Raw genomic sequence first — 72,089 nt, 5'->3', positions numbered from 1 at the left:
TAAACCAGCAATACACATATATTCTTAGACTCTATTTTCTAACGCAAATAGGAACACACTGCTCGATAGGCTCTGTTCCACGCCTTGTTTTTACACTTAATGTCTCTTGAATATGTTCTCATTTCAGTTGATAAAGCACTTCTCCATATGTGATCCCTACCTTGAACTTATTCCCCAAGATAAAGGCTCCTTCCAACTGCTCTTGTCCGTGCCTGTTTGTTTCCTTATTTCATGATTTTTCTGTCTCTGCTTTGGCTGTAAGCCTTCTTTTCCATTCCTCTTAAATTTCATGTGGCTTAAAGGGAGAAGATCAGATCTCCGTGCTGCAGTGACCCTGAGCTTCTAAGAACGCTGGTAATAGCACATCTGCAGAAAACACCTCAGGTTGAGAGCTTGTACCTTTCTGGAGAGACAGACATATAACAGGACATCAGGAGCAAGGAGTAGGGACGACGGGAAATGGAAGCAAAATTATAGACAAATGCAGTGTGAAGGAACTAAAGATTTGAGATAATATATCCCAAATATATCAATCATTGATAATGATTTGGATGACTGAACCAGGAGAAGCTGTTTTTCTATGACAGGAGTCTGGTAAATGTGCAGAAGTGGCTAATATATTAACGTCGTAGAAGAGGGATTATGCTGGATATGCAGGCTGAAGTGCGCACAGTAAGCTATAGAAATCAATACAGTCTTCCCAGATGTGAATGTAAGTTGATAACGTTTCTAGTGGCCAATTGAGAAAAAAAATATCAAAAGGATTAAAAATGTGCGCACTCTGTGGAATTGTTCAGAAACTCCTATTATTTTAAGAAAACAAGGAGGAACAAAATTATCACACTATTTAAAACAGCAAAAAAATAGAAACCATCTAACTATTTAACATAAGAGATTAATGTAGCAAATTATGGTGCATCCATAAGCTGAAATACTATCAGCTATAACACATGTTTACAGGTATGAGAAACTGTTCTCTATAAATTTCTAAATTAAAAAAATTATAACGGCAAAAAGGCTCACTCTGTGTATTTATTTTAATGTAATAATAATAGCAAATGTTTACTGAGACTCACCATGTACCAGACGCTCTTTGCAGCATTTTAAATGTGTGAACTCATTTAAACCTTACAACAACCTAATAAATTAGGAGCTATGATTTTTTCCAACTTTCCCACGAGAAAATTGAGGCACAGAGAAGCTAAGCAACGTGGGTGAGATGGCACAGTTTGGCAAGTGGAAGGCTGGGACTTGGACCCGGATATTCTGGCTATACCCACATGCCTAATTTAACCACAAGTGATAACGCCTACCTATGTATCCAAAAACCTAGGAGACAAAAGAGAATCAGGCTGTTTTTGAATGGTGACGACCACAAGGGGAAAATGCATCTCTGCATAGAAAGAAGTCATTCTCTGAAAGCAGCTCAGAGGGGCACTGAGGGAGGTGGGTCCAAGGCCCTTCCGCCTGTGTTGCAAGGGTTCAGTTCTGATAAGGCTGATTCACCCTTGAAATCAAGGGTAAACAAATAAATTTAAGGAGACCTAGAAGAAACCAAAATGAATCAACTCAGTATCTTAAAGAGAATTTAATTTAATCACAAAATATGCCATGAAAGTGTCTGGATTTAAAAGCAAACAAACAACATACAAGTATTTATAAATCTGAACATGCAAAGTATCAACTATTTGTTTATCTATTCACATAATAAATAATTTCTTTAGTCTATAATGATTGCTTAGGATGTCCTTTAAAAGTGAGCTCTCGTTGTGCACTTTAAATTCAACTAAAATATTCAAAATGAAAGAGTAAAACAAATCTCTTTGTTATAAGACAAAACAAACTCCAAAAAAATCCCAATATTCAGCTTACATATTGAATAATTGTGTGAGGAGACATCAGTCATATTTTGTAACCTTTCCTTGGAAATGCTTTCAAAACCACTTTTAATAATTTCTTGTTCTACATTGTTTTTAACAAAAAAATCGTTTCACCTACATCATTTACCATACTTGTCACCAAACAACTATGTTTCCAGAAGTTCAAACCCACTGACAAATGATGATGATTTGCCACTAAGGAAGCTATTTTTAAAAATGGATTGAGGCTTTTCAAGACTCAAAGAGATATTCCCATAACATATTTAGAAATGTCAACATTGTTGGAATAAGTGTATCTTCCTAAGATGGCTCCTGAGAAATTCTGACTCTTTGTTTAAAAACAAAATCAGTCACATTATTATCACACATGTAACTTCAAGATTTAAAAAATCTATTGTATAAATTGAGTTATATCTATATACACCTATCTAGAATTTATTTCAAGGCCTGTGGGCACAGTACTCCTGAAAGTACAATAAACACTATTTTCCTCTTCATTGCATAATGGCCTGGGGCCTTGAGCAAACTAAATAAACTACACTAATTTATCAGTTGTATGTTAAAGCCTTAAATCGGCCATATAATATTCCAAAACCAACTCAGAGCAGTAAGCTGATGGCTGGATAGAAAGCACAATCAGAGGGATTATTCTAAGGCTGTGAGGGAGCAGAGAAACTCGTTTCTTGACCTTCTGTACTGAAAGGCTCCTTTTCATCTGGTTTCAATTCTCTTGTTTGTGCACCTTGCCATATTTATTATTGAATTCCTGATTTCCTCTTCTTGTTTCATGTTCCGTGCTCCAATGATTTATGAGAAATTGCTGATCTAGATGTTATCTTTGGCATCCAGCGAGTGCACAGAGACCCTTAAGAATGCTGAGAGAATAAATGTGTTTTGAGCTGCACAATGCCCAGATTGAACAGATGTCCATCAATTCATGAAAAATGCCAGCTGAAGATGCTTTAATAAGACGCATTTTTCTTCTTAAACACAGCATTAGCAATGATGTTTTCAAAATCACAGATATTTTTCCCGCTTTGGTGGATGATGGTTGTTAGAAATGATAAAACTAAGACAGTCCTAAAATAGCAATTTGAGAAGAAATCTGGTCAGAGATAGATTTTTTTTTTCCAGTTTAGCTTGAGATGAAGTAGCATGTTTTCTATATCAGGGATCTGTCTTGTTTGGTTTGACTAAGAAATGAACTATGCTAATGACATTTCAGTTAATTTCTCATCGTCTCCATAAAGATGATCTAGTTTATAAGTGTGTAGAGAATAAGAGGTTCTTTTAATGGTGACCAGCTTTCTCTTGCTTAACTAAGTGAAAAGTAAATAGCAAGTTGAATGTGCTGGGAGAAAATCATCTAATTAGATAAATTTTGCAGGCTAATCAAAATATTTGGGGTATTTTCCCTACACTTTTTCCTCTCCACTAAAGGGAGTTAACACATCCTCAGAAAACACTGCTCTCACTGAACCTTATCTTTCTAGGCAAGTCCTTCTGTTATTACCAAAATACTATATTAAACACCCCAAATAGACCTGCATACTGATTCCCTGATAGGCTCAATGTTTTTGAGTTTGCCCATAAAATTTAATAATTTTTAAGTGACTACAGGGTGAGATGGGTCAATATATCAAGTCTAAATTATTGAAAATTACCTTCGTCATTCATTTCCATCTTATTTCTCAGAGAAAAGTCAGAAAAGCAATACCAAGAATAAAGACAACATGTAAAGAGATTGAGGAGCACTATAATAAACAGTATTATTGCAATAAAAGCTATATAACAGTAAAAGGAGAAAAGAAGTCCCCCTTTTTTATGAAAATAAGGGAGAGAATGGATACTTTTCTCTGTTTCTTCACACACACGTCAGCTATGATAGACTACCTAGAGCAATGAACACGTTTCTAGTTCGGTAGTTAAACAAATTAAGCAAGGAAGTAATTAGTTAAAGATTATTTTAATACATCAAATGTTCATGTCTGCAGTTCCAAATACTTAAATCCTAGGATATTTAAGAAATAATTGAAAAAACTGAAGATTTCTCCTATAAGTTACAAGAACTTTTAAAGGACGTATATACTTCAATCTTGGCTAAGGGCAAATCCTAGATTTCCAGGGTTTTTCTTTATAGAGCTCATCAATTTAATTTCCAAAACTCAAGGTTAAACATTGTAGGCCACAAAATGTTTATTTCTGGGTGGTGGGACTAAGTATGATTTTCATTTTCTTCTTGATTCTTTCCTATTTTGTATTGTTTTTATAGTGTTTATTTTTATTTTATTTATTCATTTATTTATTTGGTGAGGAAGATTAGCCCTAAGCTAACATCTATTGCCAATCCTCCTCTTTTTGCTGAGAAAGATTTGCCCTGGGCTAACATCTGTGCCCATCCTCCTCTACTTTATATGTGGGACACCTGCCACAGCATGGCTTGATGAGCAGTGCATACCTCCGCACCAGGGATCCGAACTGTGAACCCCGGGCCACCAAAGCAGAGCATGCAAACTTCATGGGCTGGCCACCTATTTTTATTTTTATAGTGTTTGTTACTTTCATAATTGGGGGAAAGGATATTGAAAAAAAATCCTGCGTTTCCAAACACACACACAGAGTGTAGTTCATAAGTGCATGGCACAATGATGAAGAAACGAGTTTTGTTGATACGGGTTTTTATAAGGATGGCTACTTACCTACTCTACATTCTGGGATTCAGAAACATAGCCATAAATTTAATCTTGTATCCATCTATGTTAGGTACCTAAGTGTCTTTTCTAAGAATTTTATAAAAAGTTTAATTAAGATGAACCAATCCCACACTAAGAAATGATTTTTGATAAAGTTCATAAACATTTAAACAAAGCCCAAAAGCAAAATAAAAATAATACTATATAAATAGTATACAGATAAAATCATATTATCCCCAAACTGTTCTCTCTAGGATACAGAAGAAACCATGAATCAGAAATGATTAGAGAAATTACTGGTAAAGCCTGGGTCCCATCTAGATTCTTGTATTCTCATAGCCTCATCTTGTATTCTCATAGCAGCATCACCCACTGCTACCACTCCATGCCCTCGCTGGACCACATCACATGCTAGCCTGAGTCCTCACTCAAACATTACGTTTCTTTATATTGTGCTTGAATCTCTAGTCTTTCTGTCTCCAATTGTTCAAGTCTCATACTTGAAGAAACAATGTCTTCTTGAATTATATTGCTGATCGCCAGCTACTTACGTCTCTAATTGCTGCATCACAGACCTTTGCAGATACAACTCTGTTCAAATGCCATAAATGTCCACTGTTGTTCCCTGTTACAAAACACCTTCTTCTCTCTCAGACAATGGGTGCAGAGGGGTTTTTAGGCTCCTGGACCTGCCAGGCAGCGCACTAAGTGTTTTCCTCTATAATGAAGATATGGGCTGTCACTCATCCTTACAGGCTGACTCTGTCTTGGTCCAATGCCAGTAAATACTTAGGCCTCTGTCCCGTTTTATACGAGAAATTCAGTCATTCCTAATATTTTGAGATTTGTTTTAAAAAATAGACTTTACAATAGGTTTCTGAGGGGAAACAGAAAAGAGGTCTCACGTTACGCATCCTCAGCAAACTGCTGCCAACATTCAAGGCAGAGCTGACCCCCCTCTCCCAGCTCTGCCGCCAGCTGGGGTCTTCCGTGTCACCCTCATCCTCTAGAGGCCCCCAGCTCCACCAGCTCCCTTTCCTTCCTCTGATCTCTCACCCCTAACCTGCATACTTATATCCCGGTTGTCAGCAAATTAAAAGCCTTCTTAAAAAGTGAAGGGGATTATGAATAACATTTTATTTTCCCCTGTCCTTTCACATTAAGTCTTCACAACAAGCCTTCGTGATGGGTTTCATCACCCCCAGTTTACACCGAGGGAAGTCTGGGGTACAAACCAGATTCTCTCTCTAGAGTTTCACTCTGAACTACTCTACGATGTCTATTTCCTTGTACAATCATAAGATGTCTGTATAACCCTCACAAAAATGAGCGTGAAATGCCCCAACATTGAAATCCAGGCAGCTACAGGTACAGGGATGGCTTTTATAATGCAAGGCAGGAAACAACCACATAACTATGTTTGTGTTTGTTTGTCTCTTTGTTTTAATAATGAAAGAAAACATCTCAAGGTCAAGTCCAACTTTGAAATTATCTCCCTTAAAAAAAAATGCTAGGACAGCCTATACACCCTACGTATGAGAGTCACGTAAGAAGAAGAAATCATTTTCAGGCATCAAGCATTTATGCAGAGAAATCATTTTCAGGCATCAAGCATTTATGCAGAGTAACATTAAGCCACACATTCTTAACCTCCAGCATTTACAAAGACTCATGCAGTAGTATATAAATTGTGTGGTGGTGCAATAGAAATAGAAATAGAAATACAGTAGGTGAAGATTCTATACTTTAAAATCTGGACTTGAGAACTGTAAAAAGAGAGACTAAGAGAAATCTGCACTCCTCTTATTGTCAGACATTATCAGGTAAGGGAACCGTGACTTGCCTGAGACGTGAGCAACCATGGGATACAGAAGGATAAGAGTGACGAATCCAGGTGAAGGGAAAAAAAAGATCAGGCCCAGCTATGGGGAGATGCTAGTAAAAATGTGTCCTGTTGCAAACTCGCAATATGTTCCCCTGCACCACGCTTCCAGCTTTGTTCTACATCCTTGCATACAACCCAAAAAAGCTTCCTTTTTCTTGCCCTTGAACAGGGGAAACACAGTTGACAAAGCAAAAGCTAGGTACGATGTGGTGAGGGGGAAAGATGGCTTATGCACAGGGGCTGCACAGGAATTGGCGGTGGAGGCTACCAGGCAGCTAGCACAGGAATGAGACCACCCATGTGCTCTGACTCACCCAGATGGGGAAAGAGTCCACTCTCCCATATGCCGCTGTATTGTAAGGGGTGTATCAGTTAGAATAGGCTACATTTTGCTGCAGAAACAAACATCAAAAATCTCAGGGGCTTAAAACAACAATGTTTATTTCTTGCTCACACTTATGTATCCATCACAGATTGGCAAGGACGTTCTGCTCACTGAGTGATCAGGGACCAAGCCTGAGGGAGGGGCCGTCTCAACATGTGCTTCCACGATCACCCAGGCACCAAAAGGGGAAGTGGCAAAAAAAAAGTGGCATACACTGACTCTTAAAACTTCCACCCAAAAGTGACATCTGTCACTTTCCTCTCACATTTCATTGGCCCAGGCAAATCATATGGTCATGGTTAACTTCAAAAGGAGCTAGAAATGTGCAGTCTCGTCATGTGCCAAGAAAGAGGAGAAGTGAAAAGTCTGGGAACAGGCCTAATGATTACCACAAGGAACCTCAATGCTAATTTAATAAGGGAGAGGGGGCAGGTTGTCCTCCTTCAATTTCTCTGCCTCCAAAGAAGGGCACAAAGGCTGTCCACAGGCCCCCATGCAATGCCTCAGTCAATTTGGATTAGTTTTACCATTCTTTTTCTTTTTTGCTGAGGAAGATTTGCCCTGAGCTAACATCTGTTGCCAATCTTCCTCTTTTTGCATGAGGAAGAATCGCCCTGAGCTAACATCTGTGCCAGTCCTCCTCTACGTTGTATGTGGGTCACCACCATAGCACAGCCACCAATGTGTGGTGTAGGTACACGCCCAGGAACTGAATCCAGTCCGATGAGGCAGAGCTCACTGAACTTAACCATTAGGCCACAGGGCCGGCCCCATAGTTTCACCATTCTTTAATGAAGAGAGATTAGAATTAACATCAGAAACTCTCTGCACATCTAATCTATATTAACTAAAATCCATATATCAATGTTGGGTTTAGCAAACTGCATATCATTCATTAGAAGGGTGGATTTAGTCATTTCCAGGTAACGCTTTTAGTCATTTTTAAATAAAAATCTTGAATAAAGAGTCATATCAAAAAGTATTAAGAAAGGGATCATCCTATTTAGGTCCCTGACAATTGTATTGAAGATCCTTAGAACCCACTTTCATATACTGCTGGTTAAAACATAATTTGACACAATCCTTTTGGAAAGAAATGTGGCAATATGTATCAAGAGCCTTAAATTATCCCTCATTCTTTTACCTAGCAATTCAACTGTTGGAAAGTTATCCTTAAAAATCCCATTTTGATTAAATAACCAAAACATCCAATAATAGAGAAATGATTTAAGCAAATATGGTAAATCTACATGAGGTAATGTATAAAAATTGTTTGTTGGGGAGCCGGCCCAGTGGCGTAGTAGTTGAGTTTGCACGCTCCACTTTGGCTGCCCAGGGTTCGTGGGTTCAGATCCCAGGGGCAGACCCGCACACTGCTTATCAAGCCATGCTGTAGCAGGCATCCCACATATAAAGTAGAGGAAGATGGGCACAGATGTTAGCCCAGGGACAATCTTCCTCAGCAAAAAGAGGAGGATTGGCAACAGATGTTAGCTCAGGGACAATCTTCCTCACCAAAAAAAAAAAAAAATTGCTTGTTGGGAAAGTAATTACATAATATTAACTAAAAAATAAGGATACAAAATTATTCATGTAGTATGATCAAAACTTTGTTGAATGTATCTATATTATATAATATATATTTTTACACATATTCTGACATCCATTGTGAGCACATCACCTCATACAATGGTCCTAAAAAAGACCTGTTTCCCTTTGGATATGATTCACGTTACAAACATACAACTGAAGGATTAATATTGTTTTTTAATTAACGACACAGACCGCCACTACTTTGCTGACAACGTAAGGGTATGTAGTAAGATTTTAAGTTGATTTTAGAAAGTTGGAAGATAAAGGCAAAACATATCTATACATATATATAAGAAAAAGGGAACACTAGGTAATTCACCGGGCAAAAACCCATTTTCAAAGTTATTAGAAGATACTGATTCAGTTTAAAAAGAGCTAGCAGGAAAAGACCTAGTAGACACATTGCAAATATTGAGACTGTTCTGAAGCATAATTCTTGGATGTGTGTATATATTAAAAAATGCCTACAGAAAGGTAATCTTCCTATGTATTATGCCTTTAACACACCAGTGCATACAAGATTAAGGCTAGTTGTTTTATAATAATAATAAAGCTTAATAAATGGTTACAATGAAAAAAATTTGAAGGGAATTGAGATGATTTAAGCTGGAAATAGAAATCTGAGAAGAAAATCAATAGATATTTGATAAGGTAAAGGCATATTTGTGAAAATGTTGATGAGCAGTTCTTTTAATGGTCATTAACATTGACTCTATTAAATATCTACTGAAAGCAGACAGATTTAGGACAAATTAGAAAGCATTTCCTAAGTAGCAAAGTAACAACATTCTGGAATATAATGGCAAGGAGGTTAGGCAGTCTCCCTCCATAGGGTTTGTTTTGTTTGAAGGAGAAGGAAGATGGCCGCCTCTCTTCCAGAGTCTGAGGTGATTTTGTTTTGGCTGGTGATGACTGAATAATTTCTCCACTGTTTTTTCAGTTTGAACTGTAGGTGCCCTGTCCTCTACATTATTTTTCTGACTTTTTGAAGACAGAAGAAAACCAAGACACTCTTTTCAAAAGGAAATTAGAAGATTTATTTCCAGTCATATTATCTATAATGAACTAATTTGGGACTTTTTTTTAATTTCTTACAGTAACTTCAGGAATAACTTTTTGCATACTTATTTTTTCTTGCTTACTGAAAAAGAACTTATCACACGTTCAAAATCTCTTTTCTAAAAGCCTTGGGACAACTGTATTTTGGAATTCAATACTTTTCTGATTTTAAAAAGATAATATGGTACAAATGTCATATATTATGTAACATTCTCACTGGAGTCAGGGCAGTATCCATAATCAAATACATTAATATTTCTGCAGCAATACATACAAATATTCACACTATGTGAGGTAAAGACTATACATAGCCTCACATCAATTTAGGTTACATTTTCCCATCAAATAAATTACAAAAATCTTTGGTTTTCAGACTGGGTTGCAAGATAAAATACAGAATGCCCAATTAAATTTGAAATTCAGATAAACAACAAGTAATTTTTTAGTATACGTCCCAAATATTACATAGAACACACTTGTATTAGGAAAGTTAATTAAATGTTTATCAAGAATTCAAATTTAACTGAGTTTCCTATTTTTTTATTTGCAAAATCTGGCTTTTTGGATTTCAGAATTGCAAACAAGTGATTGTGGACCTATATCTAGAAACATCCTAATTTAAATACTATTAACAGCTACTCTTCTAGGAATAGAGTTTGTTTTGGGCCTTTTGAAGAAAGTCACAAAAAACAAAGTTTTATTAAATATGCTTTATATCAAAAGTGTGTAAAATATAAGCCCTATGCAAAGGCACCCATATTAACAAGTCAAGATATTCCAAAAGTTAGAAATAACATAGCTACTCCAAAAACAATTTTAATTTGCAGTTCTTTCCTGTTCCACCTTAAAATTCATCATCTATAAAACATTCCTTTTATAAAATGCATAAAATTCTCCTGTAACAAAGATATAGCTCCATCTAATGGAAAAAATATCCAATTACAGCCCTTCACAGAGCTAAGAATATTTCCACGATTGTTAGTAAAACTATAAAGCGTGTGTAGGCTACACACACATACACATGTACACACACACTAGATACTTTTCTGTGCCTCTCCTTATTTTGAAGCCAAGTGAGACTCAAAGTGACTTAGTCATAGTTTTTGCAAGATCTGCTCTTTTCCTTCGATTTGGACTGTGAAATAAATACATTTATAACTGTAAATATGTAACCATCAGCATCCTAAGTTCATTCCCACCCTATGCCCTATTCACCTACAAAATGTAACCTTAAGAGTGTTTCATTTTCTGCCCTTGAGAATCATGGCCTCTTCAGAGGTGGAAAGGGTGTTAGAGATGATCTAAACCAGTGGTTCTCCACCCTGGCTGAGTATTAGAATCATCTGGGAAAGTTAGAAAATACCACTGCCTGGGCCCACCAACAGAAATTCTTATTTAACTGGTCTAGGGTGAGGCCTGGGCTTGAATGTTGTATAGAAACAAGCTCCCCACCCCACCCCCCACCCAGTGATTCTAATGTGCAGCCAGGGTTAGGCCCCAGTGAATTCCTCACTCTTCCCCAATCCCTTCCATTCATGCCATGTCCGTAGCTCCATTTCCTTCTGCTCCTTCATACTTTAGTGCCTTGAAGTAGTGGAACAAACGGAGGCCATAGAATCAGACTGAGAGATAGTAGGTGGTTCAGATTCTAGCTCAGCTACCTAATCGCTCTGAGCTTCAATTACATAATCTATAAAAATATACTATATATAGTATACAGAGAATGTAGCCCTGGATTTACCTTTTTGCTTAAGTCATTTTGGTTTGGGTTTTCTGTCATTTGCAACCTCATGAGTCCTACCTCTTGAAAAAGAGAAAAGCAGCCAGGAGCTGGCCCAGCACTCACAGGCAGACCAAAGTATTCTGCTAAACAAAAAATTTCACAAAACATTAACATTAGACAAAGTCACTCTGTGACCACAAAAGAGCAAGACAAAAAGAAAGTAATTTAGTAACCCATGTCTGAGCACAGACAGAAACCAGAACACTGCCCTAACCACAAAAATGACCAAATATCTCCATTTTCTGGCTAATAGAAGGGACTGCTGTTGCTTTATTACATCTTCAGCCCTAATTTATTCTTCCCATCTCCTAAGTAACATTCATAAAGAAACCCAATCACAGAATTACTCCTACTTCCTGATAGCACCCAGCCTTGAGCAAATTCCTGCTGCCTTAAACCCTCCCCAAATCACCTAACACAAGCTGCAATCCTGTAATAAGCCCCTCTCCAGACCCTTATACTGAGATGCCCCGATGGTCCCTCATGGTGTGCTGACTTTCTCATTGCTACATGCCACCAAATCCAACTTCGTTGGACTACAGGTGTGTTTCTAGCCATCTTTGACTAATGGGTATCAACATTCTATAAAGTGTTTATTGAAGTGATTATGAACTCAGGCTCTGGAGCCAAACTGCCCAGTTTTGTGTTCTGGCTTCTCCATTTCCTGATAAGTTACTTTAAGTCTCTGTGCCTGGGTTTCTTTATTTATCAGATGGGATAATAAAAATACCAACTAAAGAAGTCATTATAGGTAAAGCCTTAATAAATATTAGTTATTCTTTTTATGAGTTCTGGCCAAAGATTCTTGCATATCCCAGGTCCTTCCCAAGTAAGCCCTTCAGGCCAAGGGCTTTAGGGGCCTATAAAGCTTTATGAATTTGAAGGCAAGCAGAATATGCCACCCCAAAATATACCACTTTGCCATATTGATTATTTTGAATTAAAGTTACTTGAGAAACAGCTGGTGCAAGAAGGACACTCTGACCCTCCTTTGTCCCCCTGAAAGCAGGAAATAAATCTCCCATCTGAAAGGTGCCCTCCCGGTACCCAGAGGATAGGAGGCGTCCTTATCAGCAGAGATAGGGAAGTTAGGGCTGAGAAGACTATATAAACAAATCTTGTTACTTCTTCACTAAATTACTATCCCAAGCCCCTTTATCTTGTCAGTTCTTCACAAATTGTTTCTTTGTCTAAAAGGTATAAAGGCTTCCTACTTTGTCACATCTTTGAATCTTATATTTAATGGGGCTCCCATATATACAAAATTAAATTTATTTTTCTCCTGTTAATCTGTCATATATCAATTTAATTATTAGGCCAGCCAAAGAACCCAGAAGGGAAGAAGGGAAAAGTTTTCCTTTCCTACAAATTGTGTGCAAAATATTGTGTAAATTGGGTGTGTGCATTTTTCTGGGGAGAGATCTAGAGTCCTGATTAAAGGAGCTCATGACCCACTGAAGGTTACAAAGCTTTCTCTGTACTGCCACCTATTTTTCCCCAACGACTAGTGGCCTTTGCTCCAATGTTTTCTCCAGAATGAGCCCAAACTAACCTTGTACTAGAAGTGCTCTCTCAGCTGCTAGATCTGCTCAGGACTTAAAGTGAGCCTGAACCAAAAGTAGGTTTCACCATCAACAAAAAAAGCCTGCCTTATGAGGTTTACATGCATTTTTTTAAAAAACAAATAACAGCAAGATCCAACAGAGGAGAAACCAGGGGCTGAGGGTAGGGTTAGAGAGAAATGGCATCAAAGATCTATTCCTTCAAAACTTTGAGTTTATCTCATTAGCCTTCTTGTTAAATAAGGATAATTCAAAGTTTTCTTCCTGATTTTATTTTTCCAAATTTATATTTATTTATCACACCATTTAGAAGGGAAAAACCTTTCATTCTGGAAGTTCTTCAGTTGACATTACTCAGTACTAATCTTATAAAGAAACAAGCCACGTCTTCCTTGTTTAAGGTACTTGAATAAGAACTATTATAATCAAAGGTCAATTTATTTTGAAAATATCTCCCTCTTGAGGGCATTACTATTTATGCATCAATATATTGTAAACTTGAGCACTCTGATACATACTAGTGGGTGGAAACAGAGGTAAATTAGTACAAACCTCTTGAAGGACAATTTGGCAACATCTAGTAACATTTCAAAACCCATGAGTACTAAGACCTATAGACAAGGACAGTCACAGAAGGACTATGTGGAATCACAAAAACTATAAACCACCTAAATGTCCAGAACTAGGTGACCAGTCAAATAAAGTATGGTAATGCAAACAATGAAATAACATGTAACTATTAAAAGTTAGAAAATCTATATATACTGACATGGAATTATCTCCAAGACATGCTTGCACATACATACTTGTACATGTATAAAAATACCTCCAGATGAATGTTGGTAATAGTTATTGACTCTGAGAAAAGAAATGGATCAGGAGGGGTCAGGGAGAGGAAGATATACTTTTCACCGTATACCCTTTTACATATAAACTGATTTTTTAACCATCTATACATATTATCTGTAAATCAAAAATCCAATAAATTAAATATTTTGTAAAGTTTTGAAGTAGAACGTATATACAAAAAGTGCACAAATCATAAGTGTAAAGGACAACAAATCTTTACAAAGTTAACATGCCTGTGTAACAAAAACCCATATCAAGGAAAAAAGCAATACAGGTATATATTTAAAGGAAAAATCCCAGCCGTTTTATCATTTTACCTGTAAATATTTCAGTAAGTGTCTCTTGTGTAAGAATTTCAATCTAAAATGGAACCAGAGGATATGAAATGGAGAATCTCATGCATGCACCATCAGGAAAACGAAACTTAAGAACTGAGACATTTCCTATGAATGGCTGATTTACAGAAGATAAAAACTTATCTTCTGACCAATGAACATCTGCCAAGAATCCCTCCCCATCCTCAAGTCAATGAACTTACTGCTTGGACTCTGGCTGGACTTTCCTCTCTTTGCATTCCTGGCCCATAAATATAGCCTGCCCCAAACCCTCAGTGGACTCGCCTACAGCTTGCTACAGTTCGTGTGTCCTGAATTGCAAATTCCTCTGCTATCCCTGAATAAACTCAATTTCTGGTAATTTGAGCTTGCCTCAGTTTACCTCTTTATTAGGTTGACACTGTTAACAGATAAAATCATGACCATAATAACGTTATCATAGCCAATAAAATTAACAGTAATTAAATTTTTAAATATTTAATGCTTAAATTTTTTAATACTCAGTTCATGTTCAATTTTCTTTGCTTATCACAAAAATATCTATTTACATTTGATTTGTTTGAATCACGATCCAAAAAGGTCCACATATTATACTCAGTTGATTTTTCTCTTACATCTTTTTATTCCGTAACAGTCCCATCCCCTTTGGTTAATGTTATTTCTTTGTTGTTGAAATTGGTCATTTAAAGTCATGCATCACTTAACGGTGGGGATATGTTCTGAGAAATGTGTTGTCAGTCAATTTCATCATTGTGCAAACATCATAGAATGTACTTACACAAACCTAGGTGGTATAGCCTACTACACACCCAGGCTATATGGTATAGCCAATGCTCCTAGGCTACAAACCTGTACAGCATGTTACTGTACTGAATACTGTAGGCAATTGTAACACAATGGTATTTCTGTACCTAAACATATATAAACATAGAAAATGTACAGTTGGGCCGGCCCCATGGCTTAGCGGTTAAGTGCGCATGCTCCGCTACTGGCGGCCTGGGTTCGGATCCCGGGCGCGCACCGACGCACTGCTTCTCCGGCCATGCTGAGGCCGCGTCCCACATACAGCAACTAGAAGGATGTGCAACTATGACAAACAACTATCTACTGGGGCTTTGGGGGAAAAAAAAAGGAGGAGGATTGGCAATAGTTGTTAGCTCAGAGCTGGTCTTCCTCAGCAAAAAGAGGAGGATTAGCACGGATATTAGCTCAGGGCTGATCTTCCTCAGGAAAAAAAAAAATGTACAGTAAAAATACAGTATAAAAGATAAAAAATGGTACACCTGTATGGGGGCCTGACCATGAATGGACTTGCAGGGCTGGAAGTTGCTCTGGGTGAGTCGGTGAGTGAATGTGAAGGCCTAGGACATTACTGTATAGTACTGGAGACTTTATAAACTCTGTACACTTGGGCTACACTAAATTTATTTTAAAAATGTTTTTCTTTCTTCAAGAATAAATTGACCTTAGCTTACATAACTTTTTTACTTTATAAACTTTTTAATATTTTTTGACTCTTTTGTAATAACACAGCTTAAAACACAAACACATTGTACTGTTGTACAAAAATATTTTCTTTCTTTATATCTTTATAAGTTTTTTTCTATTAAAAAAATTTTTTTTAACTTTTTAAACTTTTTTGTTAAAAACTAAATCAGAGACACACAAATTAGCCTAGACCTACACAGGGTCAGGATCATATCTCTGTCTGCCACCTCCACATCTTATCCCACAGGAAGGTCTTCAGGGGCAATAACTCACAGGGAGCTGTCATCTCCTATGATAACAATGTCTTCTTCTGGAATACTCCTGAAGGACCTGCCTGAGGTTCTTCTTGAGGAGGTATCACTCTTTTCAGAACTATGTCCATGATAGTTTGCTCCATTTGTTTCTTTTTTTCATCTGTTGATGCAAAATAACGAATAACCATTCTATAGTTAAGAGAGATAAAATGAGTTTTACTTGAGCCAGAGTGAGGATTATAATTCAGGAAGCCCTTTTCCGGAAAGGAAGAAAGTGTTTTAGAGAAGCATGGTTTTCAGTACAGTCTTATACCTTTTTAGAACAAAGAACATACATTAAACACGCCCAGGATACATATTCATCAAAGTTTCAAAGAGGTACTCAGTTGCAAATTAGCGAGTCAACATGACCCTGATGTCCAGAAAGGGATTAATATAGGTGTTACAGACAGGGCATAGAAGAGGAAGTATGCATTCTTAAGAGAGTGCATTCTTTACTTTAATGGTTAAAGCAGATGTACTATGTATGTTTGATAGGCCATAAATCAGCATTCTTTAGTTCAAGCCGAATCAATTTTTGAACCCATATACCTCAATGTGTTACCAAGCAATGGGCCCATTCTGCTTGCCACAAGACTAGCAAAAAAGTCAGGGGGCAAGTCAGTAGAATAGAAAGGGTTTATTCATTTTTGCCAGCAAAGATGGAAGATGGTGGACTAGCGTCCTTAAAGCCCATCTTACAGAACAAAGACTACAGGCCAGTTATATAGGGGCTGGTCTCCGGGTGGGGCAGGCGTCTGGTCTTCGCGTGGGGCCGACATCTGGTCTTAGTTCTTGACAATCTTTTGTTTTACTGGATATGCATCAGAGACTGGAGCAATGCCCTATACCTGGATTTAGTTTAAAGATAATAAGAACAAAATCTTCAATATGTATAGTAAAGATTACTGTTTATGAGAGTGGTGCCAATAACTCCCCACTGTCAGTTGTAACCCAGCAGAATCATATGCTGGTAACGGGAATAAGGTTGTCATTGTCTGTCTGGTTACTTCCTGCTAAAAGGGGTCGGTGTAGGGGGACCGTCGAATGAAACAGAGTCACTCATGTTTTGCCACTGTGACTCTGGAGAGGGAGTTGTCGAGTCACTGACATAGTTTACAAACACATTTGATCCCCAATTTAATTATCAGGAATAGCCAGAATCGCCACACCAGATCTTTCAGTTGTCATTGATGATGGCTATCAGCACAAACTCTTTGCCCAGGGGTCATCACATTCCTAAGGAACTCAAAAGAACAAAGTTTTTGACTTATCACAGCTGGGAGGGGCCATAAAATCTACAGAGCATGCATATCTCCCGAAGGGTGCATATCCAGCTGGGTTAGTTAATCAGAGATGATTCAAAGTTACAAGATGGTTTCTTTCCTACAATATAGCTTCCCTTATGTTAACCTTGCGTTGAGCTGGTATCAAAAGCAGTGGGAGCTCCCGTGATTGACTTTATTACAAGAAAGATGTGTACCGGACAGCTTCAGTAAGCCAGTGTGTGGGTCTCAGGCAGATTAAAAAAAAGAAAAGGCTTGGTTCTTCTAAGAAGCTGAATGGAGCCAGTTGAATGTGCATCACTGAATGAATGGAAGAGTGAGTATATGAATGAATGAGAAAGGACTGCTTGGCAAAAAGAAGTTTAGAAACATTTTTACACTAAGGCATCTACAGAGCGTGAGCATTGAAGTCAGATAGACCTGGGTTAAATTCCAATTTGGAACTTAGCTGTGTGACCATAGGTAGACTGTTTAGCACTTTAAGCCCTTGGTTTTATGATTTGTGAAAGGGAAATAATAGCTAACTTGAAAGATGGCTACAGACATTAAATGAGATGTAATATGTAAAAATTCTATAACAGAGGGCCCTCAATGAGTAGTAGCCACCATCACTATCCCTTCTCAGCCTAGAATCTCTTCCTCCTTCTTTGCCCCATTAATTCCCCCTCTTCCTTAAAGATGGCTCGGAGTCAGCCACCTCCTCCAAGAGGCTTTCTTGGATTCCCTTTCCCATTCATTATGGTATAGGTCCAAAGCATCTTGTGATATGTCTATTGTGGCACTAACTACACTTACGTAAGTTGTCAAGTTGCTTCCCCCATTAGAACTGCAGGCTCCTTGAGTGCAGAGAGCACATCTCAGTCACCCATAAGCTCTTAGGACAGGGCCTGGCAGAACAGAAATCAATGACCACACATTTGTGACATGTGTGGGATCTGTGTAATTCATACCATCCCGCAGCAGAGCGATAGGGAAAGAGCAGTTGTATGTTAATGGTTCCCTCCCTCGGGAGAAAACATATCCAGTCAATCATAATTGAGATAGCAGATCCCTGATTCCCAGTCTGGTTCTTTGAATCATAGAACTCGAGGGCAGGAAAAAGCTTTAGAAAGCGCCTCACCATGGGGACATGTGTTACTCTCAAGGAGCATGTGTGTCTTGAAAAAACATACCCAACATTATAAGTTTATATTTGGAAAATTTAAAGAAACTTCTATTTGTTGCGTTTTGGAATAGAAAGCCCAAAAAAACGTTGGTTGGTGGGGATATTAATACATCAGTCATATCACAGCGAGGGCAATCAGAATTGGGGCAGGAAAATGTGAGGTGTCTGTATTTAAGAAAAGGAGGCAGGGGTTACTAAAGTTTGACAAACACTGACCTATTTCCAAGCATTTCTGTACATACAGGCCAAAAGTGGTGAAGAGGTGAGTCCAAGGTCACACAGCTAGTAGGCAGCAGAGGCAGGGCTCGAGACCCCCAGACTAGTGTTCCTCCTCTGCACCATGGCCTGACCATGGCCTTGTGGGTTAAGACACGGCACAGACCCAGGGTGGGAGGAGCACTGGATGAGGACTGAATAGCATAGTGTGACCCTGGGCAAGCCAGTTCACCTGATATTCGGTTCCCTCAAATGCAAAATGGGGAAGATAATATTCTGCCACCCAGGGCTACTGAAGGATCAAAAGAGAAGAGAAAGACCTTTATAACCTGCAACACATTATTTAAAAGTGGCCCTTCTGGCATTTCAATCATCCAGCTTGTAAAAGAGCAGCACAGTAAAGCTGTAAATCTAGACTCGCCGACCACCTCAGCACAGCTACAAGCAAGGATTTCCAGATAAGTAGGAAAATCAATGCTAATCAAAACTTCCTGAGTACTTTCTAATCAGGGTAATGGTATAAGTGGGTAACCACATGGGAAAAAGAAAGGTAAAATTGGATCTACTTCTCAAATTGTAAACCAGGATAAATTCTAAACAGAACAGAGACCTAAATTTTAAAAATGAATCTATACAAGCACTAGAAGAAAACATGAATGAATTCTTCTATAACCTGGAAATGGGGAAAACTTTCTAACTATGGCTCAAAATCTTGAAGCAATAAGGAAAAGATTAATAGATTTATTTGTATAAAAATAAAAATAATGCTTTTGTAGCAACAAAACAAACAAAACAGAAAACACCATAAATATGGGGAAAAGAGAAATGACAAATTGAAAAGAAAAGTTGCAACTTCTATCACAGGCAAGGGTTTAATAGAAAAGCTTCTAGGGCCAGCCCCGTGGCTTAGCGGTTAAGTGCACGCGCTCTGCTACTGGCGGCCTGGGTTCAGATCCCGGACACGCACCGATGCACTGCTTCTCCAGCCATGCTGAGGCCACGTCCCACATACAGCAACTAGAACGATGTGCAGCTATGACATACAACTATCTACTGGGGCTTTGGGGAAACATAAATAAACAAAATTGTTAAAAAAAATGCAAATGGCCCTTTAACTTACTAAAGGACACTCAACCTCACTCATAAGAGAAATGCAAATTAGAACTATCCTGAAAACCATGTCTCACCTATCAGACCAACACCTTCAAATTGAACAATACAATCTGTTGCTGAAATCCGTGGAAAAATAGAGTTTCATACATTGCTGGTGGGAAGGCCAGTGGGAGCGTAAAATGGTACAATGCCCATGGAGGGAAATTTGGCAATGTTATATTGAAATTACACATTCATTTATCTTTTGACCTTGGAGTACCACTTCTAGGAACCCACTCCAAAGATTTAATGGCAAAAACAAGAAAAAGCATGTGCACAAGGCTTTTAATTGCAACCCTATTTATAGTAGCAAGAGTTTGGAAACAACTGAAATGCACATCAGTAAGGAATTGGTTGAATAAATTATGGTACCTCCACACAAGAGTGATCGACTCCAGGATACTATTAAGTGAAAAAAAGTTACGTGGATAAAAGTGAGTACAGTAAGCTATTATGTTACTAATGGCATATATCTTTTTAAAAACGGATGGATAAACCATAATTTTCTATTTAAATGACTACCTACAGGGGGAGGGAGGAAAAAGAATGGAAAGGACTAATACAAGAGCCAAATTTCCTTAAACCTATTTTGTTTTAGACTTTGGAAACTTGTAAATATTTTACAGAATTACAAAACAAAAAGATTTTAAGCAAGCTTTAAAAATCAAAAGTAAAATGAAACAAATTAACCTTGATACACAAATGTGTATCAAGTTTGTGCCATAACCACAGAGAGGTACCTCATTTCCAGTGAATTTAAAACGTGGGACTTTGTTCATTCCTAGTGGGATATACCATAAGGACAAAAGGAACTGCAAAACAGTCTTAAACTGCAAAATAGTGATATTATAGAAAGTAATCTTGGTATTGCTTTTTTGAGACTATTATGTGTGTATCGTGAGATAAAGCAAATGAGTACTTGTGTTGGTGTCATTGAAATTTTCAGCCTATAAAAAGGAAATATGGCTATACAATAGATGAGGTAAAAATCCTGTCATCCTGAATTTGAATTGGAAGCATCAGTATAAACTCGTTAAGTATTTTCTCTTGAAAAACAAAAATGTATTTCCTTGCTTTGAAAAGACCTAGACCAACCCTGTAGCAATGAGCACCTCTAGCACCTAGAACATGATCCAGAGCTCCTTGGAGAAATGGATGATTCCAGATCTGGGGAAGGAAATTTGGAAGAGCCTGGAACATCTTATCATACTAGAAATCAAGGAAGCAATAAACCACTAATCAGGTAATGTCAAAAGTACTCAGGACCCAGGCTGAAGAGGTTCCCACTGGCCAAAGTTGGGACCATTTGAGTATCAATAAAGTAATTACAATGGATTAGTAAATACCAAATATTTTTACACAATGGGTTCAGTATGATACTAAAACTAACTAAAACAAAACCAAAAAACAAACAAAACCCTTCATTGATCACCTTTTTAGAGGATATCTGCTTGGAAATTAACAAGAAAAATTAGTACATAAAAGAAAAGCAGCAAGCACTTATCCTATCTTTCTTATAAGAACTGTACCTCAGGGTTGATGAAGGGCAGTACCTCTTGTGAGGCATTCCAACCAACAAGTGAGATAGAACTATAGAATTAGAGTATCACCATTCAGCAACCCCTAGGGAAATGATGAATCTAGGTAGTGGTCATCAGTGGTGCTAATGTGATGAAAGATGAAACATTAGCAAATATTATATACCTCTTAATAGATGTGCACAATGACACCTATAAGTATTTTGGCCAAAAAAATCAAACCTGAATCTAGCATTTGAGCAAGCTTCTACATCTAACTAGCAATTCACAGGAAACCCAGTGGATGGAGAAATATGTTAAATGACACCACTGGGGCTGGCAGGTGGGGAATCATGAAAATTCAGATTGTGGGAAATCCTACAGGACAAATAACCCAATTTGATCAACAAATAAATTGGGAAGGGGAGAGAATCTCTAGATCAAAGGAGGCTTAAGAGATATCACTTAATTGCAACACATGGACCTTATTACAACCCTGATTTGCACAGTTAAAAAGTTATGAGGGCCCAGCCCCGGTGGCCTAGTGGTTAAGTTCGGCACACTCCACTTCATCAGCCAGGATTCGGTTCCCGGGCATGGACCTACACCACTCATCAGCAGCCATGCTCAAACAAAAAAAAGAGGAAGATTGGCGACAGATATTAGCTCAGGGCAAATCTTCCTCAGCAAAGAAAGAAAAGTTATGAGATATCTGAGAAAATTTGAACACTGATTAGACATTGAATAACATTGTTAATTTCTTATAGGTGTGTTAATGGTATGGTAGTTATGTTTAAAGAGTCCTTATCTTTTAGAAACTAAAATTTAGAGAAACAAACAGAAGTTATTGATGAAATGATATGACACGAATTTGCTTTAAAATAATCTGGAGGTGTGGGGAATAGATAGGAATATAGATTAAACAAGTTTTCTCTACTTTTTAATATAATTGAAATGTTCCATAATAAACAAAAAGTTAAAAAAATAAAGTTAAAAACGAAACTTTCCAGTTGATACAGAGACCTTGCAAGGCAAAGAAAATCTGAGAAACTCTCAGCCCCTCAGAATAGTCAGCTTCCAAACTGTGAAGTCACCTGCCCAGAATGCCGTCTGATTGAGAATTTCTATAACTTCTTAGACTAACAAAGTCCTCCACTATCATCATTCATTTAGAATGTCAGATCATGACACTTCTCTGCTCATGTCTATCAGTGGCTCATCATAGTACTCAGAAAAACAGCTGAAGCCCTTACAACGGCCTACAAAACTCTCCCTACTTGACATCCCCTGTAGTAGCCAGCCTCCAAGATGGCCCCCAGTGATCCCCACCTCCTGGTGTTCAACTCTGGTGCGACCCCCTCCCACTCTGCTCCAGGTTGGTCTGTGTGATCAACAGAATAAAGCAGAAGTGATGGTATGTTACTTCTGAGATTATGTCATAGATACTGCAGCTTCCATCTTGGTTGCTTTCTCCTTCTCATTTGGATCACTGGCTCTGGGTAAAACCAGCTGCCATGGCATGAGCAGCCCCATGCAGAGTCCACCTGGCAAGGAACTGAATTCTCCTACGAGCAGCCTTGCGAGTGAGCTTGGAAGCCTATCCTCCCGCTCCAGTGAAGCCTAAGGGAAAGTTTTTCTTAAAGGGCCAGATAGTAAATAGTTGAGGCTTTGCAGGTCATATGGTCCCTTTTGCAACTACTCAACTCTGCTCTTGTACACAATAAGAAAAATAATGGGCACGACTGTGTTCCAACAAAACTTTATTTACAAAAACAGGCAGCAGTTTGCTAACTTTTGCATCACTGCAACCTCATGAAACCCTGAACCAGAATCACTCAGCTAAGTTGCTCCCTACATTCCTTATCTTCAGAAACTAAGAGAAATTGTTTTAAGCTGCTACATTTTGATGTAATGGGATTAATAAACCCAACTCCCCATTCCCCATGCACATTCACGTACCCCTTTGCCCTTCTAATTTCACCTCATTCTACTCTCCATCACACATTTAGCTCAGTTAACAGAGGCCTCTGTTTTTCCTTGAATATACCAGCAGCACTCCTGCCTCAGGGCCTTTGTTCCGCTATTCTCTACGCCTGGATGCTTCTCCTCCAGATATCTAGTTGGATCCACCAGCTCCTTTAGGTCTTGACTCAAATGAGCCCTTTTCACTAGTCTTTCTTGACCGTATTTCCAAGTGTAACACTCCTTCCTCCCTACATTCCCTAACTCCCTTATTTTTCTTCATAGCGTTTACCACCACGTACCTTTATTTTACTTTACATTTTACTTTATTATCCGTCTTCCTCCACTGGAGTATAAGCTTCACAAAGACAAGCGTTTCTAGTTTGTACTGCAGTATTCCATATCTGAGCATGTAGCTGGCTCTCAGTAAATTATTAAATAAATGAATTTACTTGTCTCAACTAACCTGCCAACTCCTTAAAGGCATGCATATCTTATTAGGCATAGCGTACCCAGGCCCTAGAACACAATATGTTAAATTAACTTTGAAGAATTTTAAACACATGAAAAACACGACCAGATGTATTTGAAAGACTACTCTAGAGGAATGAAGGAAGCAGTGTTGGTGTTCCCAACACTTGATGATCCTCACTCTAGACCCTCAACAGGTAGTAATAGACTGGGTGTGGGTGAAATTGCCTATGTGCAGCAGACTAGCAGACATCACCTAGATCCTTCCTCTAAGCTCTAGACCCATATATTCAACGTCATGCTTGAAATCTTCTGGACCTCAAATTCAGCATTGCCTAAACTGAACTTTTCTCCTACTCTTGCCTTCTTCCACTGTGATCAAATTCAGCAAATACCACCATCTAGCCAGTTGTGTCACCCTTGACACTTCTCCCTTACCAATGTCCATCAAGTCCCACAGATTTTATCTTTTGAAAAATCTCTAGCATCTACTTCTCCCCATCTCCAACATCCGTCCTATCTACCATCATCCACAGGATACTGTCATGGCCTGCCTCTTACATCCAACATGACCCCACTCAATACCATTCTCCACAATGCAGCCACCAATCTTTTCCAAAACGCACATCTCACTGGATCACACTACCCTCAACTTAACGTTCAGATTAAAACATGGACTTCTGTCTTGCATGGGTTCATTTCTGCCTACGTTTCCAGATTCTTCATATCACTCTATTCCAGATGTACTCTATGCCAACCAGATTCCCCATGTCCTGAGAACTTTACCTACGCTGTTCTCTCTGCCTGGAATACCCTTTTCCCTTTACCCAGATATTACCGTTCCTGTTCCAGGTCAGCTCAGACATTTCCTCAGTTGCCCGCCTTGACTAGACCAAATTCCTTTTATGAACTCCTCCTTTGTTGCACCGAACAGCTTTTTGTTATTGTTTGGTCAGTGTTTCCCTCACCATCCCAGAGTAGGCTGAATGTTTTTACTCCATTGTATCCTCAATGCTTGGCAGAGCAGGCACAGTAGGATCTCAGTAACTACTGGTGGAAAACATGAACAATTCAAAGGAGGCAGAGTTGTTAGGAAGTTATTACAATTGTCAGCAAGAACCAAGGAGTTGCTGCACCACAGCAGTGCATTAACATTGGGGAGCATTTAAACACGCTCTTAAAATAATCAAGAGAATTAAAACTCTTAATGAAATTACTATTTCCAACACTCCGAAAACCAATTATGTAAACCTGTGTACTAGGTCTGAATAGTCAAGACCTATTTGGCAACATGATTCTACTGGTATTAGGGATCTAAGTACTTGGGATCACCAGAAAACCAATAAACAGATATGGCTCTAGTACTTCCCCTCCCATTATTCTGTCCTTTCACCTACAATCTAGATTTTGCCATTTGCATTTACAAGCTGTACAAAAATATTTAAGACTGTCAAGAGAATTTTAAATATTTTATTATATAAAGTTATATCCAAAATTGTGCTTTATTATTTCCTATACAACACTTTAACTTGAGGACATTCATAAAAGCAATAAATTTTAGAAATCCTGAGAAAAGTTCCACTAGCTATATTTAAATATTGTTTTCAGAAACTAACAAAGGAAAGCCAGCATTATGTAAACAGCATACATTTAAAGAGACAGAAGCTGAACACACAGAATACAAAGTTTTTTATTCACCAATAAACTAAATGTCCATTTCTAGATGTTTCTTTCTCTTGTATGCTTCATTTATTTTATTAGTAAGCAAAGCCCTTTAAGGAGCAGCTTCATCTAGTCCTCAGACTCGGATTCCTCTTCATCTTGACTAATCTGGAAGTAACGAAGTTCATAAGTCTCCTTGTCAGATGCAACCACACGAAGCCAATCACGAAGATTGTTCTTCTTAAGGTATTTCTTGGTAAGATATTTCAAATACCTTTAAAATAAAAACATGAATTTCATTAAGAAATACCTACTATGAAGGAGGATTGGCATGGGTGTTAGCTCAGGGCTGATCTTCCTCAAGAAAAAAATTTAAAAAATAAAGCTTTAAAAATAAAAAAAATAAACAAAGCTTTAAGAAATACGTACCATGTAAAGGCTTATTATACAGAAGATATACATTATCATATTCATCCTTTGTGTTCTCAGTTCTCTCCAAAATATTTCCCTTCATTTGTATTAAGTATTGTGCAAGGTTGCTAGGGATACCAGTAAAAAGGTAACCGCTCAACTCCAATTAGAATCACTTATCTAACAAAACCCTTAATCTCTCACTCCCTAATAAACTAATATTCTTTTTGTTGGAAGCCAGTACGTAGAAGAGCAGTAACAGCAGCTTCCTCTTCACTCTTACTGCCAAAACCAGAACATTTTTTAACATATAATTTCATTCTTCAAATATATTATGTACTAAGATGTCAACATTCCCTTCACCACTATCAGTCTCCCTAACTGCAATCCCATGTTGAATCAACAAGAGGCAATCTGTCAACAGGGCTGAATCCATTTACAAAATTATCAACAGCCGTGCAACTAGCATACGGCAGTCCTTATATATATTAAAAAAAGGCTTTCAGCACAGTCCAATTTCATCATTCCAGCCATTCTCTTCCTTTTACACTTTGCAGCAATTCTCAACTACCATCCATTCCTTTCAAGCCTCCCTACCCTTGGTAACGCTGCTCCCTCTCTGCTAGGCATACTTCATTCCACTGGCAATATGCTTACTCTCAGGTTCTCCACAAATTCCTGTGCCTTGCCTATCTCTACCTTCAATACAGCAATTAGAGTATTGAATTTTATAATCATCTGCATGTCCATCTGAGGACAGATATTACCATTCATCTCCAAATCCCTGGTGATTAATTCACAACCACACAGCTAAAATGCACTACCACCTTAGTCCAAGCCACCACCATCTCACCACAATGGGCTCCTAAGTCTTCAGTTTCCACCACCAGTCTTTTTCAGCCACAATGATTATTTCCCTAATTTGCAGTGCTCACTACTACATTTCACTTAGATGAAGCTTTCCCTGACCACCTAACCTAAAAACGTCAACCCTACAATCCTCTTTATGCACATACACAGCACTTAACTGCTTATATTGCATTTCATCGTCTCATTTCTCCACTAGAATTTAAGCTCCTTAGTGGTGAGTACTTTACTTGTTCACTGCTGGGATATCCAGTCCTACAACAGTGCTGCCATGTAGAGGAATTATTTAATATTTGTTGAATCAACCGAATGAACTAAAACTGGCAGCAATGTTAAGACTTTACCTTTCATTGGCTGCCTCTACTGAATTGACAACCGAAACTTTAACTATAATTCACTGGACAAGAGCCCTGGACATAACTTGCCTGTATTCCAGCAATAAATTATACTTAACAAGTAGCCTAAGTAATTGGCACTGTTACTGAATGTATTTTCCATTCATATAGGACTTGAAGTTCAAAGCACTTTTGATATATCTCACTGACCTCATCACCAACATATCTATTCTTATACATCAACAGACAACACCAGGATTACAGTCTATAAAATATTCCACACTTACCATAATTTCACTAAAATATTATGGAAAATACCAACCTTTTAGAGAACTGTTTCTCAGAAACAACTGTGATTTTATTCTTGAAGCGTTCGATGCGAACAACATTCCCAAGATTTCCAGTTTTTCCATTGACTTTAACCTTCTCCCGTAGAAATTGTTCCTATTTTAAAACATAAAAAATGCAAAACTAGGGAAGAAAACCCTAGATATTCACTAGGGAAGGTACCCTAGGAATAGAGCTTAGGTTAAAATCAAGTAGTACATACTTAAATCGTTATTAAGAACTCTACTACAATGCTAAAAACAAGCTGAGTAGAATGATACTTACAAAATTTCCAGAATCAAAAATCCCATCTTCTACTGGATGAGTAAGGTCCAAACTAAACTTCCAGGTTGACCTCTTAGGCTTCTTGTCTTTCTGCTCCAGAAAGTTAACATAATTATGATTCTAAAACAATTTATTCACTTCATATACAAAATTTTCAAATGTGTACCAGTGCAATGGGGTATAATGCACTGTGAGGTTATATATATAAAAGTGCAAATTTCTAAAAATTGCTTAATATATAAAGGATATACACTAACTTTTTAAAAATCAGCCTGTTAGAAGGGGGGGTACATTCCTTAACTTGGTATAAACTAAGTTTTTTTGAAATCTGATGGAAATTTTCCCTGTTCACCAGAGAAGTCTCTCAAAACTTCTTAGCTCAAACTACATAGTGAGCTACTATCAGTTTCCTTCATCAGAAGATTCCAAAGAATCCTATTTTTACAACTGGAAAAGATTAAGGGGATCAATCCACTTTCTACAGCAACTTAAAACTAAAAACACCAACCCAGATTGGTTTAAACCTCTAACCAAGCCCATTTTGCTCAAGTTAATCAATAAAAGTTTTATGGAAGTTTATTGTTTTCCAGACACTGATGTTCAACTTTAAATCACCAGGTACCGTTTACTATAGGCCAGCTGCTGCTTTTCTACTGCCACCCCCACTGCAGATGGGAAACAGGTTGTACACCACCCAGTACAAGCTCAATTCCCTGCCAGTTTAGGATACTGCACCCACTGACGTCTACAGAACTCAATCCTTATGCTGTTATATACCCGAGAAACAGGAGGGGAGAGGGACCTCTTAGTCTGGTCAAGATTTTTTTTTTAAAACACAGGGCTGGCCCCATGGCTTAGCAGTTAAGTGCGTGGGCTCCGCTACTGGTGGCCGGGTTCGCATCCCAGGCACACACCGATGCACCGCTTCTCCGGCCATGCTGAGGCCACGTCCCACATACAGCAACTAGAAGGATGTGCAGCTATGACATACAACTATCTACTGGGTCTTTAGGGAAAAAAAAGGAGGAGGATTGGCAATAGATGTTAGCTCAGAGCCAGTCTTCCTCAGCAAAAAAGAGGAGGATTAGCATGGATGTTAGCTCAGGGCTGATCTCCCTCACCAAAAAAAAAAAAAAAAAAAATTAAATTAAAAAAAACAGATAACAAGCTTTCCATACCCAAAACTGTTTAGACCAATACGATGTAATAAGGCCACACAAGTAAAATGTTGCTGTGGCTACTAATATACATTCAGACAAGGTAGTGAAAAAAGACAAATCAGTATTTACCAGAGAATGTCACCTCCAAATTAAAGCCACCCAAATGGTTACCAAGTACTAATGCCAATTCGCTTTCTTAGGTAGTCGAGTAACTTGTACCCCAAAAAACCGATCCAAAACTTAGAACGGGTAAAAGAGATTACTAGAAGCTGGGCTTGACTGGGCAATTTACAGCTCTGTCGGGGCATTGGTTAACTTAAGAGATGCAAATAATTCCTGTCGGTGACCTTTAGATAACCCCAGGGGGTTTACAGCCCCCTTGGACATCATCCAGTTTTGTTTATAACCCAGCAATTTTAGCCTAACATTTTCTGGTAAATTACTAACATAGGTAATACCTAACTTTTCAAATGCTCTTTAGAGCGGTTTTAACATCCTCCTGGTTCCCTTACTAATAACGTAAATAATATCTTTGAAGCACACTTCTATATTTGCCTAAGAGTCGTGACTTTTACCTCTCAAAAAATTCCTTCATGAGGTAATGAAACTCGGTCCCCAACTTAGTTCTCAAGTTCTCTGAAACGCTCGTACCCGCGGCTGTCTCGGGAGCCGCGTCCGCGGAGCTCCCACCGCCCGGTAACCCAGCGCCTTCCTGGGGCAAATGAACGGGAGCATCGGCACTAGCAGGCGCGAGGGAGAAAAAAAATGGCCCAATGCTGTCCCACTAGCCCCGTTCGCCGTCGCGCCGCCTCCTTCCCCGCGCTCCCACGACCACCCATCCTAAGCCAATTCAGGGCCCAGCCCCAACTCCACCAGACCGCATGGCAGTCCCCAGGAGTCTCGGAAAAATAACTTCCAACCTTTACATCTTGCTTGTGTTCCTGACACAGTCTCCATTTCTACCCTTCCTTTATCTCGAATGAGACTACCCCAACTCGCTAGAGCAAAAACCATCTACAATGGGGTAAGGCGCTGCCTCCAAGACCACGCTCACTCACCGGCGCCATCTTGAAAGCCGGCCGTGCGATCAGAGAGGAAGCGGTGCCGCGCCGCACCTGTTTATACAGAAGCGTGCTGCGTCATGCGCCGAGAGCGTGAGCTCGCCGCCTCCCGGAAGAGCACTTGGGGTGGAGCGCGGAGGCCAGTAACCCGGGAAACCGGGGGCGTGGCCGGGGAACCTACGGTCGGTAGGCGGTTAGGTGTCCCGGGAGCGCCTGTGGTGGGCTCTAGTTGAAATGATTCACGGTTCTCCGCTGGTGACGACGCACACTGTTGACCACAGTGGTCTCTGCACTTACTAGGAGGCCCCTTGCAGATACACACGCCCGAGGGATGCGGGAATCATCTTTCTCTAATCGCCTGGATCTTCTTTCCAATCAGGGCAAGGCAGTGTCTCGGGTTGCTTTGGGATCGCCTGTCTTATATTGCAATTATAATCCTCCTGGGAAAAGTTATTTCTATATCTGTGTTTTGTCTATGAGTCTTGTTTTCTAAATGACTGTTGAGGGAAACCGGTGTTTCAGGAAGCCAAAATAAACTCGGTTCTCAAAAAGGAAAAAAAAAATCCTTTAAGAGAAAAACACGTAGTTCTCACTTATTCACTCGTTGGGTGTAATTTATTCTATTTTATCATGGATTTTAGAGTTAACCCTAGGACTCCTGTCTTCCATCCAAAATGCCTCCCAGTTAAAATTCAACAGATATTTGCTTAGACCTAACAACTAAAATGTACAAGGCACACGAGAGTGGATGTGGGCTGGTGACAGTCTTGATGACAAAAGGAAAATACAGCTTTTGAGCTTTGAAGGATTACATGTTGACGTTTGATTAGAAAAGTGGCAGGCCCCTCAGCGTTTTGCAATATTTTTTGTGGAGGTGAAACTATCTTTGGGGGCGGGGGGGACAGGGTTAGAGGATGGGGTGGACTTTTGTTGTTAATTTGCAGAGTGACCTTAGAAAGTGACAACTGTGTATGTCCTTTATGACAGCAATTAGTGACAGTGGGAACTATGCTTTAATGAAGTATACAACCTGTAGGGTCTGAATAGAGGTGTTGAATTCCTAGAAGAAATCCATTTCAAGAAGATTTTTGGTTGGTTGACTCAAGAACCACAATAATTTCATTTCTTTTCCAAACATTAAGGGAAAAAAAGAGCAATTGGCATTTCCTTCTCAAGAGCTGCCCAGGCTGCAAAGCAGACATGATCCTTGTACGATTGGAGATTTTGAAAATAATCCATTAATTGACACATTAATTATTTTATTTTGCTTGTTTTTGGCAGCCTTCCATGTCATGACAAAAACCCCTTAAGAACTATTAAGCCATTTGTACAAAGGGGATATTAAAAACAACATGTGTTTCAAAATAACTAGTAATCTCAAAATAATTAGTTAGAAACTGTAGTGGAAAAAAGATTTAATTGGGAAAGAAAAAACTTAAGAAAAACATTAACCAGAAATGGGCAGATGGTAAGATTAAATGTTATAAATAACTCAATTCTTCCCAAATTTTACACACATAGACAGTATATATTAACACAATGCCTGTCCACACCCCATAGGTATTTTTTGTTTTGATAATGGATTCTAAAACATATGAAATAATAAGTGTCTGAAAAGAACCAAGACAATTTAGAACAAAGAGGGAAAGTTGTCTCTCCAGCTATTCAAGTATAAGATACCATAAAATATGCTATATTTCTAATACATTATAAACTTCAGTCATTGAATCTACATAATACTGGAGCCTGAATAGATCAGTAAAATAAAATATAGAAAGATAATATGGCAGATTAGACTCACAGAGAAATCTCTCCATATGTAGCCACCTTAAAAATCTGGCTAAAATAAGTTTTATAGATAATTTCTTTTCTTTTTTTTTTTTTTTTTTTTGCTGGGGAAGATTTGCCCTGAGCTAACATCTGTTGCCAATCTTCTTCTTCTTTTTTTTTTTAATGTGAGCTGCTGCCACAGCATGGCCACTGATAGACAAGTGGTGTGGTTCCACACCCGGGAACCAGGCCCGGGCCACCGAAGCAGAGTGCACCAGACTTTAACCAAGAGGCCATCGAGTCTGGCCTTATAGATAATTTCTAATGTATGGTTAAGCTGCTAGAAAAGCAAAAGAATCTTTTGGAGGCAGAAATGACAAGCCCTCATGCTTATACAAGTTTGGGGCTAAAATTAGCTCTGCTCAAATGGCATGAAAAAGCTTAAACCTAAAAATATAGTTTAAAGTGTGCTTGGATTCGTAGTGCCAGACAGAAGCAAAGGCAAATGCTCTCTGGAGAAATGCACTTTAAATCCAAGCACAAAGTATTCCCTGAGATAAACTTACAGAAATATGAGCTGCCAATTTTTTTTTTAAATCACTAAATACACAGCAAAACAAACCACCATGAATGAAAATCAACCCTAAAAACCTATAAAATCAGACCCAAATAAGAGACTGTATACATTGGGATTATAACATACAGAATATAAAATAAGTATCTTTAATATATTTAAAAGCTAAAAGTATTTAAAATATGGTAAGAGAACCAGGGACAATCAAAATTGGCCAGGAATTTTAAAAAGAACAAAATAGAACTTCTAGAAATTAAAAATGGAAAAACTTTAGTTAGAAAGAGTAGATGAGATAAACAGGAGAGCAGACACAGCTGCAAAGAAAATTAGTGAATGAGAAATTACTTAGAATGCAAAATAGAAAAGCAAAGAGATAGAAAATATAAAAGGCAGGTTAAGAGACAAGGATGTCAGAGTAAGAATGTTCCACTTATGTCAAATGGAAGATCTAGAAGGATATAATAGAAAAAATGGGGGAAAGGCAAAATTTAGAGAAATAATGGCTGAATTCTCAAATTCAGGAAGCCGAGTAAACCTCAAGCAGGATAACTTAAAAGAAACACACACCTAAATACATTGTACTGAAACTTCAAAACACAAAGACAAGATTATTTCAAAAGCATCCTGAGAGAAAAGGCAAAATGTTTACTAAAAGGAGTTATATTAACAGCTGTTTACTAAAAGGAGTTATATTAACAGCTGACTTCACATCAGCTTCAATGGGAGTATCAGAAGCAGAAGATTATTATATTCAAAGTGCTGAGAGAAAATAGCTGTCTACGTAGAGCTACAAAGTATAAAACTATAGAGTAAAGATGCATTTAAGACATTTTTAGGTAACAGAACTGAAAGTTTGCTACCAACAGACCCCCCCGAGTAAAGGAATTCTGAAGGATATACTCCAGGAGGAAGAAAAATGATCCTAGAAAGGTCTTTATGCCAAAAGAAATAGTGAGCAAAGAAAACGGCAAACTTGTGAGTAAATCTAAACATACACCAACTGTATAAAAAAGTAACAATCATGTTTATTTTGTGGGCTTAGGGTGCTGGTAATGTTCTGTTTCTTGATCTGGGTGATGGTTACATGAGTGTGTTTAGTTTGTTAAAATTCATCAAGCTGTAAACTTATAATCTGTGCATTTTCTATATATGTATATGTTACATTTCAATTAAAAATGATAATAGAGTAGTTTACATTACTGTATGCCAAAATATGACAAATTCAATGAAACAAATGAATTCCTAGAAAAATACAACTTAGAACTTACACAAGAAGAAACAGAAAATCTGAATAGTCCTATATCTTTTAAATAAATTGAATTTGTAGTTAAAACCTTCCCACAAGAAAGACACCCAAATAGCTTCACCAGTGAATTCTACCAAACAATTGAGGAAGAAATAATGCCAATTGTAACAAATTCTTTTATGCCCAAACTCACAGTCTTTCAATTTATCTTTTAATCCCAAAGAAGAGAGCATTTATCCATAGTTTCCTGTCCCCTATTGGTCAATGATTGTCCATGGGCATTAGCTCCCTTGAATTTCCAGGTTGTACACATGTGAGTGAGTGTTGGTGGGGAGGTTCCCACAGGCATCCCACACCTCACGTCAGAGAAGCCATGGGGTAGGTGAAAAAATGTTGGGGAGATGCTGTCAAGTTACACCTGCCCCAAACTGGTTGCTGCTCCCTTCTTCTTTCTCTTGAGTGGACAGTTCAGAAGTACATTCCACATCACTACATGGAAGATCCCAGCAGGACTAAGCCTCATTTGTCCCCAGCACATTTTTTTTTTTGCTTTTGCTCCCTCTCATCAGTGAATTCTACCAAACAATTTTACACTTCCAAATTCCTTACTTCTGTTACCTGGAATCATTTCCCAAAATAAACCAAATGCACGCAGGCAATAGGCTAAGACACCAATATTACACAAATTCTTTCAGTCATCAACTTATTTTGTGAGGCCAGCATAAATTTGATATTAAAAACTGACAAGGACATTTTGAGAAAGGAAAATTATAGTCCAGTCTCATTCGTGAAATTGTTATAATCAGAAATATATGTCATATGTTATAATGTTATATGTTAAACTCACAGATATATATGTTATAATCACAGATATGTTATTATATGTTATATGTTATAATCACAGATATGTGATTCTTATATGTTATCATCACAGATATATTATTAGCAAGCCATATCCAGAAACCACACATTATATGTTATATGTTATAATCACAGATATATGTTATGTTATATATATGTTATATTATATGTTATATTATATGTTATATGTTACCATCACAGATATATTGTTAGCAACCCAAATCTAGCAATATGTCATGCAGCAAGTTTGGTCATAATGTCATTATTTGTAGTTGATATGTAATTGTGTATGTAAACAATTTTTTAAAATCTACAGAAAAATTATCAGAATTAATATGTGACTTTATAAAGATTGCTAGATACAAAGTTCATGTACAAAAATCAATTGCATATCTATAAACTAGCAACAAATTAGAAGATTAAAATTAAAGAAGATATCATTTTCAATAACATAAATATATCAAATACCTAAGGAAAAAATAAAAGATGTACTAAACCTCTATGCAGAACTATAAAACATAACTGAGAGAAATTAAAAACCAAATAAATAGAAAGACATTCAATGTTCATGGATTGGAAGACCCAGTATAATAAAAATGTCAATTCTCCTCAAACTGAATTATAGATTCAATGTGATCACAAACAATAGCTTAACAGATGATTCCCTCCCCCCCTCCTTCCCTCCCTTCCTTCCAAACCAATTTGAAAATTTGTATGGAAACACAGATACCAGAATAGCCAGAATATACTTGAAAAAGGAAAAATAAAGTTGGAGGACTTGCTCTTCAGAGCAAGATTTATTTTAATAATACCATTATTAAGAGAGTTGGATATTGTTTCAAGGTTAGACATATAGACCAATAGAATAGACTAGAGAGTCCAGAAACAGGCACACACAAATGTGCGTTTTTGCCATTTATGGCAGAATGGCACTTCAGAACAGTGTGGAAAAAGACAATTCTCACAACCTTCATTATTTTTCTAATTGAAAATATGCAAATCAATGTACACCTGCAAAAACATAGACCTTGTGGTCAACACAAAACTTTAAAATCCACACTACTATATATATATATTTTTTTTTTTTGGCTGTGGAAGGTTTTCCCTGAGCTAACACTTGTGCCAATCTTTCCTCTATTTTGTATGTGGGTCGCCGCCACATCATGACTGGTGAGTGGTGTAGGTCTGTGCCTGGGATTCAAACCGGAGAACCCGGGCCGCTGAAGCAGAGTGTACCAAACTTAACCACCATGCCACAGGGCTGGCCCCCACACTACTATTTTGCAGTGGAAATAGTATAGATATTTTAATGAATGTTTGTAATATTCTAATAAACATTTATCCATGTAAGTACCAATATGTATTTTGAACCATGGAAAAACGCTACGACATTTAGGCAAACAAGGCTCTGAATGTTCTCTGTCACATTCAAACTGTATTTCATAACATCTCCTCCTCCTGCAGCTCTGTATCTGTCATGGGTTTGTTCATCACACAAAGTTTCTCACAGGATCGGGTGGTATACCTTTATTCCTACAGTGTTCTCTTTTGGAAAATCTCAGCTCTGTTAACATCACAAAGGATCACACCGTAACATAGAAAGTACACAATGTCTGTGTCTCTGGAGTTTACTTACTAATTATTAAAACCCATCTTATTTGCTAGAAGCTGATTTATAAAACAGGAATCTGTAAATTTCCCTTTACCCAAATTTTCCAGTCATCAATGTTATCACCATTTAAGCATTTAAAAAAAGATTTAGTATATGTAGTAAAAATATCATCTGACAGTATTTTTTATGGTATTTTTTCTTTCTGTGCCACGTGCTGCAAAGCAGAGCATGTTGAATGTCACAAGGCATTGCACTACCCATCTCCGGAAAAATATACCCGAATGACACTGCAGCACAAACAGTCCTATGGAAGCAAATTGCACAGCTTTGGCAAAGGATGTGCTATAGCCCTTCTGTGCAAACAACAATGAGGTGCTGAGCAGAAACTTATTACCACTGAAGAATATTGCTTTTAACTCCTCCAACCTATGAACGTTCTTTGTTAGATACCCATAAATGAAAACTAAGGAGAAATAGGAACTGAAGTCACTTGCCCTTTACTAATTTGATTAGAGAGCATTATAAACTATGATTAAAAAATTTATGCTTGCTTTAATGCACCTTTTCTCTTAGTGTGTATTTAGGAAAACCTAAGTTATTATTTATGTTTTTAACAATTTCAGTTTCAGAAGTAAGGTTTTCTTCTTATATAGTGCCACAAGAATTCTGAATAATTGGTCAACCTTTAAAATGAGAACAAGTATCTTTTTTCATTGCTTAATTTTATTACTTGTCATTTTTAGCTTAGTCATTCACCTACTGGTGGCCATTTAGATTATTTCCATTTTTTCCAAACTATTATAAACAATATTTTTGAGGAACTTTTAAATTAACAAAATTATTACCTTCCCATGCCAAAAGAAATGCTCATGAATGGAAATACAGAGAAGCAAAAAAGATAATGCATAAAAATATCTAAAATCCCACTTGCTTATAAAAAGCTATTTAATGCTTTGGGGGCATGCATGTATGTGACTGTGTGTAGATCTATATCCTTTAGATTACACAAGTAATTACATACATTTATAAAAATTGGACGATACTATACTTTTTGAATTTTAAAAAACTTTTTATTTAGAAATAATTTCAAACTTACTGAAAATTGTAAAAATAGTTCAAAGAACACACACAAATATATACATATAAATATAAATGTATAAAATACATTAAAATATGGATAAAGGATATGTATACATATATATATCTATGTATCCTTTATCTAGATTTTTACCTATTATTAACATTTTGCTCCATTTATTTATCATTTGTTCTCTCTCTCTCTGTATACCTGTATCTATAAATCTTTTTATTGTATCTGGATTTTCAGTCATAGTTGAAAAGAAGCCAAGTTATAGAGAAATTCACCCATGTCTTCTTCTAGGATTTGTACAGTTTATTCTTTCCATTTAGACCTCTGCTTCATTTGGAGTTTATTCTTGTGTATGTTGTATGGAATTCATCCTATTTTTTCCAAATTTAATTTTTCCAATTGTCCCAGCACAATTTAATTAAATTAATATTTGCCCAGCAATTCACAATACCACCTTTATCATATACTAAATTTCTATATGTGATTGGGTCTGTTTCTGGACTTTCTATTCCGTTCTGTTGGTCTGTCCATCCATTTGCCAGTACCTCACTCTTTTGATTATAGAGGCTTTGTAGTAGGTTTTAATTTCTGGTAGTGCCAGTTCCCACTCATAGCTCTTTCTTTGCAGTATTTTCCTAGCGATTCTTGCATGTTTATATTTCCATATGAACTTTTTAGCAACTTGTTTAACTCCATAAAAAAGCTTGCTAGTATTTTTATTGGGACTGCATTAAATACATAAATCAAATTAGGTAGAACTAGCATCTTAATAATGTTGAGCTATCAGCCAAGACTAAGGAATGTCTTTCCATTTATTTAAGTCAGCTTTGTATTTTTCAGAAGTGTTTTATAGTTTTCTTCATACAGGTTTTGAACGCTTCTTTGTAAGTTTTTTCATTGTATTTTATCTTTTTGTTGCTACTATAAACAAGGTTTTCCTCTCATAATACCTTCTAATTGGCTATTTTTGTATATAAAAGCTATGGAGTTTTGCATGTTAATCTTATATCCTGTTACCTAGATAATTTTGTTTGAGTTAGCTTTATCATTGATTATCTGGGATTTTCCAGGTATACTAACAGATAATCTGAAAATAGAAAAGTTTTATTTTTTCTTTTACTTTTCCAATTCTACGTGTCTAACTCTTTTCTATTGTCCAATAGCATTGGCTAATACTTCCAGAACAGTGTAACAGTGGTCAAGAGAGTGGGCATTCTTGCCTAGTTCTTGACCTTAGTGAGAATGCCTTTAGTGTTTTTCCATTAAGTAAAAGGCTAGCTTTTGGAATTTTACACACACACACGTGCAAACATATACATATACATATGTATACATACATGCATATCTGTATACACATGCATATATACACACATACATATACAATGTATATGTATATGTATGTGTGTACATGTATATTTATGTTAACACATAAAAAGAGATATAATTATGTTAAATAAGTATTCATTCACCTCTATTTTCTCAAGAGATCTTTTGAGAACGGATTCTTTTTTTTTTTTAATAATTTTATTTATTTATTCTTCCCCCAAAGCCCCAGCAGATAGTTGTATGTCATAGCTGCACATCCTTCTAGTTGCTGTATGTGGGACACGGCCTCAGCATGGCCGGAGAAGCTGTGCATCGGTGCGTGTCCTGGATCCGAACCCGGGCCACCGCCAGCAGCGGAGCGCGCGCACTTAACCACTAAGCCACGGGGCAGGCCCTAGAATGGAGTTTTTTTTATCTAAAGTTTTTTTCAGTATCTATGGAGAAAATAATATGATCTTTCTCTTTAGACCTATTAATATACTGAACACTATTAAGAGAGATTTCCTAAGACATTAATCTACTTTCTATGGAAGTGAATTATATTAATAGATTTCCTAATTGAACTTGGATATAAACTTGTGGGCATGTGTATTTTCTTCATGTGGTGTTTGAGTCTAATCACTGATATTATACTAGGATATTTGCATGAATACTTATATTTCTTTTTGTTATCTTTATCAAGTTTAGGTATCAATGTTATTCTTGTTTCATAAAAAGAATTTAGAAGTTCTCATTTTCTATGCTCTAAAATAATCCACATAACTTTGAGCATCTGGTCTCTCAAGGTTTGGTAAAATTCTGCTGTGAAAGTATTTGGGCCTGGTTTTGATTTTTGGTTGGTTGGTTGGTTTGGGTTTTTTTTTTTTTGTGGGACAGTTTCTTGATAACTTTGTCTATTTCTTTCATTAAAATTGTTCTGTTTAAGCTTTCTATTTCTACTGAGGTCAATTCTAATATTTTCCTAAGAAACTATGTCATCTAGGTTTTCAAATTTATTTGCATAAATTTTATTCTTATTTCTTATTTGTCATTCCTCTTAGTATTTCTCATTTTTTACATTTGTGCTTTCTTCATTTACCTTATATCAATTAGCTAGTGGTTTATTTTGTTAATTTTTCAAAGAACCAGAATTTTATTTTTTTAATTTACTATTTTTCTATTTACCTCACTAATTTCTGCTTTTATCTTTATCATTTCTTCCCTGGTGCTCTCTTTTGGTTTATTTTGCTGTTATTTTTCTAGTTGCTTGATTTAGAAATTTAATTCACTTATGTTTATTCTTTCATTTTTATTAATATAGATGTTTAAGGTTATGAATTTTCCTCTATGCTGCTTTACGCAGATTCTGATAGTGTTTTCATTATCTTTCATGAATTCTTTAATTTCTGTTTGCAGTTCCCCTTTAATCACAGAATTATGTAATAGGTTTTTATTTATTTATTTATTTTTGGTGAGGAAGATTAGCCCTGTGCTAACATCTGATGCCAATCTATTTTTTTGCTGAGAAAGATTGGCCCTGGGCTAACACCCGTGCCCACCTTCCTCTACTTTATATGTGGGACGCCGCCACAGCATGGCTTGATAAGTGGTGTAGGTCTGTGCCCAGGACCTGAACCTGCGAACCCCAGGCTGCTGAACTTAACCACTACTCCACTGGGCTGGCCCATGTAATAGGTTTTTAAATTTTCAGGTAGAAGGGTCTTTTTATTTTCTAGTTTTGTTTTTAAATTCATTTGGGATTGGTATCAGTGGTATTTTTAATATTTCTACCTTACAGAAACTACTGTTTTGTGCCCTAAATATCCTTTTTTCTGAAAGTTTCATTTGCCTTTGAAAGGTATATTCTCTAATACCACAGTGTGAGTGAATATATATATCTCTCCAAAAGATTTACCTCATTGATTGTACAGCAATTAAAATGAACTACAGTGACAACAATGTAAGTGAAACTCACGAACATAATTGTGATAAAAAAGGCAGACACACTATCAGTGTTAGGTAGAATTAACTAGTTAACTAGAATCTGTGTTGGGGAATCTGATGGCAACTCTGGTTGCCAAGTCTTTTTGGCTCTCCTACACACTGGGACACAAGTCTTTGTGATGCTGGAAGTCAAGTGCCCACAGGTGTGGCCAAAAAATTATTTTGACTGGATGCAGAAATATCCCTCAAATTGGACAACAGATTGATATTACTTTGTAGGTGGGTCCTTTTGAGCCAATACACACCCAGTGGTTGTAACTGACACTGCTGGATGTATTGCGGAAATAGACGTTTCAAGTTCCCAGCAGCACACACACTTCAGATCGGCAGAATGGGTTCTAAACGTGGCAATTCCACAGGACAGCTCCTATCTGGAGAATGTAATTATGAGGTTGGGGCCGGGGGAGAAGAGACTTGGACAAGCTGACATGTAACACATAATTACCCCTTTTTCACTCTTCTTTTTTCCTTCCCGTGCCTACTCTGGGAAACTGGGCTACTGGTATTTGCAAGCAGCAAAAAAGAGTGGGGCTGACGGCTTGAAGACTTGGATCTGGGTCTTCTTTTACTACCCAATTATGCTTGCTGGATGTGGAAGGCTATGGATATCAGTAATGCTGATCATGGATATGAGGTGACAACTGCTATGGTAGTCTTGGCATGGCTCATGTCAGGGAATGAGAGAGATGTTCTAGAATGGAACAGTGTATAAAACGAAAAAACCGCTGTGCCATCTAGGGATGAATCTGTCCAGATGGTGTTGAGCAGACATGGTGAGGACTGGAAAAAGGGTGAAGGGTTTGCTGCAGGGACTCATCACACCATTCATATCGCTGTGAAAAGAGAACAGCAACCCCGGTAGGGAAGGAACCCCTCAGACCCCAGAAGACCAGGGGTAGGGTACGGACCATTAACCTCTCTTGCATTAAATATTTCTGAAAGATGCACAGGAAGAGGATGAAGATGGAAAGATGTTTTTACTCTTGTACCTATAGAATTTTGAACCGTGTGACTATTTTACATATTTAAAAAACTATTAAAAGTCTAAAAATAAAAACGAAGTTGCACCTAAATCTGCAATTAAAATTTAGAAACTAACATTACCAGCCATAAAGCTAGAGTGCTCTCTAGTAAGGACCTAGAATATAAAAACACAATAAAAACAAGTTAGGTTTTCTTTTAACAGTGATATACACGTTAATTCATACAATTTTCTAGTATGAAAATGTTTTTAGGAATGTATATATACAAGAATAGTGCAAGCTGTTAAATTAACTTTATTTTTAACATAATTGATGAAATCAACAAATATATTTTAATGTAACAAAAACATTATAATTGATGTTTACCATTTACATTTTAAAGGATTTCAATAATTATTTTAGTATAGCCAAAAACTTAACATTTGAATTTTACCCATTTTTGAAATGTAAAATGCACAATTATATGTACCCATACTACATATCTTACAATTTTAACGTTTCAGCTAAAACATGAGTCTGCAGGTAAAAGCAAGAGTTCTCCTATACCTAAGACACATAAAATGTATTATTAATAAAGTGCCACTGGATTAGACAATGCCATTTCAACTATTTCCTTTTTGGAGAAGAGGACAAAAGTACATAATAGTATAGAACTAGTCATTTTCATTATAGTATTATAGAACTAGTAATTTGCATCATAGTTTGTAACAAGCACAAGAGTGCTTATTTATAGATATTAACCACAATAAAGAATTCCTCTCAAGAAAGATCACAACTATGACTTATGACAAGCTGTACAGTCATCACTGAAAATAGTTTGGTGTCTAGAGTTTTTATAAAGTGCAATCTTGAACTAAGATAAACCTAAGTCTACCATTACCAAGAAATAGTTTTAGGAACTTTATAGAAATAAAAGAACCTTTCTTTCAGTTGTAAAATAGGTTTCAACCTGATCTAAGGAGAGAGGAATAGTGGTGGATGGTAAAGTTTGGCAACAAGTATGTTTCTAGCAGGTGAACACCTAATATGTGTTGGTATAAGACACATCTTTCACACATGGAAAACGTGCTAATTAGATGGATACAGCACTTTTCAGGCACTTGACCTCACATGGTAGTTAAGTTGATGTTCAGATGTTTATTTAATGGAAAAACATTAAATTATATAGTGACTTCAAGCCATGTTCCCATAGAACATCTGTGTTCTGTAAGCTAAATCCAAATGTTCCCTGCTAAAATCAAATAATGATGCCCATATACCCAATTCAGAGAAAAACAATTTAATAAAGTTAGTAGATTGAATTTTCTCAATTTTAAGGTTTTCCACAATAAATTTTTCTTAAGCTTTTGTTGCCTATCACTTGTTTGAATGCTAGGAGAAAAAAAGAAAACTATGAAATATTATGCCTAAACGATATTAGAAAATTTTAAACTGTTGATCAGTTCCATATAATATACTGTTTATGGAAGTATACTTATGGTTTGCTGTTATACTCACAGTAAATTTGTTCCTAGCTCATATTATAGAACTCAATATGTAAACATTTTAATGAAACCAAAAGAGCATTATGAATTTTCCATCTGTTGTCCCTAAGTATGTTTGAGAATCACTACATCAATGTCTGGCTCTGAAACTATCTTTGGGGTCTATGCCAAAGGAATGCTTTCAGATATATCATCAAGGATAGGCTTCTAAGATAAGACTACCAAATTCTATTCTAAAATGAAAAAAATATGGCAAGATTCCAGTACAGATGTTACCAATGTTCCCATTTTTTTCCTGAATACTTAGCATATGACTTAAGTATGTTGATATTAAGGATTTTTTATTTATATGTATCACTGTATTACAATTTGGGAAAATTTTGCAATATACTTTCAGGCAGTTAGCTTTAAAATAATGAAACTTCTTAGCTCTTAGCAGAAACAGCCCTGAGAACAATGCATTCAAATTACAGCTCAACTAGAAATAATCTAATTGAGAAACTTTAAAGTACAAAAACAAATTCTGGAAAAGTTGTAAATTAAAAAAAAACATTACCAACATTTGAGGCACTACCAAACTACAGTACTTTTAAGAGTTGGAAGGACTTTGTAAAAAGAACAAACATCCAAAGCTACGTGTGTACATGCACACAGTCACGTTGTGCTAGAATGAAAAACTGTGTCCCCCAATTTTATAGCCTGAACATTTTATTGCAGCATCTCTTCAAGATATCATGCTCTGGCTGCAGGACTGTTTTGGTAACTGTTATAAAGCATTGGCACAGAATTTTGTACCATAAATGCAACTGGATTCAAGAGCTTGGTTAGCAACAATTTCAAGTGACTGACAGCCCTTGGAGGGGAGCATGAAAGAAACATCATAAGTATGTTTATGATGCAAATGCTAAGTTAAAGCAGCAATGATTTGACCAATTTCAGAGGGTATACAACTTGGTAGGAAATAAGGTATAACAAAGTCTTCACAGTAGAAATAAAACATGTTGTTCTAGAAACAAACAAATATTCCACTTGTTAATACAGTATTGTGTATAAATTGGTGAAATGCCTGCTGACAAAAATGGTATATCACTGTATAATCTACCAACATGGCAGCCTACATCCTACATTTGGCAACTTGTGATATTTAACATTTGCTACAAAAAAGTACAACAAAAACTAGGAATCAACTTTTAACATTTCTGATGTCAAAAAAGAATGAAGTCACTTCTGTTCTATGTTAAAAAATATGTTTCCCTGCTTCCTTTTAACACAATTTACAAAGCTTTACTAAATGAAATATTTGTTCTAGAGAAACATGTATTGACTTATGTGAAAATAAACAGTCCCATATCTTTAAAATCTATACTTATATGTCAGAAGAGTATTTACACTTCATTATAGTACTTAAAATGAAATATTTGTGCATAAATAGGTTTTGCTATCGAAGGTATGAAGAAAAAGATGCACTATTATGATTTATATATGCTTACCTCACAATTGAAAATGTATTTACGTGAAGTTCGACAAGTTAGGAAGAACAAAGGCATGCTAATCCAGAATTAACACTAAACCAGCACACTAGTTTGGTTAAATGGGGTCATATGAATGACCAGCAAGCAGCACGGATTGAGGACTTTCTGTAAGTCCTGTGGGTAACAATGCCAGCCAGTAACAAGTAAGATACACATTACAGAGTACTCAAACTCTAAAGCAGTAGAGACTTAAATGGAATATTGGAAAGAATTTAGCCTAATTCCTAATTGTGCTTTAGATGGGCAAAAGCTAAAATGTTAAACTAAAAATGATTAACTACAACCTCAACATGTCTTGTGCTTTAGAATTCTACTTGCATTTCTCTTAAAGTATCTTGCTTCTTCTCCAAATGGTTTTGCCGAGGCCAATACAAGATTTAAAAGTGTGCACCAATTAAGTAACTAAAACTTTGGCATCTTCTGTTCCTCATGCTATTTCCAGTTACCGATTAGATCAGTTACAGTATCATAGATGAAAGGAACAAAGGCCTCTCAGAAGTCAAGGACCTTGAGGGTATTATGTTACACGAAATAAGTCAGAGGGAGAAAGTCAAATACCATATGATCTCACTCATAAGTGGAAGATAAAAACAACAAAAAACATAACACATAGAGACAGAGATTGGATTGGTGGTTACCAGAGGGGAAGAGGGGAGGGAGGAGGGCGAAAGAGATGATTAAGCACATGTGTGTGGTGATGGATTGTAATTAGTCTTTGGGTGGTGAACATGATGTAATCTATGCAGAAATGGAAGTATAATGTCTAGAATTCTGGAAATAAGATACATATGATCCAAAACACTGAATAGAAATGTGGCAGAAATGTCACCTATAACACTGTTTAAAATAATTCAGTTTATAGAATTCTTTTCTAGTTATATTTCACACCAGTAACTGATAAGTACATAATCAGAAAAAAAATACATATACTTCTTAATAATTATCATATAAAGTAACTTTTCTTCCATGATTCATTTTCATTTCACTTTAGAAAAAAATGCACATAAATTTAACAAATGTTCCAAATCAATTTAAAGTAAGAATTTCCAGTTTTTGTCTGACAAATATATTAATGTCAAAATATCTACTTAAAAATGGTTGGAAAGGCGTGAATACTATAAATACCAACATTTTTTCAACATAATTGATAAAAAGCACTGCATAGTATCCTGTAAAGCAGGTCACTCCTTTAAATACAGAGAGAGAACAAAAGTAAAAAGCAAAAACACAACTAGAAAGAAGCTTCCTATTTTTATGCTGATTACAAAGGCCTCAAATAGAAACCTATAGCTTTAACTAACTCTCTTTACCACTGTCCCTTGTGTATTCTTCACAACCTGACTCGCTAATAGTCACCCAACAGTTCAAAGCGTCTCTGTCAACCACAAGCAGGTACCAAAATCACCATATATAAGGTTACATTAAGTCTGCCAACAATTTGGCAAAGAATAGGATGACCGAGGTAATACACGTGGCTGCACACGGCTACTAAGATAACTGACACTTTTTGACAACATGATTTTTGTTTAAAGATTTGTGCTTGCCACACACAGGCTGAAACTGTGACAATTCCAATCCATAATCTACCAAGTCTGAAACTAACGCAGAGCTATTCAACTTAAATGTGGTACTTCAATACCACTAGATGCTACATTGCTTGATTCAAAACCCTGGTTTATTTATCCTTTAACTAAAATTCAGGAATGATTTGCTCAGACAAATCACATCTGCTGAAGCTATCTTATCTGTTTTTTGGACTCACATCCTGAAAACCACAGGAATGTTACAGGAAAGACATCTACAAAATTAAAAAAAGGAATTATACATCTTGATTATTTTTTTAAATTACTAATTGCCTGCAAAACTAACTCAGCACAATTTCAAAACAATTAAAAAAGAAATGAGGTTTGCTTATGAAGGCCATAGCTTTGGTGACAACTTAGAACCAAACTTTAGATCTGCAGTTGACCCAGACCTAAAGTCTGCTCATGCCTGATGTTCCCATTTATTTGCAGGGCTTTATGGCTACAGCATATTCTTCACTCATTGCACACATGACAGACACCTAGAAGGGAAAAATGCAGGCAAAAAGTTATTCAGAAGGCAATACATATATAAGATACATTTAATTCATCATATACTAGATATTTGTGGATATTTTATACATATTGCCTTTGGAAAGAGGTGTTCCAAGACCAAATAATCTATTTTCTTTACAGTTTTCCAAAGTGAAATTTCTCAAATTGTGGTTTTTAAGACAACTTTCAGGAAACAGGGAGAATTAAGAGCTATAAATGGTTCAATACTTATTAGATGTTATACTTCTGAAAGTTATAACAAAGATAGAGTGAATTGCCTTCACTCTTTAGTGATCCTATAGCATCCTTTCTCATCCTGAAGAATAGCTCAGATGCTGATCTTCAAAACAAATTTGGGGTTAACAATGTCTAGGCAGCAAAAAATAAACTTTGATACTTTCTTTGGTAATGGGTCTCTAAGAGTATCATGGGAAAACTGCCTTATCTGGATCATTTTCCACATTTCAGCAGTATTTAAAAGCTACATTTCATATTTGGTATTTTATGCTAACTAGTTCCGGCCAAAGTTTTTATGAAATGGTTTCCAAAAACAATCTCCCCATAGGTCTTTACCTGTACATCTTCACCTGCATTGTACTTTCCTTCTATTTCTTTACCTAGCTCACCCTCTGGCAGCTTAAGATCTTCACGAACTTCACCAGTTTCTGTCAGCAGGGAAAGGTAACCATCCTGAATGCATATCAGCTATTAAAAGAAATGAAATCATTTGCACTGATTAGATTATATCCTCTCCTTTCTAATGTTTACATAGTTAAATTCCAATCCACATTAATTTGAATAAGTACACAGTAATACATGAATATATTCTTGGTGCTTAAAAATGCTAAACACATAAAACTATAAAATATGTATAGACTAAAAGTGTAAACTCATTCCTCTCTGCACTCCCCCCCCCCAAATCTCTGCATTATTAAACAGTTTAGGCTTCTTTATAATGCATCCTGAACCATTCACATTTATGAACACAACACAAATATAGTTGCTTTAAAAAAAACATAAATGGGATCAGTGTTTTTCAGCAAGTTGTTTTTACTTAGCATGTTTCAGAAATCTTTCCAAATTGGAAAATATCGACCTACCTTAGTCTCTAACCACTTCACAACTGCATAGATATACTGTAACTGATCTAAGCATTTCCCACCAATGGGCAAAAAAGTTATTTGAGGTTTTTCATGATTACGAACAATGTGTTTTATAATTTGATTATGAACAAAGTTAAGTGGAAAATTTTGGGTCTCCAGCTCACTGCTAACAACGTTACATTTTTTGAAAAAGACAAACATTACCTTGTTGATGACATGAAAGAAACAAAACCTGCATCATCAACCTAACCTGCAAAAAGGCAGTTTTTGGTATCATTGAATTTCTTTTATTATTGGCAAGAGGAAACAGGCTGTACTCATTTATTCTAAAAGCATGTACACCATCAGCGTGCCTAGAATTCTAACAGGTTTTCTAAAAGGCAATTATCCAGAATACCAGATGCTAACACTGACATAACACAAACAGAGTCAAAGACGCGGTCCTTGACCCCTTTAACACTATGATGGAACACAGGCATTCTGTGGAGGTAGTGCAAAGCTCTCCTCTATGGCACCACCACATCTGGCTCTGGCTTTCCACACAAACCCCACCTACCACAGGAGATTTCAGTTTTTGCATGTCTAAAATCACAAAAACAAAACACCATCCTACAAAGTAACCGCACTTTTAACTAATCTTTACATCACTCAAACATTTGTGAGGTGTTTGGTAGAGGATTGGGAAGCAAGGAGTTAAAGCAGAAGTGTAATTTTTTTTTCTTGTGAGGAAGATTAGCCCTGAGCTAACATCTGTTGCCAATCCTCCTCTTTTTGCTGAGGAAGATTGGCCCTGGGCTAACATCCATGCCCATCTTCCTCTATTTTGTATGTGGGATGCCTGCCACAGCATGGCTTGATAAGCGGTGCATACGTTCGCCCCTGGGATCCGAACCTGCAAACCCCAGGCCGCTGAAGTGGAGTGCACGAACTTAACAACTATGCCACCGGGCTGACCCCTAGAAGTGTAATTTTTCTTTTTTTGAGGAAGATTGGCCCTAAGCTATCATCTGTTGTGAATCTTCCTCCTTTTTTCTCCCCAAAGCCCCAGTAGATAGTCGTATGTCATAGTTGTACATCCTTCTAGTTGCTGTATGTGGGATGCCGCCTCAGCATGGCTTGATGAGCAGTGCGTAGGTCTGTGCCCAGGATCTGAACCAGCAAATCCTGGGCTGCTGAAGTGGAGTATGCGAACTTAACTGCTACGCCATGGGGCCAGCCCCTAGAAGTGTAATTTTTAAACAACTAACCACAGGCTTACAAGTCAGATCTTTTTGATTTCCACTCTTTTAGCAATATCCTGAAGTGGAACTTGTCTATTTCAAGAGTTAAAGGTTCCCATTGCCATTAGTGACTTAAACATAAAAGCCAAATAATAATACTGGTATTTTGGTATTTATTCATATCATGGTGGTATTTTATTTTTTAAGAGTTAAGAATTCATAAAATAAATTGTGGGTTAAAATATAAAGCATTTCAAATATAAAAATACAGGCATATTATAAAACACCTAGTAAAACAATGTGTTTACATACATTAAACATCTTATTAAAATAAATTGTTATATGAAATAAAATTAAATTTCTCAAAAACAAAACTAAGCTATAGAAAAATAAAATTAATGAAAACAAATTTTTTGATCTTCTTAAACAATTAACAACATTTTCAGATATACAGAAAAGTTGCAAAAATAATGCAATGAAATCCCATATCTTTTACTTAGATTCACCCATTGTTAACATTTAACCATGTGTGCATTTCTTCTCTCTCTCTGTATATATGGAATATATAAAAATACCTATCACACACATTCTTATTCTTTTCTCATTTTTACTGAACCATTTGAGAGAAGGTTTCAAACATCATGACTCTTTAGTAATAAATACTTTGGTGTATTTTCCCCCAAAACAAGGGACATACTCTTATATAATCACAGTTTATTTTTCAAAATCAGGAAATTCAATACTGCTAAAATATTATTCAATATACAGTCCGTGTTCAAATTTGCCAATTGTCCCAATATTGTCCTTGATAGCCACTTTTTCTTCCCAACTCGAGGATCAAGCTTTGTATTTATTTGGCTGTCATGTCAGTTTAGTCTCTTTTAATTAGAACAAACCCTTTGCCTCACCCTTTGTCTTTCATGTCATTGACATTTTTGAAGAGCACAGGTTTACTGTATTGTAGAATGTTCCTCAGTTTGGGTTTGTCTGATTGCTTCCCCATGATTCAGGTAATCCACTTTGGGAGGAATGTTACATAAATGATATGTCCTCAGAGTATCACATCAGGAGGCAAATGATGTCAATCTGTGCTGTTACTGCTGATATTAACTTTGATCAGTTGGCTAAGGTAGTCTCTGCCAGATTTTTCCAATCTAAAGGTACCATTTTTCCCTTTTGTAATTTGCAATCTTTAATAAAAAAAAAAAAAGCTAATGGTGTCATTGTCGAGTTTCAGGCATATTTTTGTGTAAATTTTTCCATCTTCTATCAAAGCCCTCTCTTACTCTATAGAGTTGGAAGGTGATGATGGTGAGGAGACACTTTAAGTCAATTCTAAATATTTCCCTCTGATCCTTTACCTTTAAATAAATCTACTCATTTTATAACTTTAAGATGCTTTTGAATTTTTTTCTTTTTGGTACAGAGAGTAATCATTTTGTTAACAGCAAGCAGGGAGATGGAAGAGGGCAGGGTCAGAAAACTCGTAATACAGGTATTAGGCACGCAGTAGTGAACCAAGCTGCTGAACGACAAATGAAACTATAGTATACCTCAAAAATACTGGTACCAGAATGTGGTATCTATTATTTCTTACTAAAACGATCCAATGTATGGTGCTATTTCTCTCATAGGTGCTATTTCTCTCCAGAGGGTTCCTTGGAAAAATGGCTAGTTCCAGGTCCAGAGTTGGAAGTACAAAAGATGAACCTGGAGCAAGCTGTTATACTAGAAAGCATGGTGCTATCAAAGATCACTAGGCTCATACCAAAGCGACACAGGAGCTAACCTGAATAAGGTCCTTCAGGCCAAAGATAGGACAATTTGAGAATCAACAAGGATCATAACTACACTGGATTGAAACACAAATACGTTTAAATGCTTGAGTTCACGGTGAAAAAAACATTTCATTGATCATCTTTAGTGGATACTAGGGAACCAACTCATTTCAAAAACTGGTAATTAAAGGGAAGGAATCAAGCATTTATACTGCCTTTCTTATTATATACTGTACCACAGGATAAACAAAAAAATTGATAAAGGGAAGTTTCTCTTTATAGAACTGTTGTGGCTAACAAAAAAAAAAGAAGGTATGACAGATTATTTTGTCTTTCCTAATAAATTAATGGACTGAGGCAACTATCACATATCTAATAACATCACAAAAAGAGAAACAATCAGACTTATTTACCCGATGGTTGCACAGAACATCACCTACAGAGTAGTTCTTGTTAAAGAACGAAGAGGACGAAAATAACAACCTAAACTAAACCTGACCAAGCCTCTGCATGTAATTATCAATTTTCAGGAAATATATGGGAGAGAGGAATGTGTTAAACAACAAAGAAACGCAATTAGCAAAGTACAGACTGTGGGCAAGTCTACAGAACAAATGATCTAGTTTCATCAAAAAATTGGAGAGAGATCAAGATGAAAGAGAGAAGAGAGAGAGAGACCTCTAGTATACGTATGAGAGAGGGGAACCTATAGATTAAAATAAATTTAAGAGATACATTAACAATTTCAATTTGTGGACCTTATTTAGGTTCTGGTTTAGACAAAGTATAAAACAAAAATAATAACCATCACATCCAAAAAAGCAAAAAAAACCCCACAAAAAACAGGGAATTAGGAAAATGTAGATATTGATAGGATATTTGAAAATATTAAGGAATTATTAATTTTTTAAGTGCCATAGTGTATTTTGATTGTTTTTTACAGTTATCTTTTAGAAATGTATAACAAAACATTTGCAGATGAAATGGTAAGTGATGTAATATCTAGGATTAGCTTCAAAACAATCAAGAGGTAGAGGGTACAGGAAGAAAAGATAGGTGGTGGGGTACAGATGAAACAAGACTGGTACATATTGATAACTGCTGAAACTGGATGATGGGTACATAGGGTTCATTATATTTTGAAAACTTCCACAATAAAAAGCAAAAAAGAAATGCTATGGCATATCAGAATTCTAGAAGGAACACTGTAACCACTGAATGGTTGGAGGCTGAGGAGGCAAAGCATGAACTGAAAGGAAAGATGTGGGGAAGAGTGGGTGACTACAGATTCCGTCCATGATGTGGGCACAATGAGAAAGAACACTGAAAAGGGGGAATTATAGGGGAACTTTTTTGGCCTGTATTTGCATTACTGGTATACAACAGAAGGCTGGAGAAGGCATAGAATCACTACAGGTGCCTTCTTAGCCCTAATTTCTAAATTTAATTTTGTTTCTCAGTTTATTTCAAAACAACCAGACTTGTTTAGTTAATAAGACCTCTTCGGGCCGGCCCCGTGGCTTGGCAGTTAAGTGTGCGCGCTCTGCTGCTGGCGGCCAGGGGTTCGGATCCCGGGCGAGCACCGACGCGCCGCTTCTCTGGCCATGCTGAGGCCGCGTCCCACATAAGCAACTAGAAGGATGTGCAACTATGATGTACAACTATTTACTGGGGCTTTGGGGGAAAAAATAAATAAATAAAATTATAAAAAAAAAAAAAAAAGACCTCTTCTTTTCTATTTTTTCCTTTTCCTCTTCCCCTAGCACTCTCAAGCTACTTCCTTAGAGCTGCTGGTCCCTGGTAAGACTGAATGCTTGATCATTATTATTATAAAAACCTAAGCAAATAACACTATTATCAACTGGAGCGTTATCTGACCCACCACACCATGAAGTTGGGTATGCACAGTAGCACTCCATCATCAAGTGGAAGTAGCATACATGAGACCAACTTGAGCAGGTCCTAAAGGCATAAACAAGTTGTATGAGAAGTAGCTCAGACTCACAAAGCACCTTCTGCTACATCGACAACTTCTCCCTCAATTCATACCAACGGCTTTATGGGGAGCTCCCCTATGACCTGCTGACTGAAAAAGAAAAAAATTCAGAATGGTTTCTAGATGGTTACGCATGATCTGATGAAACTATTCAGAGGTGGCCCTGGAAGACGGTGGGGATGAGAACTTCATGCACCGAACTTGAAAGAAGAGAGAACCAGAGGTTGGATTTACACTGATCACAGGCAGTGGCTAAGAGTCTGCGTGGAACGTCAAGGACAGTGAAAGAACAGGACAGGAAACCTGCTGGCAGTACCGTCTGGGGAAGCGTATGTGGAAGGACTTCTCCACATAGTCAGAGAAGGTGTCCATATGAACGCTTACCAATGGGGATCTGCCACAGAGGAGGCAGACAATTGCAGGGACAAGATGGTTCTATCTGTGAATGTCATTCACCTTCTTTTTGTAGTCTTCCCAGTCCGTGCTCACTTGGCTTACGAACAATGTGGCCATGGTGGCATGGGCTCCATGACATAGGCTTTCTCTCACCCAAGCTGATCTGACTACAGCCACTACTGAGTACCTCACCGCAGAGATCAATAGAGCATCCCTGACATGGCAGCATTCCCCAGAGGGTACAGCCGCCTGGTAACACTGTACCCCTTCCATCGTGGAAGAGACAGCAGTTTGTGCTCACCGCAATAGATTCTTACTCTACATATGGATTTGCCTTCCCTGCCTGTAGTGCTTCTGCTAAAATCACATCTGTGGACTTGTAGAATGCCACATTCCTGTCAGTATCTCACATAGTATCATTTCTGACTAAAAAACTCATTTGACAGGCAAAATAAAAAAGGCAACAGGACAATGCTCAGAGAATTCACTGGTCCAGGTACTCCACCATTCTAAACAGCTTGTCCGTGTGGACTGGCCTACTGAAAACTCATCTTTGCTACCGGCTAGGCGATTCTTTGTGGGCCTGGGTGCTGTTTTACAGGTTATGATATATTCCAATATATGAGACTACTTCTCCCATAGGTAGAATATCCAGTTCTAGGAACCAAAGGTAGTGGCTCTTCTCACCATTACCCTTAATAATACTTTAAAAAAATATTTGCTTCTTGTCCCCACAATACTGGCACCTGCTGGTTTAGAGGTTTTCTATTCCCAAAGACGGCTTCTACCAGGGAACACAAAGATTCCACAGAACAGGTAAAAATTATAAAAAGATTTTAAGCTCAAGGAATTCATAGCATCATTATTTTCTTTGTTGTTATAAGTTGCAACAACAAAATTCAACTCACATATTCCAATATCCGAAAAGCATACCACTTATTTGAAGAATATACTGGGATTTAATAGTCATGGTTTTAGCAATTCACCAATAATCCAAAGGTCTACAATATATACTTTAATGTGTCCTGTGGTAATTAGTTTTCCTTCTGAAAAAGTGTCTCCAAATGACAGATAAAACTTTAGTGAATGCAGAAAAGGCATTTAACCTGTCGTATGGTGCACAGGAACACAGAACTTTCTAAAGAAATATGATTCAAGCGAGTATCAGAGTCTGAACATGTGTTTCTATATTTAAGAATTTAGGGATTCCCAAAGGTGTCTAAACGTATTTGTATTTTAAACGATCACTGAGCCCCAGACAACCGTAACTACTTTTTGGAAAAATAATGGAAATTAGCAATTCTAATCCAAGCTACATTTTGCAACGGAAGTGAGGAGACAATTTTTCTTTCATTCTGAACCTATTTTAAAATACATAAAATTAAAATTATAAATACTAATACATTTCTTTTCCTAAACAGATATTTACTTTTTAATTATTATGATGCATAGATATATATATATTTCACTTTAGCTGACTGCCAAACTGGCACTTCAAATACTGAATTCAGCAAATACAAAGGAGTACATGTAGCCAAATATGAAGAAAAGTAGGAATTTAATCAAGGCCCTTGGAGAGGTGAGTGAAGACCACCAAAGCACAATAAACATAAGTGGAAAGGCTCACAGAACTAATTTTTCTAAATGAATAGAAATAAGCATTCTATGGTGGCTTGATTATGAAGTGATGTGATCACTGAGTACTTACTCTGAAAGGCACTAAGTATTAACTAACTAAACCTCACAAATGATCCCATGAGGAGTTATTATTCTTACCCCCATTTTACAAATAAAGAAAGGAAGACGAGAGGTTAGGGTCACACAGTTAGTAAGTGCCAAAGCAAGGATTTGGACCCAGACTGTCCGGCTTGAGTCATTCTCTTATCCACCCTGCAGTATAGACTACATACCAAAGACTGGGACTAGGGTGAGGCAAGTGAGGCACTTACCTTGGGTGCAAAATTTAAGGTGGCACCAAAAAAATCCTCAGTGATCAGATAAATACTTTAATGCAATATTTTTAAAAATTAAAATTAATGCAAAAATTCCATAATGAGCAGAATCTCAAAATTTTAAATGAAGACAGGATCAGAATTACTGATTTTTCTTTTTGCATTAGGTTCCTATGTGGCTTGTCATTGTTACTGGTCCTGTCTTTATTTAAAATTCTGTGCTCGAGGCAAGGGCCTTACTCACCTCATTCTCCTCACCCTAGTCTGGGCCCTGCTATATCCCCAAATAAAACCTGAACCAGATTTTTTCTTTATGCCAAATCTTGAGCTCCAATCAATAACTGACTAATTTGATCACAGTAGTAATTATCTGAACTACTGATACCATCTTTCTGAAACACTCAAAGGCAAAGAGCATTCTGTATTTGAATGCATATTAATGAATATAATGAATATTGAATATTCAAAGCATTCACACGTTAAGGATGAAAACAGAAATCCATTTTGGCAAAAGAAAATTCTATGCTTAGCCTCAGTCTGCTGCACTATCCTTACCTCAGTGAATAATCACATATGCATTTAACAAATGTTTATTGAGCTCTCACTGTTGGCCATGTTTAAATTAGGTGCTCTAAGAATAATGGAACGATTAAGTGGAATTTTTATATAGGAAAAGGGGGAGCAGAAAAGAATTACTTTTTGGTATATTATCTACTTATGAAGTAATTATGGGGTACATTTTCTCATTTAATCCTCACAATATTCCTCCTTTTTATTTATTTATTTTGTAAGTGTGTGAGCAAGATTAGCCCTGAGCTAACATCTGTTGCCAATCCTCCTCTTTTTGCTGAGGAAGATTGGCCCTGGGCTAACATCTGCGCCCATCTTTCTCTACTTTATATGTGGGACGCCTGCCACAGCATGGCCTGATAACCGGTGCGTGGGTCTGAGCCTAGGATCTGAACCTGCGAACCCAGGCAGCCAAAGCAGAGCATGTGAACTTAACTACTATGCCACAGCACCGGCCCGTATCCCTCCTTTTTAGATGGGAAGACTGAGGCTCAGAGGATTGCATAATTTATCCAAGGTCATCCAGCTAGAAAGTGGCAGAACTAGATCCAAACCCAGATCTGCTCACTAAAAAAAACACTTGCTCTTCTCATACTAAGACAATTCAGATTTCTACAAAGACTTCAAAGCAACCTAGAAAATATTTATAAGTCGTAAAGTGAAAATATAAAATTGCTTACTAGATTAAAACTACATAAAAAACACATTTACATGTGGACAAAGAGTAAAAGGAAATCAGTGGGTAATTGTAGTTGATGCTAACAGTCTCTAAAAATCATACAATACTATAAAAGGTATAGAAAGAAATCAGTTTAAACTGGATAAAACAAATCTAAGTATCACACTTGTATTTTCACTGTAAAATGAACAGAAAAGAATTCTACATATAGTATGCTTGATACAGAAGTTGAAGACTTTCAAGAAAGACTTTAGTTATGATTAATCTGAGCTCCCACATTCTATGAGGTCAATGGCTTGGTTACCATCAATACTCCAAACGACAAAACGCTATCATTAAACATGACCTAGCCAAATGTACAATTAGAACTAAAACTTGAAGTTTATACCTGTAATTTAATGAAAGGTCACAGCATGGTCACTGAATATAAATAAAACAATTACATAGCTTTTTATTTTCTTCACCATATTCAGTGACCATGTACTTTATCCTTTATATTTATGGCTTTCAACTTATTTCCCTATTTAAGAATACCAAATTCTGACTCACATTCACTAATATACAAACTTGGTTGGCAGGACATGAATTCTAATAATTTCTTGGAAGTCTTAGGTCTACTAAGTCAACAGAAATGAAACACCCAGGAGATAGTTATCTAAATTTTGAAATATTTTACAACAAAGAATAGTAATTTTACTAAACATTGGACTTAGTCATGATATGCAGTCATTTGGTCTGAGAAACAATAAGAAGTGTTAAACTTCTTAAAAATGCAAGAATGCTAAAAAATAGCAAACTAGCAATAATCCTTGAACAAGGAAAAAGTGTTAAAAATCACTATCTATTTCTCTAATTTCTAAGCTAAGTGGTGCCTAACAATTGGTTAGAAAAACCTACAAAACTACTCCTCGGTTTTGTTAAATGACAATTGGTAGAATGTATTTGCACCTTTAAGAAACAAGCAGCATTCCAAAGGAAATTAGTACTTACTTGATAATCATTTCTCTTAATATTTGGGACATCCATGTTGTGAGTAGAAGGGCAAATATCTTCATATTTTTTGCCCGTGAAAATATCAATTCCAACAAGGTGAACCTAACAGAGAAGGGAGAACAGGAAACCTGTTTAGTCTTTGCCAAGTATATCACTCATTACATACACAAGAGCATAATACCAACCGCTGATTATGACAGATTCTTTCTCGTTCCAAGGTCATCTAATTTTACTTCTTAAAAAAAAATGCAGTGGTCACAGAACTGAGAAGCAATGAACAACTAAACAGTATCACGACATATCAAGACCCAATATCATATGTAGTCCAGTAATTCAATTACAAGAATGCATATGAAAAATGAAGCTAGGTTCCTTACAATTATGTTAGAACAGGTTTTCTCATCTGTAAATTGAATAGATCTTCTAAGTCACTAGGATTCAGGAAAGTTTCAGCTATAATTAATGAAAAATTATTAGGGCCCAGGAAGAAAATGCTACCTTTCAGCATTCAAAGTAATAATTGATCGCCCAGAAAGTGCGGGAAGAAAAAAAAATGTGCTTATTACAAAGTTAAAAGTATAGAAATCTCGTGCTCTGTGATGGAATACAAACGATCAAAACCTCAACGCAAAGCCAGACCTGGAAGGGCTTACCTTGGCATGACCGTGCTTTCCAGTTTTGGAAGTTGACATCTCCACTATTTTGCATGGTCGTCCTTTGAGCACCACGAACCCGTTTTTGCGCAGGGCTGAGCACTGCATAGGGTAAGTGCTGGAAGCCCCAGCATCTCCAGAAGTGAAATCAATTTCATCCGCCATGGTGGGCTGGGGAGATGGTAGCTTTTCCAAGGGAACTACGCAAAAAGTTTGTGTTTGCTTTTTAACAACGGGCACGCAGGCGGGGAAACACCTCATTTCGGACAGGTTACGTACCAAGCTATAATTTTTGCATTTATAGAACACCCACCCAAGAATAGTGGGCACTTTCTAACTCCAGCCTCTACAAACTTTTCCATCCATTGGTGGGGAGGTGGGGAGGGTAGCCGCAGAGGAGCTCGCTGGGGGTGGGGAATAGCCGGGTGCCCTTGGGGCTCACCCGCGCTGGGGACAGCAAATCCTGGCCCCCATCGTCCCACCACAGGAGAAGCCGGCGACCTTCCCGCGCCGCGCCGCGCCGCCCGGCCCTCCGCCGCCGCCCTGATCCCCACTGCGGGGGACCCAGCCCAGGCCGCACGTCCCCGCGAAGGATGGGGCTAACAGGACCCGGCCAGCAGCACCTGGCCCTCGGATAACGGGTGCACACTCCGCCCCCGGCCTGCCGCGCCGTAGCCCCGGCCTCTCAGGCGCCCCCTGTCCGGCCGGCATCCCCGGCCCGGCGCGGCCCCGCACGGGCCTGAGCCCTGGCGGGTCCCGCGCTCGCCTGCGTTCCCCCATCCATCCTTTCTCCTTCTCTCGTTCAGGACTCAGCTCCGGCCGCCTTGCCCGGCTCTTCCTCGCTCCAGTCCCATTAGCTTTTCCCCGCGTCCTCACCTTTCAGCAGGGAAAGAGCGCCTTTCCCCTGCGCACCCGCGCCGGTTTCCTACAGCTGCGGAGGCGGCGGCGGTGGCGGCCCCGGCAGTTCCCAGAGACGGGGCGGGGCCGCCACACTTTCCACACCCCGGCTTCCCCGCCCTTTCCCGCCCCCACCTCAGCCCCACTTCCGGGATAGGTCCCGGCGCGTCACAGGCACCGCCCTCTAGGGCTACCATTGGCTACGAGTTTCCCGAGGCCCCGCCCAGTCACGTGAAGAGCGCCCTGGCAACCCCACGTGCTGCGGATTAGTGCACTTCCGGCGTGAAGAGCGCTTTCTGGAGTCTGGTTATTGAGGGTAAACTCGCCGGCAAGGAAACTTGCTCCCTCAAAGTTTTAGATTTGTTCCCTTCAGGTCCCAGTCGAAGTGAACGGGAACCAGGCCACAAGGTCCGTGGCCCCTGCCCTCAGGTGCGTGGCAGTTGTCACCTGACTTGTCAAAACTCAAGAGGCGTGCGAATTCAACTGTGTCCCGCGTGGCTGCGCAGGGAACTTTGGGTTCGAGCTCCTGGCCCAGCTTGCAGCCTTCTTTGGTGGTCAAACCCCTGCTTGTTCCTCAAGGAAGAGCCCAAGTGCAGTATTTTATTATCCGCCCCCGCACTGCGGGCTCTGCGACGTCCCTAGCCACCCATGATGAGATTCTGGCGGTGACTGCCACTGGGTGCCCCTCCCACCACTTCTCAGGGGTGGGCACTCCTGAGATACAAGCGAACTAAAAAGCAGCAGTGAAATGACCTAACTCACTCTTCTTGACGCCAGAGGCTGTGATGGAGCTGTGGAGGCGAATGGGTGTCTGACTCCTACCGCATTGTCCGGTCCAGAAAGGTGTTCTGCTGAACTCAGCTCTTCTTTCCTCCTGGCATTGGCATTCTCCAGTCTGAGGTATGTTCATACCTCATTAGAGAGGTTGGGTTGCCCTCCAGATCGACTTGGAGCCAATAGAGGCTTGAATAGGATTAACCACCAAGGTTCTTAAAAGAGATGTGCTCCCCTTTTCACAGTTCCTTTTTACAGCTCACCACATTCTCCTACCTTGGAGAGGTGACCTCCACACCCCAGTTTATGTGGCCCTCTACTTTTGTATTGCTGTCTCATGGACAGTCCCATTTCTCACATTCCTTTGTGGCTCTACAGTTTACACAGATATTTTGCACGTCTAATTTAACCTTTACAATAAGCAAGTGAACTCCCATAAACTGAGCTCAGCCTAGCTGATAGATATGAAAGAGCCAGATTAGAACCCTGGTTCATGAGTCTACTCTGCTTTTCCTTACACCACCTAACCTTTCCCTATCTGTTGTTATTAGAATGATTGCTAATATTTAAAGAGTATTTATGTAAGCATGTAGTGCATTAAATGTTCTATGTGAGTTATTCCTTTATTGTCATTGTTACTGTTTTTTTAACCTCAAGTTTATTAAGGTGTAATTTATACAAGGTAAAATTTACCCTTTTTAGTTCTATGACTTTTAAAAAACTTAGGCAGCTATGTAATTACCACTATAATCAAGATATAGAATATTTCCCTCATTCCAAAAGTTTCCTGGTGCCTCTTTGTGGTTAGTCCCCTCCCTCCACACCCAGCCCCTGGACTTTTATCTACATTTTTAGTTGTGTAAAAAGGCAGAGAAAAGTTAAGTAATTTGCCCCAAATCACACAGCTAGCAAGTCAGAGAGCCAATATTGAACTCTAGGCAGTTTGGCTCCACAGTCACTGCTTTAACTACCACTGTATACTGCATTCACATAAGATTTGGATCTGGCTTTGTTTAGTCAACAAATACAGTAGATTCTAGTGAAGTTGCTGGGACACTGAATCAGCAAATACTGAACCATTGCTCCTAGTGGAAATACAGAGTTAGGTTCCTATGAGCCTCTGGTCACAACATTTTCATCAACTGACCACTTATAATCTTGTTTTATGTGCGTTTCTGCTTAAAGACACCTTACTTAATATATATTGATTCGTTAGCACTTAACTCATAGCCAACAGCACTGTAATTCATGTCCAAAGGAAGCTTATCTAACACATGTATCTTCTCTAAAAGGCACATCACAGCCTTACTGTGCTTAGAAATATTAGGCAGTGCTTAAGCACTATGCTTAGGTGACATTTTAAATTGCCAAGTAACCTACAAAAGTCACAAAAATGTGAAAAAGTGGCACTAATAGACTGTGAAAAAAGCCACTTGTTTACAGTTTGACAGCTGAAACAAGAAGGGAGAGCATCACCTTGTTTGACCTCAGCTAGGAAAATGTGTGTTGCATGGCTCAAGTCCATAAATGACTGCAAAAACTTCTCGAGTATTGATTTTAGGGTTATAAGTAAATTTAGCTAGTAGGCAAATTCACAAATATGAAATCCATGAAAGATGAGAATTGACTGTTTTTGTTTTAGTGTCCTTAACACTGGAATTACCATGTTGACCAAGATAGCCCCTTGTTCATTAGGTACTTGCAGTCTGGTGCAGGATACAATCTAGCAATTTTAACAGATATAGTAAGTGCTACTAAAGAAATAACTACAGAGTGCTGAAAAAAGGAGCTCCTCTTCATCTAGTCTAGGTGTTGTCCAGTTGAAATATAAGGCAAGCCACATGTAATTTTGAGTTTTCTTATAGCCACATAAAAAAGTTAAAGAAGATGAAATTAATTTCAATAATATATTTTATTTAACCCAATACATGTGAAATATTATTTCACATGTAACCAATATAAAAATTATTAATAAGATGATTTTACTTTTTTTTATAGTAAGCCTTCAAAATCTGGTGTACGGTACACCTTAATCCAGAGTAGCCACGTTTCAAGTGTTTAACAGCTGTGTGTGACTGGTGGCTATCATATTAGACACCACAGGTCTAGAAGATTTTGAGACTGCTTCTCTGGGGATGATATCTTAATTTGACATCTGAAAAATGAGTAGAAGTTAGCAACAAGGAGGGATTTGGAAAAGACATTTTAGGCAAAGGGATTGGAGATATAAAGGCCTATAGGTGACAGAATTGTGGCATCATCCTGGACTGCAAATGGTTTAGTGTGATTGGTACATACTATAAAAGCAGATGGGTGAATTTGGATCTTCTCCCAAGGGCAATAGAGAAACACTGAGACAATACATTTAAGAAAACGACAAGAAGATATTTTTTATTTAGAAAGACCATTCTTTTATGATATGGAGATTTTTTTAGGGAGAAAATATTGGCAATAGGAAACCAATTAGGAAGAAATAGTTACATTGGTCAACAAAGGTGGTGACTATAAGAACATAGAGAAAATAGATTCAAGAGAATTATAAGGGCAAATGGAAAGAATATCATAATTAAGTAAATGTTGGGGGTCAAAATGGGAAGGGAGACACAGGGTGTGAAGAATAGGAAAGAGTCAAATTAAGAACTGGGAGGGTGGTGGTACCATTCATTGAGATAGAAAATATGAGAGAAAAAGTAACTTTCTAGGGAAAGTTGAGTTCACTTTGGGCAAATCATGTTTAAGATTCCTAAGGGAGACAGATATATCTTAAATAGAGATAGACATTTGTGAATCATCAGTATATAGATGATGATTAAAGTTAAAGCAAGAGACTGACTTTGGCTTTAAGGAGACACATAGACTGAAAGTAAAGGGATGGAAAAAGATATTCTATGCAAGTGGAAAGCAAAAGAAAGCTGGAATAGCCATACTTATTTCAGACAATATAGACTTTAAGACAGAGACTGTAATAGACAAAGAAGTTCATATAATGATATAGGGGTCAATCCAGTAAGAGGATATAATATTTGTAAATAGTTATGCACCCCACATAGGAGCACATAAATATATAAAGCAAATATTAACAGATCTATAGCACTACAGTAATAGTAGAGGACTTTGATACCCTACTTTCAACAATGGATAGATCATCCAGACAGAAAATCAATGAGGAAGCATTGGACTTAAACTATACGTTAGACCAGATGGACTTAACATACATTTACATTCCAACCAACCAACAGCAGCAGCAAACACATTCTTCTCAAGCACACATGGAACATTCCCCAGGATAGATCATATGTTAGGCCACAAAAAAGTCTTAATAAATTTAAGAAGATTGAAATCATATCAAGCATCTTTTCTGACCATAATGGTATAAAAATGAGATATCAATTATATGAAGAAAACTGGAAAATTCTCATTATGTGGAGATTAAACAACATGCTATTAAACAGCCAATGGATCAAGAAGAAATCAGAAGAGAAATCAAAAAATATCTTGAGACAAATGCAAATGGAAACACAACATACCCAAACTCATGGGATGCCACAAAGTAGTTCTTAAAGGGAAATTTACACCAATAAATGCCTACATTAGGAAAAAATAAAGATCTCAAAAAAACAACCTAACTTTACATCTCAAGGAACTAGAAAAATAAGAACAAACTATGCCTAAAGTTAATAGAAGAAAGGAAATAACAAAGATCAGAGTGAAAATAAATGAAATAGAGACTAGAAAGACAATAGAAAAGATCAATAAGACTGAGAGCTGGTTTTTAAAAAAGATAAACAAAATAGACAAACCTTTAGCTAGACCTGCCAAGAAAAAAGAGAAAGGACTCAAATAAAATTATAAATGAAAGGAGAGACATTACAACTGATACCACAGAAATACATAGAATCATAAGAGAGTACTGTGAACAATTATATGCCAACCAATTGGACAACTGAGAGGAAATGAATAAATTCATAGAAACCTACAACCTACCAAGATGGAATCATGAAAAATAGAAAATCTGAACAGACCAGTTACTAGTAAGGAAACTGAATCAGTAATCAAAACCTCCCAACAAAGAAAAGTCCAGGACCAGATGGCTTCACTGGTGAATTCTACCAAACATTTAAGGAAGAATTAATACCAGTCCTTCTCAAGCTTTTCCAAAAAGATTGAAGAAGAAGGATCACTTCTTTTTTTTTTTTTTTAAAGTTCATTTATCTCTATTTATTTTACCGAAATTAGAATTGAAAAAGACTTTGACAAAACGTGGAATTGTAATGTGAAAGTAAGAGTGATGAAAACAAACTGTTAATAAAGAATAAACAAGTGCAGAGATGGTGGCAGGTGGCTTTGTCTTTTAAAAAAACACCTGTCTGCCCACGTGGGCAGCGGTGGCTCTGCACTGAGGCCACCCACCTTCCCTTCCGCCGGGCAGCATGCGTGAGGCCCCAGGGGATGTTGCCCAGGTCCCCCTTGGAGCAGCCAGGCCCACTGGGCGCTGTCACAGCCCTGCGGCTCGGGGGCTCTCCAGGCTCTGCTGGCGGCTCCAGGCCCGGGTGGCTGGCGTGTCCTGCAGCCAGCAGCTCTCATGAAGGATCACTTCTAAACTCATTTTCCAAGGCCAGCAATACCCTGATACGAAAAGCAGAGAAGGACTGTACAAGAAAAGAAAATTACAGGTCAATATCCCTGATGAACATATATGCAAAAATCCTCAACAAAATATTGGCAAATTGAACTCAAAAGTACATTAAAAGGATAAAACACCACGATCAAATGGGATTTATTCCAGGGATGCAAGGGTGGTTCAACATCTGCAAAGCAATCAATGTGATACACCATATTAACAAAATGAAGGATAAAAATTATATGGTCATCTCAATAGATACAGAAAAAGCATTTGACAAAGTTCAACATCCAGGGCTGGCCCAGTGCATAGCGGTTAAGTTTGCGCATTCTGCTTCGGCAGCCTGGGGTTCGCCAGTTTGGATCTTGGACATGGACCTACTCACCACTCATCAACCCGTGCTGAAGCGGCCTCCCATATAGAAGAGCTACAACTTTACAACTATGATATGCAACTATGCTCTGGGGCTTTGGGGAGAAAAAAGAAAAAAAAATTCAACATCCATCCATGATAAAAATTCTCAACAAACTGTGTATAGAGGAACTGTACCTCAATGTAATAAAGGCCGTAAATGACAAGCCCATAGTTAACATCACACTCAATGGTGAAAAGCAGCAAGCTTTTCAAGAGACAAGCTTTTCAACAAGACAAGGATGCCCACTTTCACCATTTTTATTCAACATAGTACTGGAAGACCTAACCATAGAAATTAGGCAAGAAAAAGAAATAAAAGGCATCCAAATTGGAAAAGAAGAAGTAAAATTGTCTCTATTTGCTGGTGATATTATATTACATACAGAAAAGCCTAAAGACTCCACCAAAAGAACTGTTGGAACTAATAAACTAATGCAGTAAAGTTGCAGGATATAAAATCAGAATACAAAAAATAGTTGTATTTCTATACACTAACAATGAGCTATCAGAAAGAGAAAAGAAGGGCCAGCCCCATGGCTCAGCGGTTAAGTGCGCGTGCTCTGCTACTGGCGGGCCAGGTTCGGATTCCGGGCGCACACTGATGCACCGCTTCTCCGGCCATGCTGAGGCCGCATCCCACATACAGCAACTGGAGGGATCTGCAGCTATGACATACAGCTATCTACTGGGGCTTTGGGGGAAAAAATGAGGAGGATTGGCAATAGATGTTAGCTCAGAGCTGGTCTTCCTCGGCAAAAAGAGGTGGATTAGCATGGATGTTAGCTCAGGGCTGATCTTCCTCACAAAAAAAAAAAAGAGAGAGAGAGAAAAGAAAATAATCCCTGGCCTCCTGGTGCTTACCACAGGCTGTGTTCTTACACTGACTGTATAGAAAGAGGAGGCAGAGTAAACCCATACCATATATACCTCATCCCAGGCCCTTTGCCTGGTCTGCATTGTGAATGGGGGGACAAGGGAAAAAAAAAGAAGAAAATAATCCCTTCTACAATTGCTTCAAAAAGAATGAAATACCTATGAATAAGTTTAACCGAGGAGGTGAAAGACTTGTACGCTGTAAAACCTAAGACTTTGATGAAAGAAATTGAAGAAAACACAAAGAAATGGAAAGATATTTTGTGCTTGTGGATTGAAAGAATTAATATTGTTAAAATGTCCAAAGTACTCAAATCCCTATTAAAATTCCAATGGCATTTTTCACATAAATAGTAAATCTTAAAATTTGTATGGAACCACAAAAGACCCCAAATAGCCAAAGAATCTTGAAAAAGAGCAAAGCTGGAAGCATCACACGCCCTGATTTCAAACTATATTACAAAGCTATAGGAGTCAAATCAGTGTGGTATTGGCATAAAAACAGACACATAGATCAATGGACTAGAAAAGGAGCCTAGACATAAACCTGTTCCTGTATGACCAATTAATTTACAACAATGAAGCCAAGAATATACAATGGGGAAAAGATAGTCTCTTCAATAAACGGTGTTGGGAAAACTGAATAGCCACATGCAAAAGAATGAAACTGGACCCCTATCTTACACTGTGCACAAAAATCAAATCAAAGTGGATTAAAGACTTGAACATAAGACCTGAAACTGTAAAACTCCTAGAAGAAAACATACTGGATAAGCTCCTTGACATTGGTCTTGGCAATGAATTTTTGGATTTTTCACTAAAAGCAAAGGCAACAAAAGCAAAAATGAACAATTGGGACTACATCATACTTAAAAGCTTCTGCACAGCAAAGGAAACCATCAACAAAATGAAAAGGCAACCTGTGGAATGGGAGAAAATATTTGCAAGTCATACATCTGATAAGGGATTAATATCCAAAATATATAAAGAATTCATACAATTCAATAGCAAAAAAAAAACACAATCTGATTAAAAAATGGGCAAAGGAACTGGATAGACATATTTTCAAAGAAGATATACAAATGACCAACAGGTACGTGAAAAGGAGCTCAACAGCACTAATCTTTAGGAAAATGCAAATCAAAGTCACAGTGAGATATCAACTCACACCTGTTACAATGACTATCTTCAAAAAGACAAGAAATAACAAGTGTTGGCAAGGATGTGAAGAAAAGGAAAGCCCTGTGCACTGTTCTTGGGAATGTAAAATGGTGCAGCTGCTGTGGAAAACAGCATGGAGGTTCCCCCAAAAATTAAAAATAGAACTACCATATGATCCAGCAATTCCACTTTTGGGTATATATTCAAGGGAATGAAAATAGGATATTGAAGATACACACACACACACAGGAATATTATTCAGCCACAAGAGAGAAGGAAATCCTGCCTTTTGTGACACATAGATGGACCTTGAGGGTATCATGCTAAGTTAAATAAGCCAGAGAGAGAAAGATAAATACTGCATTTAAATTCCATTGTATGTGGAATCTTAAAAAAAGTAAAACTCATAGAAACTGAGAGTAGAAAATTGTTTCCAGGAGCTGAGGGTTGGGGGAGATAGGGAGAAGTTGGTAAAAGGGCACAAACTCTCAGCTATAAGATGAATAAGGTCTAAGAATTTAATGTATAACATAGTGACTATAGTTGATAACACTGTATTGTATAAGAGAGTAGAACTTAAATGTTCTCACCAAAAAAAAAAAAAAAGATAAATATACAACATGATGGATGTGTTAATTACCTAGATGGGAGGAATCCTTTCACAGTGTTTATGTATGTCAAATCATCATGATGTACAATTTAATTTTCCTACAATTTTATTTTTCAATTATACTTCAATAAAGTTGAAAAAAAGAATGTAAAATATCTCATTAATAATTTCATATATTGATTATATGTTGAAATGGTATTTTAAATATGTTAGATTAAAAATATACTATCAATTTTAAAAGAATCATATGGGGCAAATAGAAAAAAAATAGCAAAGAGATATACCTAAATTTAACCATATCAATAATTACATTAAATGTAAATGGATTAAACATGCCAATTAAAAGGCAGAGATTGGCAGACTAGAGAATCTCACAATACCTAACTATATGCCATCTACAGGAAACATTTTAAAAATAAAGACACACATAGGTTGAAAGTAAAGGGATGAAAAAATAGATACCATTCAAACAGTAAGTGTTAAAATATTAGAGTGGCCATATTGATGTCAGATAAAGTAGACCTCAAGACAGAGTATTGCCAAGGAAAAGAGACATTTCATGATAATAAAAGAATCAAATCATTAGGAAAATCCAAGTGTGTATATGCCTAATAATAGAGCTTAAGAATGCGTGAAGCAAAAACTGAGAGAACTAAATGAAGACATAGACAAGTCCAGAATCACAGTTGGGTATTTTTAAATACCTCTCTCAGCAATTTATGAAACAATAGATACAACATCATTAAGAATGTTGTATAGCTTAATAAGATCATTAATAAGACCTGATGGACATTTCTAGAGCACCAAACCCCAAAACTGCAGAATACATATTGAATTCAAGTACACATTGATCATCATCCAAAATATGCTGGGTCAATTTTCAGAAAACATTTGCTGACCTTAATGGAATTAAATTGGAACTCAATAAGATATATTTAAAAACTGGGAATATTTAGAAATTAAGATACACTTGTAAATAATCTGTAGGTCAAATAGAAAAAAACAAAGAAAATGAGAAAATACGTTAAATTGAATAACAAAGATACAATATATCTAAATTTGTAGACTACAGCTAAAACAGCTTTAGAGGAAAAATGATAGCTTTAAATGTTTATTTTAGAAAAGGAAAAAAAATTTTTTTTTTTTTGGTGAGGAAGATTAGCTCTGAGCTAACTTCTGTTGCTAATTCTCCTCTTTTTGCTGAGGAAGATTGACCGTGGGCCAACATCTGTGCCCATCTTCCTCCACTTTATATGTGGGACACCTGCCACAGCATGGCTTGACAAAGGTGCATAAGTCCATGCCTGGGATCCGAACCTGTGAACGCCAGACTGCCAGAGTGGAGTGCGCAAACTCAATCACTGCACCACCGGGGTGGCCCTAGAAAAGGATAAAATTTTTAGATCAATGGTGTAGATTTCCGCCTTAAGAAGCTGGTGAAAGAAGGGCAAAGTAAACTCATAGCAGAGGTCTGCAAACTTTTCCTATAAAGGTCCACATAATAAGTATTTTAGGTTTTGTGGGCCATGTACACTCTGTTGCAACTACTCAACTCTACCATTGTAGCCTGAAAGCAGACATAGACAATATGTAAAATGTGAGCACGGCTGTGTTCCAATAAAATATTATTGACAGAAACAAGAGGTGCGCTAAATTTGTCCTGTGGGTTGTAGTTTGCAAACCCATGATCTAGAGTAAATAGAAAGAAGGAAAGAATAAATATAAGCGCAGGATCAATGAGGTATTTAAAAATTAGAGAAAATAGCCAATGTTGAATGTCGGTTATTGAAAACATTAATTAAATTGATAAATCTCCAGCTAGCCTGGTAAAGAGAAAAAAAATAGAATATACAAATGACCAATATCAGGAATGAAAGAAGGGATATCACCATAGATCTTACACATAATAAAAGGGTAATACAGGAATATTATGAACAACTTATGGCAATATTTTTAACAAATTAGATGAAATGGATAAATCTTTGAAAAATGCAACATCCCAAAATGGACACAAGGTGAAACAGAAAATCAGAATAGCCCTATATTTATTTTTAAAAATTCAACTCATTATCAAAAAAAAAACCTTCCCGGAAAGAAAGCTCCCGATGTTTTCTGCTGAATTCTATCAAAATTTTAAGGAATAAATAATACCAAGTTCATACCAACTCTTTTAGAACATAGAGAACACTCCTCAACACATTTTTTGAGGCCAGCATAACCCTGTTTCCAGCTCCTGACAATTGCAAGAAAATTACAATCCAATAACCCTTGTAAAAATAGATGCCAAAATTCTTAACAAAGTATTAGCAAGATGAATCCACCATATATGTAATAAAGGGTAATACATCATGATCAAGAAGTCAAGAGGGATTCACCTCAGAAAAGAAGGTTTGTTCAATATTTGAAAATCAATGTAGTAATAAATGGTTCTTTATGACCTTGAATTAGACAATGGTTTCTTAAACATGGCACCAAAAGCACAAGTGATAAAAGAAAAAAGATAGATAAATTGCACTTCATCAAAATTAAAAATGTTTGCACTTCAAAGGACACCATTGAGAAAGTGAAAAGAAAACTCATGGAATGGGAGCAAATGTTTACAAATCATATATCTGATAAGGGATTTGTATCCAGAATATGTAAAGAACTCTTACAACTTAACAGTAAACAAATAACCCAATTTTAATAATTGGCAAAGAATTTGAGTAGACATTTCTCCAAAGAAGATATAGAAATGGTCATTAAGCACATAAAAAGATTATCAACATTATTAGTTATTAGTGAAATGCATATCAAAACTGCAATGAGATCCCACTTTACACTTACTAGGATGGCTTAAATAAAAAACACAGACAATAACATTTGTCGGCGAGGATGTGGAGAAATTGGACCTTCATACATTGCTGGTGGGATTGTAAAACGATGCAGCTGCTTTGGAAAACAGTTTGACAGTTTCTCAAAATGTTAAACATAGAGTCAGCATGTGACCTAGCAATTCTATACTTAGTTACGTACCAAAGAGAATTGAAACCATACATTCCCTCAGAAACTTATACACTAATGTTCATAACAGCATTATTCATCATAGTAAAGAAGTGGAAACAACCTAAGTGTTCATCAGTTAGTTGGTGAATGGATAAAATGTGCTATTCCATGTAATGGAATATTCAGCAATAAAAAAGGAATGAAGTGCTTATAAACAGTACAATATGGATGAGCCTTAAAGAATTATGCTACATGAAAAAACCCAGTCACAAAAGGCTGCATATTGAGTGATTCCATTTATGTAAAGTGTCTAGAATGGGCAAATCTATAGAAACAGACAGTAGATTGTGGTTGCCAGGGCCTGGGTGGAGGGGAGAATGAGAGGTGACTCCTAATGGGTAAAAGGTTTCTTTTTGGGTGATGAAAATGTACTGAAATGTTGCACAACTCTGAATATACTAAAAATCACTGAATTGTACATTTTAAAAGGAGAATTTTAGGGTATGTGAATTATACCTCATTAAATCTGTTATTTAAAAAAAGATAGAAAGTAAGGATCAATACTTGTTCACTCAGCAGAAATAACTTTGACATACTATACTGAAGGTCCTTTTGCAAACCTATTTCTTTGTATGCTTTATATGAAAAGTTCCATTTGTTATCATGACTTTCCTAAATATTAATAAAAAAGAGATAGAAAAAATCAATATAATTCACTGTAGTAAAAGAGAAATGTTGAAAAATCATCTGATCATTTCAATAGATGCAGAAAAAGCATCTGACAAAATTCAATACCCATTCCTGAGAAAAACTCACAGAAAACTATGGCTATAAAGGAACTCCTTCAACCCAATAAATGACATCTATGAAAAAAAACCAACAACTAACATCATACTCAACAATAAAATACTGAATGTGTTCTCTTTGTATTTCTTTTCTATTGTTGCCATAACAAATTACTACAAATTCAGTGCCCTAAAATAACACCCATTTTCAAATCCTACAGTTCTGTACATAAGTCTATGCACAGTGTGGCTCATTTTGTTCTCTGCTCTGGATTTTAGCAGGCCAAATTCAAGGTGTTGGCAGGGTTATGTTTTTTTCTGGAGGCTCTAAGGATTAATCCACTTCCACGCTCATTCATATTGTTGCAGTTGTAATACTGGGGTCCTGTTTCTTTGCTGGCTGTCGGTTGGAGATTATTCTCAATTTGTACAGGCCCCTTGTGTTCCTTGGCTCATGGCTCCCTTCTTCCATCTTCAAAACAAGCAGTAGCAGGTCAAGTTCTTATGCTTTGAATCTCTCTGGCCTTCCTTTCTTCATCATCTTTCCTCTGCTACTTCCTCTTCTTCAGCATCTCTCTAACTGACTTTTCTGCCTTCCTCTTCTACTTTTAAGGTCTCATGTGATTACATTGGGCCCAATAGGATAATCTTCCTAATTTGAGGTTAGCTGATTAGTAACCTTAATTCCATCTTCAGAGTCCCTATGCAGCAGTACCTAGATTAGTATTTGATTAAATAATCAGGGGATGGGAATCTTGGGGGACATTTTTAGAATTCTGTCTGCAATATCCTCTAAGAACAGGAACAAGACAAGGATGTCTATTGTAACCACTTTTATTCAGCATTGTATTGGAGATTCTATCCAGTTCAACAAAGTGAAAAAAAGAAATAAAAGGTATAAAGATCAAAAGTTACTTTATCAATGATGTCGTGATCATCTATGTTGAAAATCTCAAGGAATCAAAAAAAGGGGACTAGAATTAACAAGTGACCTTACTAGAATTAATAAGTGAGGATACAAGGCCAACAGGAAAAGCAATTATATTTCTATGTTAGCAATGAACAATTGGAAATTAAATATTTCAAAAGAAGGAACCATTTATAATAGCACCAAAAAATTAAATACTTATAAATTAAATGTGTAACACCTATATATTGAAAACTACAAAATATTCTGGAGATAAACTAAAGAAGACCTAAATAATTGAAGAAATATACCATGTTCATGGATCAGAAGACACAATATTGTTAAGATGTCAGTACTTCCTAAATTGTTCCATAGATTAAATACAATCCTAATCAAAATCCCAGTAGGCTTTTGTGTATAAAATGACAAGCTTATTATAAAATTTACATGGAAATACCAAGGACCTAGAATAACCAAAGTAATTTATAAAAAGATGAACAA

The 72,089-nt window shown here is 37.2% G+C and overlaps 2 protein-coding genes and 1 non-coding gene across 3 annotated transcripts; 1 reads left to right on the top strand and 2 right to left on the bottom strand.

The window, feature by feature from the left end:
• Window positions 1–25,029: 25,029 nt before the first annotated feature.
• On the bottom strand, window positions 25,030–29,724 carry RPL22L1 (ribosomal protein L22 like 1). Its single transcript, XM_058556357.1, has 4 exons — window positions 29,680–29,724; window positions 27,462–27,551; window positions 27,172–27,293; window positions 25,030–25,510 (listed from the first exon to the last, which is right to left on the bottom strand). Exons 1-4 carry the CDS (start codon window positions 29,686–29,688, stop codon window positions 25,366–25,368), a joined length of 366 nt encoding a protein of 121 aa, XP_058412340.1. The 5' UTR covers window positions 29,689–29,724; the 3' UTR covers window positions 25,030–25,365.
• An 11,674-nt stretch (window positions 29,725–41,398) lies between these two features.
• EIF5A2 (eukaryotic translation initiation factor 5A2) lies at window positions 41,399–58,523 on the bottom strand. Its single transcript, XM_058556355.1, has 5 exons — window positions 58,438–58,523; window positions 57,562–57,761; window positions 56,906–57,010; window positions 46,795–46,926; window positions 41,399–46,208 (listed from the first exon to the last, which is right to left on the bottom strand). Exons 2-5 carry the CDS (start codon window positions 57,724–57,726, stop codon window positions 46,149–46,151), a joined length of 462 nt encoding a protein of 153 aa, XP_058412338.1. The 5' UTR covers window positions 57,727–57,761; window positions 58,438–58,523; the 3' UTR covers window positions 41,399–46,148.
• A 6,588-nt stretch (window positions 58,524–65,111) lies between these two features.
• On the top strand, window positions 65,112–65,243 carry LOC131415106 (small nucleolar RNA SNORA51). The gene has a single exon (XR_009222336.1). It is a non-coding gene; the product is annotated as a small nucleolar RNA SNORA51 (small nucleolar RNA).
• The last annotated feature ends 6,846 nt before the right edge of the window (window positions 65,244–72,089 follow it).

Source organism: Diceros bicornis, chromosome 15 (genome assembly GCF_020826845.1).
Source record: "Diceros bicornis minor isolate mBicDic1 chromosome 15, mDicBic1.mat.cur, whole genome shotgun sequence".
NCBI classification, from domain to species: Eukaryota; Metazoa; Chordata; class Mammalia; order Perissodactyla; family Rhinocerotidae; genus Diceros; species Diceros bicornis.
The sequence above is the reverse complement of the archived record's forward strand: the minus strand, read 5'-3'. Positions and strand labels throughout refer to the sequence as shown.

Coding starts and splice junctions, on each gene's coding strand:
- RPL22L1 (XM_058556357.1), bottom strand. Junction 27,294..27,461: donor TTTTTGATTCTGGAAATTTT/GTAAGTATCATT, acceptor GTTTTAAAATAG/GAACAATTTCTACGGGAGAA. Junction 25,511..27,171: donor GAGAAACAGTTCTCTAAAAG/GTTGGTATTTTC, acceptor TTTATTTTAAAG/GTATTTGAAATATCTTACCA.
- EIF5A2 (XM_058556355.1), bottom strand. CDS start 57,726: ATGGCGGATGAAATTGATTTCACTTCTGGAGATGCTGGGGCTTCCAGC. Junction 46,927..56,905: donor TTAAGAGAAATGATTATCAA/GTAAGTACTAAT, acceptor TTCTTTTAATAG/CTGATATGCATTCAGGATGG. Junction 46,209..46,794: donor ATGCAGGTGAAGATGTACAG/GTAAAGACCTAT, acceptor TTTCCCTTCTAG/GTGTCTGTCATGTGTGCAAT.